Source organism: Dipteris shenzhenensis, chromosome 14 (genome assembly GCF_047967505.1).
Source record: "Dipteris shenzhenensis isolate YYH24624 ecotype China chromosome 14, Dip_SZ_1.0, whole genome shotgun sequence".
Lineage (NCBI taxonomy): Eukaryota > Viridiplantae > Streptophyta > Polypodiopsida > Gleicheniales > Dipteridaceae > Dipteris > Dipteris shenzhenensis.
In genome coordinates, this window is record NC_141609.1 from 42,530,879 (window position 1) to 42,602,967 (window position 72,089).

Genomic DNA, 72,089 nt, shown 5'->3' on the forward strand with positions numbered 1-72,089 from the left:
TAATGAAGTGCTCTGTGGCATCTATGTGCTTTTCTTGGAGTGATATATTGGATTCTTGGCCAATGCTTGAGCTAATTGATTATCACAATATATTGTTGTTGGCTTTGATTCATCAAAGTAACCAATTTTTGCAATAGTCTTCTGAACGATATAGCATCACATGCACCTGTAGTGAGTGCCCTATATTCTGCTTAAGTTGAAGACAAAGAAACAGTTGGTTGTTTGGTTGACAACCATGATATAGCACCTTGACCAAGGAAAAATGCATATCCCTATGTGGATCTCCTGGTCTCATGATCTCTGGCATAGTCATTGCTGTCACAGTATCCATGCAACCTTGGATGACTTCCTCCCCATTCTATTCCAAAGTGTCTTGTACCTGTAGTGTATCTCAAGACTCTTTTGGCTGCATTCCAGTGAGACTATTTTCGATTTTCCATAAATTGTGCTAGTGAACATACTGCATAAACAAATAGCTAGTTGTGTGATAGTCAGATATATAATAGATCCGATGATCTGTCGATAGTACCTATCATTGATGGTAGGATTTTTTGAATCTTTAGTAAGTTTCAAACTCTATTCCATGGGAGTGGCTGCAATCTTTAGTAAGTTTCAAACTCTGTTCCATGGGAGTGGCTGCAATCTTTAGTAGTTTCAAACTTTGTTCCATGGGAGTGGCTGCAATCTTGCAATCTGCCATATTCATACATAAGGGATACTTTAATCATCTCCAAATCTACAGAAGGGGTGTATATAGGTCATAAAAATCCGTAGGTAGGGGGATGTCTTAATACCCTTGATCACACATGCTATATGGGGTTTTTACATTTTGGCTCCCCTGAGCTCTAAGTATGTCTGAAATGATAGTTAGAGCAATTCCATGAATGAATTCTACTCCAAGTTTTCCCACAGATTGGAGATTTGTACCACCTTCTTGAATTTGTGCTATGCACCCTTGAATTTATTACAAATCTTCATCCTGCCTTGATTACCTAGGCAAAGCAACTATAGCTTCTTGCCTCCCTTTAGGGCAATGGATTGGATACAATCCAATGAGATTATTGAGTGAGGCAAATTGCTCAGAATGGCTGGATAGTTAGGATTCATCTTCTATATTATACGTTTCTTTTGGAAGCCTCGCAATGTTGAGGAATCCAGATTCTATAAACTATAGAGGGACTCAACCAATTTTTTTGGATTATGAATGCACCAACTACCACTGTATTGAAATATTTCTTTGTCCAAAGAAAGGCCAAGAAATTGAGGTAAAGTAGGCACTTCAACTCTATGTGATGTCTCATCTTGCAATGGGTCCTTTTATGACTCATTGCAGCTGGAACTCAGTTCTTGAGAATATAAGCATTGGATTCCTGATGCTATGTTAGCCTTAGCTCATTGGTCAGCTAATGAATTGCAGGTTTATGGTGGCTAAGTGGAATTTAGAGGTGGAATTGGTTTGAACAACATCAAGGAGAGAGGGGATGATCAGAATTCCACAAAATGCTCACTCAATAGAATTGAAGTTGAACCCAAAGTTTCCATAAATCTTGGCCTCTTAGAAATCAGTAGTACAACCTCTCTAGGAATGTATGAGGGAGAGAACCTTGATATCCTTGGAAAAAATGTGATGTATGGGTTATAAATCCAATATGGGGGTGCAAAATATTCTTTAAAAAGAGCCTTTTATTGAAATTCACTACTAAGGCCTTTCAATTAATATATGTTGAGGCCTATGGGTAATGCAATGGCATTTTGTGGGATGTCATCCCTGGAACGAAGTGGGGTTTTGAAAGTACATCCATACCTACCTCATCCTTGGCCATCCACTACCTAATAGCTAGACAAGCTTGGCTAGGGTAGGGTTGCCTAACCTGCATTAACTTACCATGGAGATGGTCAACCCCTTCTTCATTACATCCATTTCTGCTTAAAGAACAAAATTTCTTCGAAGGTAGCCCAAATATTATTACAGAACTAAACCAAACATAATATAAGGACATTCTTGAATAAATAGGCTCAAGTTGCCAAGAGCTTTCAACTTTTGAAATCTTTTCACTTGATCATATATTATAGGTACATATTTATTCTGATGGACATGTGGTTTAGAGTGAACGTGGAATACATCATGTATCCTAGAAGTAGGGGTTAGCCCTTATTAATAAGCTATTCCTCTCATTCTACAGATGATATTGTATGGACCATGGTATCTATGATCCATCTTAGTATTTTTTAAGTAAATTAATTAAAATGTCACTTGGTTGTATGGTCCATAGTACCTATGAATCATCTTAGTATTTTTGAATGAAGATTTTTAAAATGTCATCATGTTGTAGTAGGTAAACCAAAGGGTTAGATATAACCTAGATCAGTGTAATTTTTATTTCTAGTTGTGTCGGTGCCCCATTATCTTATCCCAACTCTAGGAACTGATAGGGTAGTTCCATTCCTTGCAACCCTTCCACCCATATGTCTAGGAAGTGCCTTGCCCATCACATTTTCAAATCAAGTCATAACTTTCCACATCCAGGTTGCTCTACATAGGTCTAAAATGATATGTTAAGGGATTCCATGGATGAATTCTACTCCAAGTGTTCCCATAAATTGGAGATTTTGTACCACCCTATTGATTTGTGATGTGCACAGTTGAATTTATTACAAATCTTCATCCCGCCTTGATTACCTAGGCAAAGCAATCATAGCTTCTTGCCTCCATTTAGGGAAATGGGTTGGATATAATCCAACAAGATTATCGAGCAAGGTAGATTTCTCAAAATGGTTAAATACCCAGGCTGCATCTTCTATGTTATACATTTCTTTTGGAAGCCTTGTAGTGTTGGGGAATCCCAGATTCTAGAAATTGTAGGGGGACTCATCCCATTTCTTTGGATGATGAATGCACCAATCTCGTACCAATTGCCATTGTATTGATCAGCTAATGAATTGCAGGTTTATGGTGGCTAAGGGGAATTGAGAGGCAGAAGTGGTTTGAACAACATCAAGGAGAGAGGAAGATGAGCAAACTCCATGGGCCTCTAGCAAAATGCTAATCATAAGGGGAATGAGCAGCTATGTTATAAGATGTGTGGCAAGGTGATGGCCAACAAGTCTCCTGAGATTCAATAAGGGGATCGTAGATTCTACCCCCTATGTTCTATATTACTATGTGACGACTCACAAGTTCATTGTTTAGATACTAAATACTAAATAGTCTTTATTTTGCTAGTTTATGCCTGCCTGTACCCAAAGTTGAGACATCTGAGCACATTTTGATTGCATTGCATGCTGCATGTGGTTTACATCCTTACTTTGCGAGGTTCAGTAGAGGAGTTTCATGAAGCCATTTCAGATTTGGATACCCTCAAGGAAGAAATGTACGAGGACATCATCTAGCAAGTTTCTACATATGCTATGGGAACTATTTTATCAAAGTTGAAATGCATAGACAAGGCTTTGAGTCCAAACACATCACTTGCATCTGTAATGCAAGTGTTGTAGCCCTAAAAGAGGGTGGAGTGATTCATGTTGGCAATAGATGAGAGTCAGGGTTTGAGGTTCACCCTTTGTAAGAAGTTGGGCAACCTTTTGGCCACATGATTCTGCACACAAACACTCTCATGCATGGGTAGCAATCCGTTGAGTAGATTGAAACCCCAACCAAAAAAATGTGATACCAACCTAGCGATGCATGCAGCAAATGACACCACTGTGTGATATTCACTCTTGGCAGCATAAACATGGGGATTAATTGCCAATCTATTTCCATGATCCTCTTCATCAGGGGAGAAAGCTATTGGTCATTTTATAGGCATGTGGGTTCAAATCCATTGACCATGTCCTTAGTCAAATTTTCTCTGACCACATCAATCCACGCTTCTTTTTGTATGGATGGCTACCACCCCATCTAAAACACACACACACACACACACACACACACACATGCTCACAAAAACCAGCGGCTCGTACTATGATGCAAACAGAAAAGATCTGGATCGGTCGAAACCATCATGAACCGGCATGAACTAGATCAAATGCATCCCCCCCCCCACACGCACACACACACGCATTTTAATACCTTTTAAATATTCCTTTTTCAAATGTTTTTTACTTAACTTTTAGTTCTTTATGTAGGCCTGAGAGAGAGAGAGAGAGAGAGAGAGAGAGAGAGAGAGAGAGAGATTTTACATTATACATATGATATTTATTTGTATTTTTACATTTCATGTTAATTTTATACATAGATATATACATACATCACACACACACACACACACAGGGAGCAAGGGAGGGAGGGAGATATATATATATATATATAGAGAGAGAGAGAGAGAGAGAGAGAGAAAGTTGATTTTATTGGCCTACCATGGGTCGACCTTAATGAAGGCTTCCATACGAAGACGTCAAAAAATGTTGATTTATCTTTTGTTTCCAATAATTTGGGGTTGGTCAACGTCAATCTTGTTCACGTGCACTCATGTTCTTCATGTGCACTTGTTGACCTTGTGTGCATGGAGGTCTTTTTTTGGTAAAAAAGAATCATTGCATGTGGATGAAGGCTTTTTTTGTGCCTAGAGAAGCTGGTCGATGGCGGTGTAGGCTTTTGTTGATGTTCTTAGGGCCTGGAGAGAATCGATCCACGTGGTGCAATTAAAGCAGAGGATTCAAACTCTTCTTTATAAGTAGGTGAATGGAGTTCTTTGTGATGTGTTTTTTGGTGTTTTCTTGTTTTCTGCCGTGGCTGAGCATGAGATTGTGGGAGTTGATCATGAGATAGGAGATGCTGGGTGAGAAGGTGCTGCAAAATCTATGGATACAGGAAATATGTTCCAAATGGTTTTTGTTTCTTCCTTGTTCTCAATTCGTTATTCAATTCTTTCATTCACTTTCATCTTTCTAAGAGTTGATTTCAGGTTGTGAGTAATTCACCTTTGTTGGAATTTTGTTTGCACAAAAATGCTAAAACGTGTTAGTGCAAGTGATTTCCTAAATCTGGACAACGACGCTATGTCAATCATCAAAGGTAGATTTCTTGTTGGTATCTACAAATTACCCACGACCATTAGAGAGTATGCTATCTCTAATGTGTGACATCTACAAAGCTTGCAACTTTCTAATCTGCATTGCTACCCACAAAACACATTAATAGTTTTTATCATTGATTCTTCAGAGAACCCACTTTGTGATTGTGCTCTCCTACTGCATGCATGCATTTATTCAAGGGCATAGAAATCTTCAGAGAACCCGATTTTTGATTGTGCTGTCTTTTTGTTACATGCATTTATTCGAAGGCAAAGAAAAAGTCGAATGATAAAGTGTGTGGACTGATTTCACCTAAGTATAAGGTTGTGGGAGAGCACAATTCCGATCATGAAATAGAAGATGGTGCACCAAAATGATTTGGAGAGTCTATGGACATAAGAAATGATACCTTTCTAAAGCGTACTCTCTCTTCCTATTTTCAAGTTCTTCAATTTGTTGCTTGATTGTTCAATTTGTGCTTGTTTCTTCAATTCGGGTGTATTCCTATGTTCATTTTGGCTAGCCTGTGCATCTTCAATTCAGGTGCATCTCACCATAAGTCGAGGCATCTTGAGCACAGTTTCTTCATACGGTGCATAGTTAGAGCAAATTTGAGTGTTTCTTCCATTGAAACTTGCTGTCGACTGTAATAGTTGATCGTTCTTTCTCCTTACTTCTATCTGATCTCATCCCTTTGTTCGTGATGAGAAATCCATTCAATTTCAGCTATGATTGAAATTATGTCAAAAATCTCATCCCTTTGTTCGTGTTGAGAAATCCATTCAATTTTGGCTATGATTGAAATTATGTTGCCACGTGCACTCCTTGACGTTGTGTGCATGGAGTTCTTTTTTGTTATTGATGTCACAAAGTACAAAAACATTCATGTGTTTTTTTTCCCCAATGTCGGATCTGCAGAAATGCTCAAACTTGTTGTTGCAAATGATGATGCCATGTTTGCCATCAAAGGTAAATTCTATTGAAATAATAGACTTGATGTACTGTCTATATCCGGTTTGCTTGCTTAAAGATTGTTTTTTGGTACTCATGCAGGAAAAAAGGCCGACGAGAAACCACACACCTCAATGATAGCTTCTCCTGTTCTTTTTTCACCTGGAAGCCGGCCCCCAAACAATCTGATTTGCTCAAAAACTCTCCGATGAGGAAAGACACTGCAAAGCGTTCTCTTCATAAATCTTTTCAAGCATCGGCTTGCAAGGCATATGGCGAAGGTACTCTCCCTTTTGTTGACATTTCTTTCATCAAAGTTTTCAATTTTGATTTCAAATGGTGGTACACATGCAGGATACTTCTACAGCAACAGTAGGCTTTGTTGCTATTGTTGCACATATAGCATGTGCAAAGAGGCTATGGTTTTACACGATGAATTGCCATGAAAAAATGTGTAGAGAATTATTATGATGTAGTCATTTTTCAAATAGGCCGCGGAGTGTTGCTATGGGCTGGTGGTCCTCAACAGGCACTCGAAATTCAACAATTCCATTTTGCAAGTATTCTTTTCTTGAGAATTGAGATGGTGTGCTACAATGAAATGGAGATGGCGTGGTGCATTGAAATGTAATAGTGTTGCTTTGTTGCACTCAATTTCAACACTGCTCTCTTTTAACCATAAATAACTTTCGTGAAAAAGCTGATCATGTATCCTTAAGTTCCTACTGTGTCCTCAAGAGCAATCTGTTTTTCGATGTCTTTACAAATTCCAAGTAATCGTAACACTAAGGAGAAAAAACCAAGACGACAGCATCGCCATAAGCAAATTAAGCCCCAATCCACAGAGGTGTTAAATAGAAAGCAACAAGACTAATAGCTTCATACGAAAACACATTTTCATGTAAGTAAACACTTAACCTAGTACGTGGTGCATGCATTCTTGCAGTGAACAAGCCATTGTCTTTGGAAAAGTCACCCCACAATGACTTCAAACAACATTTCAATCCGAATGCCCAAGCAAAAGCCACGCGATTGTTGCAAGCCACAAAGCACTAGCGCTTGCACTCGGCAACCCAATTAGCGGTGGGAATAGCTTGCGTGTGATATGTATCAGCCAAAACACATATGTCATCACACACAAGTTCTTCTTTCTATAGAATTGAGGGGGCAGTTCCAAGCAAGAGAGGTCAAGGTGAAGGAGGAAGCTGCTACTACTCGCTCCATGTCAATGCAACAACCCTGATAGTGGAAGGTGAAGAGTTTGAAGGAAATGTCAGCTTCGTATCAAAGACATCGATAGATGACTTTACACCAATGGTTCTGTAATCAGAGCAAACATATTCTGGCACCTGCCTCGTTCTACATTCTTTCTATTTATGCATTCTATAAAAGCGACATCCTCCTAATTGAAAAAAACTTGAGAGCCTTCATATGGTCAAGCATATTCTGGCACCTGCCTCGTTCTACATTCTTTCTATTTGTGCATTCTATAAAAGCCACATCCTCCTAATCAAAAAAAGCTTGAGAGCCTTCATATGGAAGAGAACCAAATGGAAATGGATCTCCTGGTCAATTCTGTGCACGCCAAAAAGATTGGGTGGCTTCGGAGTCCCAGACTTGAAGCGCAGAGGGCAATCTCATTACTGATGAAATTATGGACCCAATTCCTGGACTCCAGGGAACCCTTGACCGTATTTCGTTCGCAATGCTAAGGTGAAACACTTCAATAATCTAGATATGTGGACTAAAGTCTTCTCGGTCATCCCCCTATGTCTGAAAGGGAGTTTCTTCAACAGACTTATGGCAGCCTGGAAGGAAGGATTAGTACTGCTCTCCTGGAGAGGGCACCCTGCAGGGATAGAGCACTTCTCCTTGAAGCTTTCCATTTGGTGGCAAGTGGCTTGGCTGGATGGCAGCAAATTCACATTAGGTAATGAGAGGATGGCAGGATTGATTGGTGCCAAAGGATTACTCACTTGGGAAGACCTCTAGGATGCACAGACATGCAGCTGGCTGTCCCCTTACTAGATTGAAGCAGATTTCTTGATGTCCTAGGAGGAAATGGCTGTTATCAATGGCATATTACTCAGGATTCCCTTCGATTGGCCCACCAACCCCCACCCTTCGATTAACTCTGTCCAAGAGGAGTGGGTGTGGGGTGCTGATATCCCCCTGACTAAGTTGTCACCTAAGGTGTTCAACAATCTCCTCACATACAAGGAGGGTTGGTATCTAAAGCTTACTGACCGATGGCTTAGAGATGATACTGAGGCCATGTGGATTGGTAGATTTGCGAGGCTGTGGAAATCGACGCCCTATAACAAGATTAACTACTTTGTGTGGAGAATATGCGGAGGGCATTTCCCTATGGGCAATCACGTACCGTGGCTCCGCGTGGATGACAGATGCAAGCTTTGCAAATGCGCAGTAGAATCACTTTCCCACCTTTTTTGGGGATGCCCCTAGGTCCGAAATCTGTGGGGAATCTTGCGAGGGCGGTGTGCCAAAACCTTGAGCATGCAGTTCATTTCAAAAGGAGCAGCTATCTTTGGCGTGGACCTTGGTCCAGATAGAGCCACTCTATGGGAGGTGATAAGATACGCCACAATTCACAAAATCTGGTCAGCTCGTTATGAGGCATCCGTTAGCAGTTCAATTATCTTCTCTCTCAATTGTAAACAAGCAGTAGTTGACATAGGGATCCAAGTGAAATGGCTAGTGGCCACTTGGCCCAAGGAGAGCACTAGAGTCCACCTCATGAGTATTTTGAGGGAGATGTCTTTTGTCGGAGCCATGTATGTAAGATACCTCTTTCAATAAAAAATATATAGGTGGGAGAAGATATTTCACCTTAGTCTGGGAGAGCGAAAACTCTTATTCTTAGCTTTCAATTTCTGTTCGTTTCTTGAAGCTCAGCTCCAGCTTTCATGGCGGACACTGCAATACAACAACAACTCCAACAAGATGAGCAGCTAAACCCCTGGGGCTGCGACGATCACCACCATTACCTCCTCCATGGCGTCTCTGGCTCTTCCTCCTCCTTCGTCTCCCCTCGTGGCCTTCGCCTCTTCACCCGCTCCTGGCTCCCCCTCTCCTCTCCTCCCTCCGCTTGCATCTGCATGATCCATGCCTACTCCAACGATATCAGCTGGACCTTCCAAAACACCGCCATCCGATTCGCCTCCATGGGCTTCGCTGCCTTCGCCATGGACATGGAAGGCCACGGCCAGTCGCAGGGCCTCCAGGGCTTCGTCCCTAACCTGGACCTCGTCGCTCAGGATTTCCGAGCTTTCTTTGACTCCAAGAAGCAGGATCCCAGCTTCCGAGAGCTGCCTTTCTTCCTCTTTGGCGAATCGCTGGGTGGGGGCGTCTCCCTACTGATCCATTTCGCTGCCCCTGACGCTTTCGATGGCGCTATCCTTCTCTCCCCCATGTGTAAGGTATCTGACTCCATTAAGCCTCCCTGGCTTGTCGTTCAAATGCTCACTTTCTTCAGTGTGATCGCTCCCACTTGGGCCGTTCTTCCAACCAAAGAATTAATGGACCTTTCCTTCAAAGACCCCGCTAAATTGGCACTGTCCAAGCAGAACCCGCGCAGGTATGCAGGTAAACCCAGGCTCGGTACGGCCCGGGAATTGCTCAGTGTCACCTCTTATTTGGGCGAGCGTCTTCAAGACGTAAGCCTTCCATTCATCGTTATTCATGGTGACCGTGATGTTGTCACTGACCCTTCTATCAGTAAATCCCTTTTCGAGATTGCCAAGAGCACTGACAAGACTCTCAAGCTCTATGAAAACATGTGGCATGCGTTATTAGCAGGTGAATATGATGAAGACGTAGAAGTCATATTCTCCGACATTAAGGCTTGGCTAGACGAAAGAGTCTCACGAAAACTGCCAAACAAAGAAGTAGAAGAGGCTTGATTTCCGTTTCCTTCTATCGAAAGCCAGATTCAAATGCCAAGCATTGAACAGGCTTCAGATATAGTCAGAAATGGAAATCCTTTGGTCAAAATGTTGAGAACTTAAACAGATGAAAGTGCTCACAAAAGATGAAAGGTAATGACTGTGTACAAAAAGTTGAAGTCACCTGCAAAATGGTATTATGAGTTATTCGGCTCCTTTCTTCACTTGAAAGCTCTACAATTGTTAGCAGGGTTCCTAATCAATTGTGCCCAATTGATGGGAAAATCTTTATTATGTTCATGCTTGCGCAATGAGGAACCTAATGTTTGCCTTTTGGCATTTGATCCTAAGGGCTATGGGTTTGACCTAACCAGCATCGCTTGTCTTTGATCGTTAGATGATCATCTCAAAATTTCCTCTCTTGGAGTATATCTAATATTTTGTTAGAATTATGTTAAGACTCGCCACATTTTGTCCAAGGTCATGATGCGAATCTTTTTGAACTAAATCGATTTTCAATGTTCATGATCAAACTTTTGAAGATCAAGTCTTTAGGCCACTCCTACGGGCTGTATGGTAGGCCAATAATAACAAGTAAAACAAGAGTTGAGTTCAGAAGCTAGATTGGGAACGCTATAGATGAATACTGGCTACTGCAGTGCAGGCTCAATACTAGGATTTTGTAATTGGATGTGCAAACATGGGCCTGGACAGATTTGAAGATGTGAGGAGAAGATAGCGTTGAAGAGAAGACAGCATTGAACAGAGGTATAAGGGATAGGGAGGGGAGGGGAGAGCTAGAGGGTGAGGAATACATAGGAAGTAGTGTTCCTAGGCACGGACGAGCGGCGAGTCTGCGGGCAGATGGTGGGTCTTCACTCCATTCCAGCCATGCACAAGAGGGTGTCAAAAGTAGTGTTCCTCAGCCATGCACAAGAGGGTATCAAAAGTGAATGCCTTCACTTGCAATTGTGAAAACAACCTTCCCAATTGGTAGAGGTGGCATTCAAAGCATGCATGTGGTCTGAATGAGCAACAGTAGTTCTGCTGTCTAAGAGTTGATCCACTTAGGAATCAACGCTCTTAGCCTCAATCTGGGAGAGCATGTGTCTGATGGTGCACTTAGGAATCATGGCCCTTACCCTCAGTTTTGGAGAGCATGTGCTTCAGTTCTAGGGGGGTTTAGAAGCCACATCAGAAGTTAGTAAATGGGTAGGGGGTACGCACATGCCCCTCTCTAAGCCATAATAACCCTCAGCAATTTGACCTCCTTTAACTTAGCCAGATATTCCCTCTATTAGAACAATCCCTGCCCAAGACTTTGACCCTCACTAGCTTTTAAACCCTCTATATAGCCATCCTCACCCTCAACATTACATTTAGTGATTGTCCTAAAAGGAAGCCCTCAAGCCATTGTTTAAAAAATAAAATAAAACAGACGGGTTTCATTAAGAGAAACAAAGATACAAAAGGTGTCCATCAATTAAAGGGGCAAAGAGCCCGTGGCCTACACTGCAACAAGCATCATTATCAAAGCACCCAAAAGGGGTTATCCCTTAGACTACCAAGAAGTTGACAACAGATCGCTGAACCAGGGCATCTTGCTTTCATGATCACCCTTCCAGCAACCTATAAACCTGACTGTACATTCCTTAGAAACCAAAGTCTCCCTATATCCCACCGAGATTTCGGTACCATAAGCAACTTGATTCCGAAATGACCAGACAACACCTGTCACAGCATCACGAATGTAGGGCCAACGCACCCCTAATGTTGGCCAACGCACCCCTAATGTTGACGGTAATCCCGCCATGTCCCCAAGTAGGACCAGTTTCTAGTTCGCAGCTAAATAAAACCCATCAATCCCCTTTCTCTAGGAGTTAACGCAAATGGATAGATATCTCCTAGAGTCCCACTCGGACTTGTTCCAAATTTGTGATCAAGTTCGCAAACCTTTCTGGAACAACTTGCGGGCACTCCTCAAATCTAATCGAGCCTTAGGCACTCCCTTTGTAATCATAGCTCTTCCCTACCACATGATTTCAGCTAGTCTAGCATCCCCACGAAGGCTGACCTTCCCCTTCTAGGTCATCTTAAGGCAGCACGCCTTCCAGGCCATAACCAAGCTCGAAAACATATCCAAACCCGAGATCTTCAATGGAAACTTAGAAAATAGTCTATCTTACCAAGACAACCCTGGGCACCTTCCCTCCACAAATTGATAGTTGGTAAAATGATGTTATTTTAAGATCTAATACAATTTGATGAAATGCTTTTAGTGCATTGTCTACTAAAACAACTTTTCTTTTTTATACACTATTGATCAAATTATTGAATTTTAATATATTTTGAAATTAAGATGGGTAGGTATATATGGAGTCCATGACCATAGAAGAGGTTTATTCAAAGCAAGCATGTCTCTAGATGTATATAGAAGCCCAACGACTCAAATGGTTAAATTGTAAACGGTCGTGATTAGTACAATTTATCATTTTCTCTGTTTCGGTCTATTGGTTTGATTGAGAGCTATAGCCTTTGCAAAAACATAGTTTTAAGGTTAAAAAGGCTAGATGTGGAAGCATGAGTATGTTAGCAATGAAAATTTGGATTCTGGAATCCACTATGTTGACAAGTGTGAACATTAAAAAAAAATTGCATGGAAAAAGGAAAAGTTGTCAATAAAACTAAATTTTCATAGAAAAAAAAGATGAATTTTGATTCATGAATGGATAAAATATTAGGCAAAAAACTGTCATGTTAAAATTTCATCGATAAAAATTTTTCACCGGTCGATTTCTTTTCTTGTCAGTGAATATCCTAGAATCCAGCGGGATCCTAGAATCCAGCGAGATTCTGTAACCCCGAATTTCATTGACGAAACGACGAGAAAAAATTTCTTTCATCAACGAAACGACCGATGAAAAAATTTCTTTCGTCATTTCATTTTTTCATCGGTCGTTTCGTCGATGAAAGAAATTTTTTCTCGTCATTTCATTTTTTCATCGGTCGTTTCGTCAATGAAAATTTTTTTCTCGTCGTTTCATTGATGAAAATTCGGGGTTGTAGAATCTCGCTAGATTTTGGAATACCACATTTTATCGACGAGGAAAAAAATTTACCGAAGGAAATTTTTCATCGATGAAAGTTTTATGTGATGAAATTTTTTGCCTTCTAGTGAAATGAAATTTACATTCATTCATGTTCGAAACTTTCCTCTTTTTTTTAAAAGTTTGTTTCATTGACGAAAATTTCTATCCGTTCAACTTTATCCAACAAAGTGGATTCCAGAATCTAGATTTACATCATTTTTAAAAAGGACAATTGTTTTCATCTTCTTGATTCATCTTTAAATCAAACTAAATTAAACCACTAAATTGTACTACTCACAATCGTTTGAAATTTGACCATTTAGATATTTGATTTTCTTTCTACATGTATCGAAATATTTTCTTTCAACAAGCCTCTTCTTTGGCTATGGACGACATATATCTACTTATCTTAACACCAAATATATTCTCTAATTCAATGATTGGGATGAAGTTGTCGTAAAAGAAAAGCACATTTTTGTAATTCTACGTAAATATTGTATTATACTTTACATGAATTAGTAGTAGTTTCAAAGAATATTAGATCGTATCATTGATCTTGTTTTTTTCAATTTATCATTTGACGTGAAAAGTAGAAACTTTTTCATCTTTCAATTAGCAATATGTACATTTTTCAAAAGAAGTTTGAAACCATGCTTATTCTGTAAAAGTTATGAAAATAGTTCTCATTAATGTTTCCAAAAGATTGTAAAGTTGATCAATATTTAAGATTAGTGAAAAATCATAATAGCATGTTGCAAACGACAACTCATAACTCGTTGTCATTTATCATGGCTCGCTATCCCTAGCTTTCACTCTCTCACTCATGCAAGAACCCTGCATTCTGGTGGACAAACACAAGCCTCTTCCTTGCCTTGTAGAAGTGTCCTACATTGTCAACGTGGACAGCATCAAGGTCTCGGTAATGGTCAGCATTTCCTCTTAGGTCTTTGGGTCCACTATACATGTGCACAGTGTACTCTTAAAAAGCGTGTTTCTGTGCTCTCTCAAAGAGTGTTATTTGTATTTCTAAGTTCTCCAAGTATAAAGAAAATTCTCCCTGATTGGTGGAGGGGGCCCTCAGTGGGTACAGGGACCCAATCGGTTGTCAACTCCATTCTCTATCTACCCTTATCTCCTTTCTTTCTCTATGGTGCATGATGCTAATTCCTTGCTAAAGGTTTAGAGAAGGTCTTGCTGTGATTACACAATCATATTACCATTCATGTTACACATCTATTTGCCAATGTTATTATGGTTTTTTCTAAGCTTTACAAGACTAGTGGCCAAACGTTGATGCAAGTGGTCTCTCGACCCTGCGTGGCCTCTAGTTCCATCTACAATTTGCTAAAGATCTTTGCTCTCAGATCCATTTTTGAACCTCTTCCTGACTAGGCTGGGCAGCTAGAAATGCAACATGGATCAAGCGGGGGGAAGCCTTTAGGTATTTGGGTGCCCCTCTGGGTCTTCTAATAACATTGAGGCAACGCTTTCGATTAGTTCAAGGAGAGGGTTAAGGCAAGACTTAGAGGTTGGCATGGGATGCCCTTAGGATGGAATGCATGTGCTTCTGTTATAAAGTACACTTGTATTGGCTTCTACCACATATGTGGCAACTGTGTGGAATTTCAGGCGAAGCCATTGGATGGAAGTCAAATGGGTCTTTTGTGCTTTTCTATGGGGTGATGAAGGTGGTAAAAGACACATGCATTATGTGCCCTAAGAGGCTTTGAAGGTACCCAAACTGAAAGGAGGGATGGGGCTACTAAATATCAAAACAAAAAATTACTTCACTTATTGGGAGATGGCTACCATACTTGTTTGTGGGAGTGGCTCCATGGGTTGAGGTGGTGAAATGGTTTATTGACAGAGGTCTTGGAGTGGGGGTTGGGTCATGGGGGGTGAACCCCCCAAGGCAATCACTCAGATGAGAAGTTTATCATGCTTAATCTAGACCTAGAGAAAGCTTATGATAGGATAAACTGGGATTTTGTTTTGAAAGCAATCCAAAACTTAGATTTGGCAAAGGTTTTTGCATGATAATTTGGATGATGTTTACCAATGCATATGCCAAGATTTCAGTGAAATTTTGGGATTTTCACCTTCAAAGATCAATTCGAGAGGGGTGCCCACTAGCCCCACTACTTTTTGCAATTGCCACAGAACCTCTAGAATCTAGGAATCATTAGAGGATTTTCTCTACCTAATGGTTCTTCATTTTGCTCGCAATTCTTTGCAGATGACAACACGAGCATACTAGCGGGTATAAAGAAAATGTAAGGAAATTCCTTAAAATCTTTGAGGCTTCACTTTAGTCTCTGATTTGGGGATTAACATAGTGAAGATTGCAGTCCTTTGGCTTGGGTGGAATAATGTACCAGAGTGAGCAAGTCAATTTGGTTTTAAGTGTTCCACGTAGGGGAGATAATCAGATATTTGGAATGCTTGATTGGCATTGGCATCTCTCTTAAAGATTGTTTGAAAGGTGTTTTCAAAAGATTAAGGGAAATTTTGATAAATGGCTAGGGAAAAAAGTCTCCTTTGCTAGGAGGATTGTGGTTGCTATGCATATTTCATCCTCGTTTGATGGGTATGTCTTTTCAATTTACCCTTTTTAGGGCAACACTCGGAGATTGATGGATGGCCTTATAAGAGATTTTTTGTGGAGGGATCAATGGAAAGCATTTTCTTGGAATTTGATCAATACATCTAAAAAGAAAAGTGGTCTTGGTTTGGATGGCATGAAAGCCAAATGCGACTACTTACAGAAAAAATGGTTGCCGAAGCTTGGGAGTAATAATCACCCGTTAGCAAACATTTGCCGTGCATGGATATGTAGGAATGGGCCACAAGGTGTCAATGAACCATGGCACGATTTGTTGCTAACTGATAATGCTCTTAAAATACCTTAGTCCAATTTTTTTTCAAGGCTTATGAAGGTGTTGAAAAGCAAAGTTCGGGGATGTCATCGGTTGGGCGTGAGATTTCTCTATGGAGATGGATCTTTGAATAGATCTTTGTGGCTTTCTAATTGGGGTCCTCCTCTCATTCAAACACACCCCAAGCTAGTTAAAAGGTTGTTCAAGAAAGTTCTTCAAGTATATAGGGAAATCTGCAACCTCGGCAATGATAACTTACTCTCAATTAATGTAATCTTTGCTCATTTTTCACTCTCAAATAGCGAAAGAAGAGTTATGTTACTGTTGTTGGATAAAACAGGAGAAGACTGGCCTACAAACAAAGTATTGAGGGCTATTGAAGATTACAGAGGGTTTGCAGATGATTCTAGTAAACTTCTACATAAGTTCTCACTGAGAGATTTTAAGCCGATGGAATCTCAATGGATTGCTACAATGGGACATAAATATTGGTTGTGTCAAGCCCCTATGGATAGCACTGCAATTTGGAATTTGAGATTGTAAAGAGTATCAAAAGTGACCTCGTCTTTCAAATTTAACCTTCTGCTTTGGAGGGTTTTTATATGCAAAGTGCCTGTTAGAGAGAGACTATCCAAGTGGAATCCAAAAATTTCCCCCTTTTACACTTTGTGTAAGAATAGAAAAGAGATGCATTTGCCTATCTTTTGGGAATGTCTTTCTATTCATGGCTTGAAAATTTCTTGATTTTTATTCATCCTACTTGGAAAAACGCTATCCTCGGTGACAGAAATGATGCACTCTATGCAATTTGGTAGATGACAAGGGCGGTTGTGACCTCTGCCACTTGGAAGCATAAACATAATTATTTTCTGATAAATGAGTGACCATACAAACAAATTTTGGATGATTTGACTACGGTGGTCCCGTTCTTTGGAAGAAGATACCAGGCCTTTTGCTACTTGTATGAGCATTCTTGAGTTAGGAGGCTGAATCTCTCTCTTTTTTTGTACTTACAATTTTGTTTAATAGAAATTTGTTATTCCTGCAAAAAAAGAAAGAAAAAGAAGACAATGAAGACCTGGCCTGCAAACCGGTTTCTAGTTTAAGCTTACTAAATCACCACTTGGAATCAAACATTTACTATGTGGTCGTTCATATCATAATCAAAATCGACCTGCATGCAGCTCTAACTACATGAGGGCCAACTAAAGAATAGATACAACAAAGAAGTGTTCTGAATCACCGGTCGATGAAACAACTTGCATGTAGATCCAATCACATGAGGCCCAACCAAAGGAGTGAATTGACCAAAAAAATGGTGAGAGGAGCTTCTCTAAAACTGTAGAATAGGCACTACAGAAGAGAGAAACTCTAGAGCTGGAAAACAAGAGAGAGCGCAAGAAGACAGGCACGAAGAAAAGCACTACCATGAAGCAAGTGAAACAAAGCAATAGGATTCACCAAAGGAAAATGAAGGTGAGAGTGAAGATGCATGCAAGCAAGCCGATACAAGAATAAATACTATGAAAAAAGAGCTAATTTGATATTGATGGCTTAAGGTTAGGTTAAAGCTTAATAAACACTATTCTAAAATTAGTAAAAACATCGATATCAAACTAGTAAAAAACATATGCACCTTTCCATAGACCCTTAGCAGAGCCAAATTTAACCACCCACACAACCAAGGAAAGTTGGAAAGACACCTTTCACCGAGAGAAAATAACAAGTGACAGATGCCGCAATCCATTTTACATGTGGTGAAAGGTCGACAAGAACAACTTTTGACCATTAAATGCTCAGAGAGGCTTAGATTACAAGGAGGTAATGGTTGGATGGCCCTGAAATTATGATTATGAAACATGCTAATTGTTTTCCAGTGCCCCGGACTTTGACTCCATGAGACATTGCTCTTCATCTCCAACTTTCATGGCAGACATTGGAATGGCACTACAACAATAACGAATTTTTAACCACGAGCCTTTTATAAGCATTGAGGTCTCGCAGGAGGTGTCAATTGGGTGTCATCATTTCTAATCTTCACCTGTAACATTTTAGCTTCTTCCTGAGAGTATAGTGATGGTAGTTGCAGGTTTATGGATGGCATCTTCTGCAAAAGAAGATATGGGTATCTAACAGCTTGGCGATGACGGTGACACAATGGTGACAGCTGGCCCGGTGCTGACATCGACCACATTGCAGATTCGGTTGGTTTAGTCGGCCTTGAGGCCATGGGCAGCACCAAAAACACATTTCTTCTCCAAGAAGAAATTCCAATTGACAGCCGAGCAAGGTTTTAGTTGGCTGGGTTCACACTACGCGACGACCATCCTCCAAAACATGGTGTGATCTTGTTGGCCCAATAGGAGGGACGGGCCGAGAGAGTGACACAAAAGATTTGTGTTTGGCCACCCAATTCATGGCCAACTCCTCGAACCGCCACATGGTTGGTCCATTCCAGCTACTACACCAATCACATGCCGGTGACATAAATTAGGAGCTTGATGATGATAGGGTGGTGTGAACCGTAGGGTGGTGTAAACCGCCACAAGCCACCCATCCTTAGTTTCTTTTTGGTGCCTTGCTAGAAGCTACCCATCCTTAGTTTCTTTTTCAAAGGCACCAAAAATCCATTCTTGAATTTCTCCATGGCACCAAAAAATGCTTTCTTTCAATTTCTCATAGTCTCTTGAAGCTCTTTTTCTTCAATTTCTTCTTCTCCTCCTCTTTCTTTTTCTGAGTCTCTTTTAATTTCTGTTCGTCTCTTGAAGGTCAGCTCAAGCTTTCATGGCGGACACTGCAACACAACAACAACAACAACTTCAACAAGATGAGCAGCTCAATCCCTGGGGCTGCGACGAGCACCACCATTACCTCCTCCATGGCGTTTCTGGCTCTTCCTCCTTCTTCGTCTCCCCTCGTGGCCTCCGCCTCTTCACCCGCTCCTGGCTCCCCCTCTCCTCCCCCCCCTCCGCTTGCATCTGCATGATCCATGGCTACTCCAACGACTCCTCCTGGACCTTCCAAAATACCGCCATCCGATTCGCCTCCTGTGGCTTCGCAGCCTTCGCCATGGACATCGAAGGCCACGGCCAGTCCCAGGGCCTCAAGGGCTTCCTCCCTAACCTCGACCTCGTTGCTCAGGACTTCCGAGCTTTCTTTGACTCCAAAAAGCAGGATCCCAGCTTCCGAGAGCTGCCTTTCTTCCTCTTTGGCGAATCGCTGGGCGGGGGCATCTGCCTTCTCATCCATCTCGCCGCCCCTGACGCTTTCGATGGCGCTATCCTCCTCTCCCCGATGTGTAAGATATCTGACTCGATTAAGCCGCCCTGGCCTCTCCCTCAAATGCTTACTTTCTTCAGTATGATCGCTCCCACTTGGGGCGTTGTTCCAACCAAAGAATTAAGGGACCTTTCCTTCAAAGACCCCGCTAAAATGGCACTGTCCAAGCAGAACCCGCGCAGGTATGCAGGTAAACCCAGGCTCGGTACGGCCCGGGAATTGCTCAGGGTCACTTCGTATTTGGGCGAGCGTCTTCAAGACGTAAGCCTTCCATTCATCGTTATGCATGGTGGCCGTGATGTTGTCACTGACCCTACTGTCAGTAAATCCCTTTTCGAGATTGCCAAGAGCACTGACAAGACTCTCAAGCTCTATGAAAATATGTGGCATGCGTTATTAGCAGGGGAATATGATGAGGACGTGGAAGTCATTTTCTCCGACATCAAGGCTTGGCTAGACGAAAGAGTCTCACGAAAACTGCCAAGGAAAGAAGTAGAAGAGGGTTGATTTCCATTTCCTTCTATGGAAAGCCAGATTCAAATGCCAAGCATTGAACACATTTGAGTATAGGCTTCAGATATAGTCAGAGATGGCAATCCTTTGGTCCAAATGTTGAGAATGTACACACATCAAGTGGTCACAAAAGATGATAGGTAATGATTGTTTACAAGATCGCAAAAGATTCAATATTCGCTGTCACCTGCAAAATGGTATTATGTGTCATTCGGCTCTTTTCTGTAATATGGATTCACTTGCCTCTCAGAAAGCGATTGTTGGCAGGGTTGCTGCCAGCTATGTCTACTGTTCTGCGTTCCCTTGGTGCCTAATCAAGTATGCCCCATTGGAAAATCTTTCTTAGGTTCATACTTGTGCAATGAGGAACGTAATGTTTGCCTTTGGCATTTTATCTTAAGCCCCCGGGGCCTTATTCCCACTGGGTTTCACCTAACCAGTATCCGTTTGTCTTTGATCATTAGATGATCTTAAACGTTGCTCTCTTGAGGTATATCTAATATGTTCCTAGTATAACGTTAAGACCGGCCACATTTTGTCCTACGTCATAATGCGAACCTTTTATAGGTGAAGTGATTTTCAACCCTCATGATCAAACTTTTGAAGACAGTCTCCTACGCACTGTGCGACCTTTCTTCATGTATGTTGGGCCATTAATAGCTAAGTTCAGCACCTGGATCCGGAACGCTATAGATGAATTTCAATTTTCACTGGCTGAGAAAGGATATTACATTGCAGGTTCAATGCTGGCTGGTATCCATGAGGATTTAGGATTTTGTAAGTGGATGAGCCAACATGGACCTGTGTTGTGGTGGAGGGGGGACAGATTTGACGATGTGAGAGAAGATAGCATTAAAGAGAGATAAAGGGGAGACAGGGAGGGGAGGAGATAGCTAGAGGGGGGAGAGTACACGGTTGGAGGAGGAAGTAGAGGAGCTGGCTACTTGTACTATCCCAAAGGCTTACGCTGGATTTAGAGTCACTATCACCTACCTGTCTACTGCCTCTTTTGCTTCACATACCCATCTCTTCTACTCGTCTCTCCAAATGCCTTGAAAATATATGCTTCACATGTGAGGGATGCACACACGAGTATCTAGGATCCAAATCGATTTTTCAGAACGATCCTAGGTTCTTCAAAAAGTAACCAAGGTGGTAGTTGTGGCAACCAGGGCTCCAAAAAGATGAACAATGTCGTGGTTTCAACAATAGCAGGGAGAAGTCCTAATAAGCAGAGTATGATTTCCTGGTTTGGTGGCTAGCTGGATTAAGATTACACTGTATTTTTTCCATCGTCATGTAGCAGGCCATACAAGGCCATCATCTTCCTCAGTAAAGTGTCTAATTTGGCAAAATTGATGGACGAAGAGCAAGAAAAAACTAACAAACATAATGCCCAATATCAAAATTTCCATGATACAGTGTTTTAATCTCAATTAGGTGCTCGACATGTCTTCTTCTTATATAATATATGACTCATGGATAATGAAATGACAGCGTGCATTGCATGTCTTCTTATTTGTCTCCTTTGTTGCTCCTTTACTCTTCAACCTCGCCTCAAGCTTCCAAGCTTGACCATCCATGGAAGAAGGTCCTCTTTGGAGCCTAATTTTGAAGAACTTTCTTTTGAGTGGGTACCTTCTTTCTTTGTACCTCCTCACTTCAGTTTTGCTTTTTCATCGGAATCTCACCATTCTTCATCTTTGCTGTGATTTCCCTCGCTCTCCATCTTATTCTTTCGAGAACTTTGAAATTAAGCGAGATGTTGTGTTACGTCAATCATAATTGCGTAAATCTAAGGCGGGAGAACAAGAGTGCAATGGTGGACACGCAAATTAATGCCTAGGCAAAATAGATCTAGTGTTCAGAGGTATGCCAAGACACAATTTTTCTCATCAATGTGTAGAGAAGCTTATGAATTGGAGTTGGCAAGCTGGTTTCCTATGGCTGTGGTGCGAACTTCCTAAAGAAGGGAAGGCAGCTAGCGGAGAGAGGGGGTTGAAGCGCCATAGCCACAGAGATTCGTGTACATGTAGAGAGCATGCTGTATTCTGCCATAGCCACAATCCACAATTACCCACAGAGTTGTGTCCCCTCTGTGTCCTAGGTAATCCCACAATAAAATCCATGGAGATGCTTTTCCATTTGCCAAATGGAATCTCCAATGGGTGTAGGAGATCTCCTACCTTAAGGTATTCAGCCTTATTGACCTGGCATTTTTGGCACTTTAATACATAATCTTGGATGTCCTTACCTATTCCAGGCCAAAAGAATTGTCTTTTCAAAAGCACATTCTGAATTCTCGGGTGTCCAGCACTTAGACTATCATGACATTCAAAAATAATTTGGTGCCTAATGTCATTATTATCCAGGACACACACTCTACCCTTGTAGAGCAGGTAGCCATCTTCAATAGTATATTTTTTCCACTTGAGTCCTTTATTACCAACTTGTGGTGTGTCGCCATTTCCATGCGACTCCTCAGTGAAAGCCCCTCAATTAGTTGGATCCCTATTTCTAATTGCTTTTCATATTTTAGAGAAGTGAAGATCAAACTCACATTTCCTCTTTAAGGACTCTAGGAAATTCTGCAAACATATGGAACTTAATGTATGTACAAATCTTCATGACTATCAAACACATACACCTATGGTATGAGCATACTGATGCATAATTTTTTAGCACATGCACCATGCATGATAAAAAATATGAAAATATGCATGTCCTATTACATAGATGATGTCTCATCCCTATGAAACTTTGTGATTATGAGATGATTATATGGTATTTTGTTATTTATATGTCCATGAAAATTTTTATGATCATAAAATACGTATATGTATCCTGAAATTGAGTAACACTCAATTCATTAACAATTGGCATTCGGCTAAGAGAGTATGCTACCACATTGAGCTTTCCGTTCCGACATGTCAATTGTATATCAAACTCTTGCATTAATTCAGCCCATCTAGCTTTTATGCCTTTAAGCTCTGGCTGATTACAAATTCACTTAATGCTCTCCTGATCAAAGATGATCTCAAATTTTGCACCATATAAATAGTGCCTCCACTTCTATAAAGCATGGACTATAGCCTATAGTTCCTTCTCATATGCTGAGTAATTCCATTGGGCATGATCTAACTTTTTGCTTTCAAAAGCCATTGGTCAATCTTTTTGTAAAAGTACTGCCCCAACAGCAAAATCACTGGCATCTGTCTCAACCATGAATGGTTCATTGGGATCCACTACTTTTAAGACAGAAATTGCTGCTATAGCTACTTTTAATTTTTCAAAACTTTTCTTTTGAGGTTCATCCCATATGAAGGTGCTTCCCTTCCCCTTAAGCTGGTCCGTCATCAAAACAGCAATCTTAGCATAATCCTGGATGAATCTCCTATAGAATCCGGACAAACCTAAGAATATATGTAATTCTTCTAAATTTGTAGGATGTGGCCATTCCAATATGGCCCTTATTTTGTCAGGGTCCATATGAACCCCTTCTTGGGATATTATATGTCCAAAGTATTTTTAAAGAATTCACATTTGGATTCTTTAGCAAAGAGTGAATTATCTCTAAGCAGCTGGAACACTTTTCGCAAATGTTTCCAATGCTTTACTATAAATAAGGATATCATCTAAAAATACTACAACAAATTTTCCTAAATATGGCTTTAAGACACTATTCATAAGTGAACACCATATGGGGAATTCCCAATAGTTTGGGACTTTTCTTTTCAATTTAAATTTTGTTGCATCTTGAGTAAATTGGGCACAGTTTGTGTCTTTAGAATCTATTCTTTAAGATCTTTCCAATGATATCACATGGGGGGTGTTTGACAAAAGCTTGAGAGGGTTCACCGTGGCCCCATTTTAAGGTCTTACAAAATGAGACTTGGGATATTCCCAAATTCCCTAATATGTTGTCAGTGTCATGAAAGTTGTTGGAGCATTTGTTAATCCAAATGGCATTACTTTAAATTGACAATGCTCATACCTAGTATGAAATGATGTCTTAGGGACATCCTCTTCCCTAATTCGTACTTGGTGATATCCTGACCTTAAATCAATTTTAGTAAAATATTTTGCCCCTTGCAATTGATCAAAGAGCTCATCAATGCGAGGCATAGGATACTTATTTTTTATGGTGATTTTATTTAGTTCTCGATAATCTATGCATAAATGCATAGTACCATCCTTTTTCTTTACCAGTAAAACCAGTGCTGACCAAGGTGAGCTACTTGGTTGAATTTGGCCCTTCCTAAGGTATTCCATTAATTGTCTTTCAACCTCACGTTCCTTCGTTTGACTAAGCCTATATGGGGGTTTACAAACAAGGGTAGATCCACGAATTAAATCTATTTTATGATCTACTTCTCTCTCAAGGGGTAAATCATCAGGAAAATCAGACGGAAAGACATCTTTAAATTCAAACATTAAATCATTGAAAGAAAATTTATACTTTTTAACATCATCAAAAACAATATTACTTCTTTCCGATGCAGAAGACATAAAATCACCAATAAAAGTAAGTTCACAGAGATATACCTCGCATTCTTCTTGGTGTAGTAGTTGTTCCAATTCCATTGAACAAATAAGAGGAGAGTTGGGTACATCATGTTCTCCTTGAATCTTGAAGACTCTACCCTCTTTTTCAAACATAATGGAGTTATTAAGATAACTCCTTGTAAGCTATGCCCAAGACTAGATAGCCATTCTCAGCCAAGCACTATATCTATTCAGTCAAGATGCATGATTTGGAAATTCAAGGCATCCTGATAACCTTGAATATCCACCTCTACACCATGTATCATGGTGTCTCAAACTTTTTTATCACTGCCCTTTCCCAAAGAGACCACATATTTATGGGCACTTGGACTCTCAGGCAATTTTAATTTCTTAACTAATGAGTAGTTCAAGAAATTATGTGTTGCACTATCATGGACCATCACTCTTACTCTTTGCCCCTTAATCTTTCCATGCATCCTTATTAAATCATAAGGACCAAAGATGGGCTGCCACATTGCCGATGATAGACAACACATATGGGTGCTACCTCATGATAGACCTCTACCTCAATGTACTTTTCAGTACCTTTAAGCAGCAACACTTGCACCACATGTACTTGTTTTTGTGGAGGTCTATTTGGGGCTTTAGCTTCTGCTTGTTTATTTTTAGGGCAGTTCCAAGCAGTATGGTCTTTGCCCAAACATTTGAAGCAAAGATTTTCTTGCTTGGCCCTTTCATAATCCTCTTTCTTAAAGAGAGGATAATTTTGTGTTTGAGGTTTCTTAGGTGGTTCTTGAGGAATCTCCTTCTTAAAGTACCCCTTCCTTTTCAAATTGGGAAATTTGTTTAGCCTAAGAACAAAACTTTTTTGCTCTGAAGTTCCAACTTTGAATTTCCCCGTCGTATCATCATATATTTAGGCATGCTTAATGACTTCCTCAAAGGTTTTAGGAGAATTTCTTTTCACTTCAACCTTATAAGTGTCTTTGAGGCCTCTCACGAAACCCTTTATCTTTTGGAATTCATCAATTCCCTTGAGCTTAAGGACTGCTTCCCAATAGTTCGCTATGTACTAGACTAGAGTGTTTTTACCCATAGTGCTATTGTCCCAAGTCTCCCACGCTCTTTCTTATTCATTTTTCGATAAAAACTATTTTAGGAAGGCTTGTTCAAACTCAGTCCAATACCTAGGAATTCTATCATTTTCCCTAAGGCTCATCCACCATTTATAGGCTTTATTTCCAAGAGAAAGACTTGCTTCCACGACTTGATTTTAAGGAGGAGTATTCTTGAGTCGATGGAAGTCTTGCCACTTTTGCAAGAATGTATTAATCGCATCTTTATTGTGCTCCTTTTCTTCCCCATTGAAATTTGGTGGTTTCAAGTCCTTAAGGATGTTAGAGGTTTCTCTAAGTCGAGAGGTGGACCTCTCAACTTGATGATGAGCAATCGGTGATTTTTATGTAGTAGTTACCAATCAAGAATCTGCTAACTTAGTTATGGCTTCAGCTAGGGTTTTCAATGTATCACTAATAGCTCCTAGATGTGTTTCTATCTTTTGCATTCGAGTTTCAAGTTTAGTGACCTCCATATATGGAATTCCATAATCACCGTAATCTATATCCTCCATTTCCACATTATCCTCTTGAGGTTCATTTTGTACCTCCTCATGTATTTCCTCTCCTGCTACAGCTTTTCCTTTCCTAGCCCTTTCCTTAGCCTCTCTAACCATATCGTCCCTTTCCAGAGTTGTCATTTTAAAGATGCGTATTTTCCAAAAATTATAAAGAAAAGCGCTTTATGTTAGAGAGAAAAATGCGATACCCACTTCCCTGGTATTTGTTCGATGGTCTTGAATTTGTCTTTGAGGTTGGCGCACTTTCTTTGTTTCATGAACTGCTCTTTTGATCTTGCTCTCCATTATACTTTATGCTTCGAACTCCTTGACACATTGTTTGATCTTCTTCTTTAAATTTGGCAAGGCTAAGAATATTAGGACACCTTGGGATTGAAGGGCCTTAGAAAAGAAAGGGGTAAAGAGGATATAGAGAGAGGGGTAAAAAAGAAGGAATGATGTGGCTTTTTTTTTTCTTTTCAAAGGTTTATCAATGATATAATAAAGCTTTGTAACTTTCTTCTATTCTCTTGTAGTTTTATAAACGGCGAATCGACAAATTGGCAAAACAACGAATCGGTTCTTGCACCTTCTGAGACTGGGTTTCCTCCATCTAGCAAATGGAAAAGCATCTCCATGGATTTTATTGTGGGATTACCTAGGACATAGAGGGGGCACAACTCTGTGTGGGTAATTGTGGATCGATTGACCAAGATGGCTCATTTTATTCCTGTCAATGAAGATATTAAACTCCAGAATTAGCTAGGCTATTTGTGGAGCATGCTATAGACTGTATGGGCTACCAACTAGTATTTCTAGTGACTGGGATAGCAAATTTAACAGTCATTTTTGGAGGGCTGTGTTTAAGAGGTTAGAAACTTCATTGAATATGAGCACCGTGCTTCGAGCATATGCAAGTAAATGGTAAACTAATTGGGAGCAATATTTGCCTATATTAGAATTTGCATATAACAGTGCCAAACATTCAGCTACAGGTTTTAGTCCATTCATGATGATGTATGGATTTCAACCAAGAGCCCCAATGATAGTGGAACTCAAAAAAGAGAAGGTTCAAGCGGCCAAAGATTGTCTTGAAGATATGAATCAAACACTTAAGTTAGCTAAAGATAGCATAAGAAGAGCTTAGGATAGAGCACAAAGTTATGTAAACCCCCACCATAGAAGGTTGGAGTTTGAAGTAACTGAGAAAGTCTACCTCAAGGTACCTGAATCTTCAGAATCTCTAAAGATAGGTAAATGTCCAAAGTTGTCTCCTAGGTATTGTGGACCATTCACAATACTTAAGAGGATTGGAGAACTCGCTTACAAATTAGCCTTACCTGAGGGATGTAGAGTACATCTAGTTTTTCATGTTAGTAGGATAAAGAGAAAATTAGAAGATAATGATAATCTCATTCGAAATGAAGTCCTAGTTGAACATTAGGGGAGAATTGGGGTCTCCAAAGGGCCCCCAATTAGTGTTTCCTAATTTCAAGGGATTAGTGAGGTATTTGAGGTGTACCAATGGGAGTGCTCCTTTTTGTGGGGCAATGCCATGTTGAGGTGGAGGGTGGGCAAACCTACAAACAGCCCCTATTGGCTACTCCTCTTGCACCGGGGACCACTCAAACCATCCCCCCCCCTCAACCCATGCTTGACCCTTCTCCCATATGCACCTCCCCCAAACAAACCTACAAGTCATTCAAGAGGTGGTGGGTCCCCTTTTGGACAAAATTTTCCCCCCTCTCAGCTTGTTACAGGCCTGCCCCCTTCTCTTCTCTGGTCCAGCTCCATTCTCCCTCCATTTTTCAAATGTGGGAATTCATTTGGCATCTTCTCTGCCCCCTCCTGCTCTGGTCCACTGTGTTTCTCCCTCTCTAGCATCTCCTATAGCAACTGCTCATTCTCTCTCCATTCCTAGCTATAGCACCTCCTACAACAGCAGCTGCTCATCCCCCTCTACTCTTTCTTCCTCCATTCCTAGCTACAGTACCTCCTATAGTGGCTGCTCATCCCCCTCTGATCTTTCTCCCTCCATTCCTAGCTACAACACCTCCTGGAGTAGCTGCTCATCCCCCTCTACTCTTTCTCCCTCTATTCCTAGCTACAGCACCTCTTGGAGCTTCTCTCAACCTTCAACTGCACCCTCTATACCTTCTCCCTCTCTCTCCCTCTATCGGAGCTGCTCTCTCCCTCCAAGCTACACTTTCTAGTCCACTATTGCTGTTGTGACCTCTGTACAAGCATGGTGAGGAGACCATACATGTACTCTGTGTCCCACAACATCAAAAATGCACTGGGTGAATGGGTGCCTTGCACCTACAGCTTGAATGATTGGATAGTCATGAGAGGATCTGCCAAGGGTCCACATAAGCTTCCCAAGAGCAAAAGAGGTGATCTTTTGCATGAATGGAAGGGCCGCATCATGAAGTTTCAAGCTTGGGAAGAAAGGATTGCTTGCAAAGGTGCAACACATCGACATGAAGAAGGACATGCACCTTCCTCCGTCAAGCAATCAATCAACAATACCATCGCATTGTAAGTCTGCATTTTGTGTAAGATTTTGAAGTGTAATGAGTCAGCTTGAAATTGTATTTTGAAATAGAACCAGTGTAATGAGTCGGTTTGAAATTGTATTTTGAAATAGCACTTGTGCATAGCAGATGTATTTCCTTCAGAATTTGAGGAGTGGGAACCAGTCGAGTGCTTCTTAGGTAAGTTTACTGCCATTCATGAGGATTTAGGTAGGCAAATGCATGCTGGAGAGAAGTCCTCTGCTTTGAAAGAGAGAAATATCTATTGGTATAATGCCAAGTACATTACTCCAAGGATGCCATCAAGCTATGTCCATCTTCAATGCATTGCAACACCACAACTTGAAGACATGGATTGCAGCATGGTGGACACAAGAACAATGCAATCATACAAGGAAAATATTGCAAAGGATGTGGGCATAGCCATGAAGTTTACATTTGGCTCTAAATCGGTAAGGTTGTCTTGGTTTATGCCTCTGTACATTTTTGCTTCTTGTTTCTAGAATATCCAGATGCACAGAACAAAAACCATGTGGTCATGCAAGTGCCTACATGAGAATGCCCTTGAGGAATTGCTTGGGGTGAATTGGGGAAGCAAGTCAGGTGAACAAAAGGGTGATCTGTTTCAACACCATGTATGTAAGGACAATGTGGTTGTCAACAAGTACCACATCTCCCGCCAAATGTTATATTTTGCTTTCCAATATAGGCGCTGGAAGAAAACAAGTGGCAATTGGCTCCCCCTTGACTCTAACGATGATGATAATACAGGGGTAAGTTTATGTATTGGTTCTCATTTAGGAGATGTCAAGAATGTGACTGTCACGTCACAGTGGACTCTCAGGGACGTGCGGGAACACCTATTGGTCATGGAGGATGGCATGTCTGAGTCCTTTCACTTTACCTTAAATGGTGAAAAGGCAAGAAAGCATGCAGAGAAGCTCGTGCATAGTGCCACTTTTATCCCTCTTGCAATGTTGAAGATTGTAAACAATGTGGGGTGGAACAATTGTGGATTTTGACATTTTCCAATTAATAGTGGTGCAATTAATTTTGATGTTTTGAATGGTTTTGTTTCATGTCAATGTCAAGTTTTTCCCAAAAATTTTATAACTCTTTTTATTTTTTATATTTAGAACATTTGGGTATATATAGGTTATAAAGTTACTTTAGCTTCAAAGTTTCACTATCATAGCCATAGTTCTCCCAGCTACCAAACTACCATGGATTCTGCTAGGTCTTCCTTCCACGATTTCATCTCCCGTACTCCATTAATTGATAGAGAGAAGGAGTTATTTCCAGTCTTTGATAAGAGCATAGATGTCCTGGGCACCTACTTGGAAGCCCAAGACGATTTTGAAGATCTCATCAAGTACATGCAAGACTACATCGCGAGTTTTGCATATCAACTTGATGAGTCTACAAAAAGATGGGTCCTAATTGATTATTTGAAGTACTTGTTCAATCGAGAACCCAGGTTCGTGAAGCGTTTAGATCGCTTTCGAGCCCAGCTCACACCCCTAGGGTTTAGGGAGGTGGACACTGATGACCTCCTAGCATGTGGAGTCATCAGAAACATAGGAAATAGGTTCCAATCCTGGGAAATGACCTTTATTTTCCTTCTCCAGGAGAGACAAATGGAAGAGGAGGCCTTGAACTCAAGCCCTGACCCTGCCCCTACCCTTTTCGATCCTCTTATTTCTGTAGATGAGCCCAACATCTACGATGAAGAGCCCATAGATGAAGAAGCTAAGGAGCGGGAAGCTGCATTGGCCCTGGAAGTGCTCTAGCGACCTCGTGAACCCCATTCTACTTCTCAAATTCCATCCACCTCGAGCAGCACCTTTGTTGACCCCACAACAATGATATGGTTTCTTGCTCCCCTTCTTGTCGATGGAGAACAATACCTCTTTCTCCATGACACAAAGGTTATGTTTGGTCTCCGAGAGGATGAAGCTCTTGGTGTCCTGTGTCGATACGAGGTGGACATGACTATGCAAGAACCTGGGCTTTTGGGAGCAGATGATTCTATAAAAGAGGTTCTTGCTTTAACACTGGCCCAAATCAAAGATGCAAAGACATGAATCTACTCCGACCTACCTAATGTTCCAGAAGAAGCCTCCACATCTCACTCCAGACACAGCAGGAGGCCTCTAGATCCATCCTCATTGACAAAGAGGAAGGGATTGAGAATGATGACTCCATAGTGGTAAGAAACTATGAGCTTTGAATTTTTTCTCTCTTGGTATACTTTTGTTATAATGGAATTCTAATGTAATGTTGGACTGTTGCAGGAGGTATTTGAGGTCGACCTAGGCAACGCCTTGTTCGCAGTAGCTTTGGTCGAGATTACTCACTAGCACATTACCTTCGCCAAGCAAAAGGGCGCTTTGTGGTTATCCACAAAAAGTTTTCTCCACATGGCACTGATGACCTCCTGAAGTGCAAGGCCTTGTCAAGAGTGATTGGTCATGCTGACATCAATCGCAATGCTGACAAGGTCATTTTGGTGAACCGCATGGCTACCCTCAATGCCTTTGGAACCAATTTTCAAGGTATGGCATTGACGGCAGCAGCCATGTCCCTAGCCAGCAATGACAATAGCGTTGACTCTCCATCGACTAGGTTTAGAGCTAGGAGTGTATTTGGGAATTCAAAGCCCGATGTTCTCAGTGTTTTAGAGAAGAGAGAAAGGCTCTAAAGCCTTATTGTATAGAAATTTTATTTTATATGAATACAGATGTACTTTTTATACAGTGCCCCATTTTGTGTTCTTTTACAAAATTTATTTTATACTGTCATTGTATTTTGTAACTTTAATTGTTGTTGGCATTAACATTTTCATTCACTATTTTGTTCAAAAGCATGCGATCAGATAAATATTTGCACTATAATGGTCATTTTTTAGCAATCCAGTAAGAATCTCACTGCACGGCAGAAGGCAAATGTGTTCGGCATCGCACGGGGAGCCCAAAAATGCTAAAACCTGCTATGGCGCATATGGGGCCTATTTGACTTGGGCAGGTTTGGCACGTATGGGGCAAATAGGCCCCATACGCGCCATAGCAGGTTTTAGCATTTTTGGTCTCCCCGCGCGATGCCAAACACATTTGCCTTTTGCACCACGATGAAAAAACATCATTTGACCACTCAAATTCACACTAAACTTGCATAAACTAATGGAAAGCATCACGTAACATGTATAATAACATGGGAACAGTAATAGAACATAAAAATATCTTTTATTCATTGGCCTCAAAGGGCAGAGATTTACAAAATGATTCAAGTTACACCAAATGAACCTAAACAACATCTAAGGCCTAAGGGAGGGATCGGAGCGAGCGGATGCGCTTGGCGAGTGCAAGGTCCTTGTCCATCACTGTTACTCTTTTGGCATGGATAGCACATAAGTTCGCGTCTTCAAAAAGACCTACTGTCATCTGCTCCGTTGCCTCCTAAATTGCTCCCATAATGCCTGAAGTGAAATGCACATCACTCTTGTAATGCTGTGCTATTTCACGTATAACATGCTGGAAGGGTGCACGGGGAATGAGATAGTCCACAGTGGTTTGGAACTTGCGGATCTCCTGAAAAGCCTTCACGCCTGATTTTTTGCACCTCTTAATCTTTGGGGACCCTGCATTGGCCTTTGGACATGGCTCCATGGCTGCTTGTCCGCTTTGAACTTCTTTCGCCTCTCCTCCCTTGCAACCACCTCTTCAGACTCCTCTTCTTGTGTCTGGTGGGTCCTTCGAGGTGGCTTATCATGCCTAGGGGTCTGGTTTGTGTCCTTGGTCGCTTTTCCTTTTCACGAGCTTGTGAGACAATAGGTTGATGCTCTTGCTCAGCTCATACTAGAGGCTCCTCATATCTGATAATATCGAGGCACAGAGGGTTGATGGTGCTCTTCCATGCGGTCTACTTGGTTGGAGGATTGGGACCAAGGTTTATTATATCTATGAGCCCACCATGACAAAATATGAAGAGGGGAGAGGAGAAGAGTGGAGATGAGGAGAGAGGGCACAGCTAGAGAGCACACCACAAATGACTAACTATACACTAGAATTAGTTGAAAAAATAGAATATATACAAACCCTTTTAGGGTTAGGGTTAGGGGATCTAACCCTTTCCTTTATAGCACTCTATAAGGTTAGTGCTATGCACATATGATCACATGATGGTGCTATGCACACATGATCACATGATGTTGAGCATGAACTCTCAACACCTTCCCTCAAGATCAACATCATGAAGTAGGCCTTCCCTCAAGATGATGATTCTGGGGAATCGAAGAAGGACTGAGCATTACATTCCATCACACCCCTTTAATGGGAATGTCCTTCCTCTGCATCAAACCAAGAGCTAGTCGGTGTTTCTCGAATAGCTCTTTACCGAGTGGTTTGGTAAAGATGTCAGCAACATTTTCTTTGCTATCACAATGCTACAGTGTGATGTCACCAAGTAACACTCTTTCTCTGATGAAGTGCTCTCTGACATCAATGTGCTTTGTCCTGGAGTGATATATTGGATTTTTTGCCAATGCTTGAGCCGATTGATTATCACAGTATATTGTTGTTGGCTTTGACTCATCAAAGTAATCTGTTTCTGACAATAGTCTTCTGAGCCATATAGCCTCACATGCACCTGTAGTGAGTGCTCTATATTCTGCTTCAGTCGAAGACAAAGAAACAGTTGGCTGTTTGTTTGACAACCATGATATAGCACCTTGACCAAGGAAAAATGCATATCCCTGTCGATCTCCTGGTCTCATGATCTCCAGCATAGTCACTGTCACAGTATCCATGCAACCGTGGATGACTTCCTCTGTATTCTATCCCAAATTGTCTTGTACCTCTGATGTATCTCAAGACTCTTTTGGCTGCATTCCAGTGAGACTGTTTTGGATTTGCCATAAACTGTGCTAGTGAGCTTACTGCATAACAAATATCTGGCCGTGTGATTGTCAGATATATAAGAGATCCAATGAGTTGCCTGTAGTATCTGTCATTGACTGTAGGCTTTTCTGAATCTTTAGTAAGTTTCAAACTCTGTTCCATGGGAGTGGCTGCAATCTTGCAATCTGCCATATGAAACTTCTTCAGGAGACTGTCAACATACTTGAGCTGACTCATGAATGTGCTATCTGAATCTCTCCAGAACTCAATTCCAAGACAATAGTGCATAAGTCCAAGATCTTTCATGTCGAACTCTGCAGATAAGTCTTGTTTTAGTTTTTTGATGAAGCAATCCTTGCTTCCTGTCACAATCAGATCATCTACGTACAAAAGTGCAATAGTAATATCTTCCCCTTGAACTTTGTAGTAGAGAGTATGATCTGCATTGGACTTCATGTATCCCAAATCAGCAAAATACTTATCAATTCTGCTGTACCAACTTCTGGGTGCTTGCTTTAAGCCATAGAGACTTTTCTTGAGATGGCAAACCTTGTTCTCCTTTCCTGGTTCAACATAACCGGCTGGTTGTTGCATGTAGACTTCCTCGTCTAAATAACCATTGAGAAATGCATTCTTGACATCGAGCTGATACACATTCCATGTACTGAGTGTCGCTAGTGATATCAAGAACCGTATGGAATCCATCTTTGCTACTGGAGCATAAGTCTCATCATAATCTTGGCCATATTGTTGTGCAAATCCTTTTGCAACTAATCTGGCTTTGTATCTCTGAATACTGCCATCTGGATTGTACTTCACTTTGTATACCCATTTGTTGGCTATGGCCTTCTTTCCTGGTGGAAGGTCGCATAATTCCCAAGTGTTATTTTTATACAAAGCATCCATTTCTTCATTCATTGCAGTTTGCCATTCTGGCTTATCTACTGCGTCTTTGAAGTACACTGGCTCTTCTGTAGCCATGATGGTAGTCATAAGAGCATAGTTGGTGGTTTCCACCTGAATTGCTTTGCCTTTCTGAGCATATGTCAATCTGGCTGGTGGTCTACTTTCCCTAGTAGACCGTCTGAGCTGCTGTGGCGCTGCTTGGGGTGTTGCTGGCAATTCTTGCTCTTCTTCATCAACCTGTTCTGTAGATGACTATGAAGTCGATGCTTCAATCTCCTGTGTAGGTGAGGTTTTCCATTCTGATTCCTCATCGAAGATTACATCTCTGGAGATAATGACTTTGCGGTTGATGGGATCATACAATTTGTATGCTTTGCTTTCTTCACTGTAGCCAACCATGATGCATTTGCGTGACTTTGCATCCAATTTCCTACGATGATCATCATGTATGTGGGCATATGCTATGCAACCAAATATGCGGAGATGCCCAATGCGTGGCTTGTGTCCAGTGAATGCTTCATAAGGAGTCATTCCTTGTATCGGTTCGGTAGGAAGCCGATTAAGCAAATAGTTAGATGTAGCTATTGCTTCTGCCCAATACTGGTTCGGAAGATGCTTTTCACTAAGCATTGCTCTAGCACTGTCTGCTAAAGTCCCATTCTTCCTTTCAGCTCTTGCATTTTGCTGAGGAGTATCTGCACATGTGAATTGTCTTCGAATGCCGTGATTTTTGCAAAAGTTCATGAATGTTGAAGACATGTATTCACCTCCTCTGTCTGATCTCATGACCTTGATCTTTCTGCCTGTTTGGTTTTCGACCATGGCTTTGAATTCTTGAAATCTGGCAAACACTTCAGATTTCTCTTTCAGAAAGTAGACCCAACAATATCTGCTGTAGTCGTCGATGAAGGTCAAGTAAAAAGTGCTGGGTCAGATGCGTGGATGTAGAGGCAAATGTGCGTGAAGGAAGTGGTTTTGTCGGTGAGGCTCAAATGTGAGTGTAACTTGCGCCGAAATGTGTGCATGATGTAACGAGCGCGTAGAGTACAAAAAATCGAGCGACTTTCCTTTTTGGAGCACCCTCAAATTCTTCCTAGATCAAGAGATATAACTTGATCTAGGTGGAGGGGCAAAAGGAGTGCAAATGGTGCTCAATGATGATGTGTCACTGTGAGTCACATGCAGTGATGATGTGGCACTGTGCTTAGCAAGAGGTGTGCCAGTGAAGCTCTGTGCTAAGGTGGCAGGAGTGTGCACATGCAGTGTGTGCACAGTGTGCCTGGCAAGGGACTGTGCCTGCAGAGGGTTAGTGCTGACTGGACTGCTGAGGTGGCACAGATGATGTCAGCAGGGTGACGTGGCTATGCTGACGTGGCATAAGTGATGTGGCACTGATGATGTGGCACTAATGATGTGGCCTGATGATGTGGCTTGGTGACATGGCACTGATTACGTGTCAGATGATGTGGCAGGATGATGTGGCCTGATGACATGGCCTGGTGACGTGGCCTAGTGACGTGGCCTGGTGACGTGGCTTGGTGATGTGGCACTGATGACGTGGCCTGGTGACGTGGCACTGATGACGTGTCAGATGATGTGGCAGGATGATGTGGCAGAAATGATGTGGACTGCTAACGTGGCAGTCGACTGCCACGTGTCAGTTGGATGACGTGGCAGACAGGATAAGATGATGACGTGTCAGATGGGCGATGACGTGGCAAGCTGAGCGAGATGGTGACGTGGTAGATAAGCAGACGTGGCAGATTGATGACATGGCAGTTGTGGCTAAGGCTATCTGCCACGTGTCGCCATGTCACTTCACAGAATCTTTTAAAGATTCTGACAGAATCTAGGAAGATTTCATCCGCCTGCGGATTTCCGTCGATGACGAGAGAGGTCGCCTGGGTGCGTAGGAGCTTGTTGCAGCTGTTCGTTTGCTGAGCAATCATTTGGCGCTATGAAGGATGCCGTTGGTTGGTGTAGGCTGTGCCTTGGACGCGCCATTGCAGCTCCAAGACCATGCGAGGGTCCAGCTCGACGGCAATCACCTTCTTAGCCACCTCCAAAAGCTTCATCGTAAGGTTACCGGTACCAGGACACTTATATCTTCGGCATCTACTCCGGCTCCATCAAACAAGCTCTCCTCTACGATCAGCACACCCTCGACACTCTCAGCTTCTTCAAGGACCTCGGCACCAACGTCGGTATCGTCTCCGGCTTGCTCAACGAAATCACCCCATCTTGGGCCGTGCTCGCTGTTGGAGTCGGCATGAATCTGTTTGGCTACCTCATGATCTGACTCTCTGTAACCGGCAAAATCGCTCGGCCTCGCTTCAAAAGACGGCTTGCTCTTCGTCTTCACCGTCTTACGGCTTGCTCTTCGTCTTCACCGTCTTTGCATTCGTTGTTACCAACAAGACGGCTGGTGGTCGCCGTGAAGAACTTCCCTCAGAGTCGAGGTGCTGTTATCGGGCTGCTCAAGGGATCTATAGCCGTCGGAGATGCAAGGTAGTCGCTGGCTAGGAGCTCACGGGAGGTTGCATGGGCTGGAGCTCGTTGGAGTCGGCTCGTAGGAGGCTTGGAGCTATTCGCTGAACCCGCTTGCTGCACCTGGAGCCTCGTGAGCTCATCATGCTTTCGCACGGCTGTGCCTTGCGGAGTTGAGGAGCTCCACTGAATGGAGCTACTATAGCAGGAGATCCTCTATGGCTGGTCGTTATGCAGCACTCGGAGGAGCCCGTTAGAGCTTCGAAAGCTTGTATGCATTGGAGAGGAAGTTGCAGTCGTTTGCTGCTGTCTCTCCTAGAAGTCTAGGCTCTCAATGAACGGAAGTCTCTCTCTCTCTCAACTCAAGCAACACCAAATAAACTCTCTCAAATGACGGAAATCTCTCAAGAACAAATGACGGAAATCTCCTTTCGATGGACGGAATTTTCTCTCAACGGAAGAGAATGGAACACTCAATCTCTCTCGATCTCTCAATCTCTCAATCACTCTCACAAGAAGGATGGTGCCTCAACGGAAGGCCGAACCAAAACCACGCTCTGATACCATGACAAAATATGAAGAGGGGAGAGGAGAAGAGTGGAGATGAGGAGAGAGGGCACAGCTAGAGAGCACACCACAAATGACTAACTGTACACTAGAATTAGTTGAAAAAATAGAATATATACAAACCCTTTTAGGGTTAGGGTTAGGGGATCTAACCCTTTCCTTTATAGCACTCTATAAGGTTAGTGCTATGCACATATGATCACATGATGGTGCTATGCACACATGATCACATGATGTTGAGCGTGAACTCTCAACACACCAAATGCTTCCTCTTGTTGTGGCCCCTGTAATCTCTCCATCTCCTCTCTTTGCCTTTGTTGCTCCCCTTGTTGGTCTAGATGCTCCATGTTAAGACCCCATAGAGGAGGGAGGGGTAGTTGATCAGGATTGACTGGACTATTTTCCCCCTTTTGGGAGACCCCTCTACCTCCACGCTTAGTTGTGTGGAAGGATTGAGAGGAGGGGGATCATGCTTGGATCCTTCATCGTGCTGGGATTCCTCATGGTGCTGAGATCCCTAGGATCCCCCATGAGAGTCGGATGGTGGGGACTTGCGTTGCTTGGACTCTTGATGATGAGAACCGCCTTCAGATTCCTAGTGATCATTGCCCTCTTGGCCACTAGGGCTTGCAGTGTGTTCGGAGGCCATGGCATTGTGAGGAGGACAATGGGTAGCGTCTAAATGGTGTCCAGTGGGTCTAGCAGTTTGTTTACCTCGTGCCATAGAAATGAGGGATTTTAGGGCTTTAAAGTGCTTTATATAGTCTTTTTTAAAGCACTTTAGGGTTTTTCTTTTAAATTAGGGTTTTTCTAGTGCACCTCCTCCCCCCCAGTCTTTTGTCACCAGTTCGGTAATACTTAATCTTCACCACCCTCCCTTCCAACCCACTCACCCCTCTGCCCTGCCATGTCGCACATGCAATTCTGCAATTTCCAAACAAATTTGTGAATTTTGGAATCTATAATTGACTCAAAATAGTGTTAACTTTATTCATCAAACATTTTACATTTGGGGCTCTCTTAGGACCCAATGCCTCCCCTGTTTGACTCTACGTTGCAACCAAAGCGCAACCCCTTGGCTCCCTATTGAGGACTTCCAAGCAGCACATCTCCTTGTCTTCTTGACATGTTGAACCGCTTTTGCAAGACTTGAGAGCTCTACCTTATCGTGCTTGAGAGTCCTGGCCTTTAGACATCTATAAAACCAATCGAACATTTTGTGTAGTGCATTGCTTCGTGTGATACCACCCCCATGCCTTGTATTTTTGAAGTATGCTGCCTTTGCTCTGTAGTGTGATTTCTCCATTCCTTGAGTATTCCAAATGGATAGAGGGCCCCATTGCTCCACAAACCATGGTGCATGTGCGTAAAGAATATGATGTAAAGAAAAACATTGTATTAGAAACATAAACTGACTCAAGTTTAAAGCACAAAATTTCAACCTAGCAGGATTACCATGTAATGTGTAATATGTGACTCCCCCCATGCTTCTGCTATCAATGATATGAATTCTCCCAATGCTATCCTGATAAAGCTCATATGTTTGACCTTGTCTAAGCAACTTTATAAACGCATCAAGCTTTGTCCATAGTTTTGCTCTCAAAGTAGCAATTCACGAATGTGAAGCTTGATTTGTGGTGCACTCACACAAATCTTTCCAGTACTCCCAACCTAGGGTGCTTTGAGCCAATGCATGTTTTTCTTTATCAGCATTGTGGTTGGACAAGAACCTCCTTGCCTTTCCTCCACCCATGGATACTTTAGTAGGAAGATTTTGTGTCTTTCCTGATTGTTTCTTGTCCTGCTTAAGCTTCACATTGCCTGCGTGAAGTCCCATTAGTGAGAGTAGTTCTTTAGCTTTTGCAATGCATTGTGCAGATACTTGCTGTGGCCTCGAATTCCAAGCATAAACTCGATGGAGATAGAGTAACTTATCAAGTATACGCAGTTCAGCAAGCAAAGTACACACGTGTACCCACTCCAATGGAATTGGTAGAATGGGGTCCCACTTAGGATCCTTTTTGTGACGATTAGGGGCTGCACTTGGTTGCAAGAAAGGATGCCATTTTCCCACTATAGGCTTCCCTTTTGCATCTTCTGAGAGTGGGCGCAATACAAGCATGTCCATTTTGCATTTGCACCTGTATCACAACCATACAAGCACTTGAGGGTCTTCAAATCACCAGCTAAATGCCATTCAACTTGAAACATTCCATGCCCATCTAGAATTAATGTTTGCCCTGCCTCTTGTCTTTAAATAATCGACGGGATGCCGGTTCTCTCCAAAACCCACTTCAATGTCTCGTGGCACTCCTTTGGGGTCTCAAAGGCTACAAGCCACCATATGTCCTTCTCAAATTGGACTGAGAAGCCCTGCTCAACTTCCTCATCCCCTCCATTTTTATAACAAATACTAGCTTGCCATCTGTACAATGAAAGAGAAATGCAGTAAGGATAGAAATCAGAAGAAATAAAGTTGAATGTGAAGAGGGAATTTCTCTTACCTTCTTCTCTCATCCCATAGAATTTGACCATGGCTCTCTGCAAATTCTCTTCACCCACATAAACATTATTGAAAGCATTCATTTCAAATGTTTGGATGCCAGATTTCTTTTTACTCTTCCAAGTCATTGTGCCACTTACACAATGGTATCCTCCAAGCTTTTCTCTAGCACATTGGTTTGTTTATTGACATGCAAGCCCTACAGACCATGGTGTTGGCAATGGCATTGTAGATATCTTATACTTTTCCTCCATAGCAGACTTGAAAATTTCAAAAACAGAGTTGTAAGCTTCACGACTTACACCAACAGCATCACAAGCTCCAAGCACCTCCTTTGCTTGGATGAGGCCCTTGAAATCCTTCATTACCTCTCTAGCAACTTGTTTACGTAGCCCTTTTTGTCTAGGGTCCTTCAACACTTCCATGACATCACTTGGCTATATTAAACTTCTTAGGACATATGAAGGATCACTATCATCCATTTCCATTGTTCCCATCACATCCTCCATGAAATTCCTAAAGTAGAGTACAAATGAGTCTTAGTGGAAAGAATGCAATACCACAAATATTTTGGAGTAAGAAATTTCATTGAAAATTTGGGGAACCAACCTTGCAGCCCGTATTCTCCTCTTTCGGGCACCACTATTGGTTGACAATGCATCCATAGATTGCAATTGTCTTTTCCTCTCCGTTAGTCCCAAAGGTGTTCCCTTCAACTTTTGTACTCATTCTATCGACTTCTCTCATTCCTTCTCCATAGCACGTTGAACTTGGCCATAGATAGACCTTTCCAAATCTTGTTTGATTTCAGCAAGCTTCTGGATTGATTCTTCCAATTCATGTCCTCCAAGTCCAGTGCATGTGCTTTGTCACTGAGTTCTTTGTTTTGCAATTGGAGATTCTGCATACTATTATGCATTGCCACAATAGTAATATTTCCCAAATGTGCAAGTTCTTCTGCTTGGGCTCTCTACACCTCGCTTGCTGGCATAGCCAATCTCTGAGATCCAACATGTCCCTTGCCAAAAAACCGAACAACATCATGCACTATATGAAAAGGAGGACTCTTTTGGATTCACGGTCTAAAGGATACAAGTTTCCATCCACCCAAAGGTCAAGATGCTTCTTCCCTTGCAATCGAAGACTGTGGAGCACACTTTGAGGAGTTCCACTATATCCCAAAGAGCGTGTGCTTACATATCCTGCCTCCAGTTGTAGGTTCACATGGTACTTGTTGGATATGTCCTCGAATGGTGCCATGAGTACTCAAAGAGAGGTATCAGTGATGCAGGCTAAAATGTAGGGGAGAGCTGGCAAAGATGGAGCAATGAGAGGGAGAGAGTAGCAAGAAAGAGGGAGGAGGAGAAGCAGATGAGGGCAAGAGGAAGAGGAGGAGAAGAGTAGGGCGACAGGTGTAGAAGGGAGGGAAGGAGCTGCTGTAGAAGGGAGGAGGAGGGGAGAGATGCTACAGGAGGGAGGAGGAGGGGAGAGATTCTGCAGGAGGGAGGAGCAGAGGAGAGGGATCTTGGGTGGCTAGAGAAGGAGGGGAGAGGAAGGAGGGAGGAGGAGCCAGAAGGAGGAGGAGGAGGAGGAGGGGAGAGGGAGGAGGAGGAGCAAGACGGAGGAGGGGAGAGGAGGAGGGAGGGGGAGGGAGGGAGAGGGAGAGGGAGGAGGAGGAGGGAGGGAGGGAGGGAGGGAGGGAGGGAGACAGAGGGACGGACGGAGAGAGAGAGAGGGAGGGAGGGAGGGAGGGAGATTCGAAATTTGAAAATCAAATTTCAAAAAGTGGCCCCCTTCCCTCATTGATGGGGGGAGAGGTGGGCTCAAATGTGGGCTTAACCCACCTAGGTTGGGCTGGTTAGGCCTCTTTGGGACCCTCCAAGCCCCTTGCATTAGCCCACTAAGCATTCCCTAATCCATTCCTTATGAGGCCCTTTTGAGACCCCAATTCTCCCCTAATGCTCATTGAACCTGCATCTTTACCACACGAACCAGAAAGAATTCTAGATAGACAAGAAAAAAGAACACGACATACAATATGGCAAGAATGTCTGGTTAAGTGGAAAGATAGACCTAAAGAGAGTTCAACATGGGAAAGGGTAAGCAATCTCCATAGGACGTAAACCATTCTTAAGGGGAAGGGAATGTTACGTCAACCATAATTGCATAAATTTGAGGTGGGAGACCAAGAGGGCTTGACAAGGCAATGATGGACACACAAATTAATGCCTAAAAAAATAGATGTAGCATTCAGAAGGATCCCAAGAGAGGTTTTAAGGGTAACGGGCTTGGAAATGACACTTGGCATCATAAGGAGTCCACATGGCGGGGCATGGGTGAGACTTCTAGAGAGAGGCTCCACAAAGGAAAGAGAGGGAACTCAAGGGAGCACTCTAGTATGTCGTGGTCAGGTGGAATTGCATATTGAAAAAGCCCTTTGAGAGGAATCAATGTGACCTACTTTTTTAGTGTATTTCCTTCACAATCATGCCATTTCTTCCCTCATCTATGTTTCCCTCGGTGTTTTGAGTCAGATCTTTGAGGGTTTTTCTTTGATTTTGTTGCACAATCAATGTGACTATAGGGAATAATGATTGAGCATGCCTCTAGCTTCCTTGGAATGATTGAGCATGCCTCTGGCTTAGAGAAACTTGAACGAGATTCACTAAAAGAAGATAGTATGAGGATTGATATTCAAGCATTGGACTTACTGGAGCATGAAAATCCGTCTTGACCTTTTGTGGCTAAATAATAAAGATCATGACATCGATTCTAAAAAGAAAAGATACACAAAGCTAGTAAGTGTTGAAGATGTTTGCTCTTGGATAGATTTTCTTTTAGATAATCTTTACATCACAATAGGTGATTCTTTGTTTCTTCAAATTATAGGAATCTCCATGGGCACTAATTGTGCTGTCTTTTTAGCAAACTTTTATCTTTTCACTTATGAATTTGAGTTTATGCAACATCTTGTTTCTATCAACACCTACCCTATCATTTTACATAAGCTTAGCCTAGTTAGGCATTTTATAGATGATTTATTTGTACCAGATGTTTTTTACTTTCATGACTTTATGTACAAAGGCGCTTGTGCTTTTGGAGAAAGAATCTATCGCCGTGGCTCTTGTGAACTGAACTACAATTCAAGAGGGGATTCTTGTACTTTCTTAAATCTTAGGCTTTCTCAATCTTCAGTAGGATTAGAGGTTGATATATATGATAAATGTAAACAACCTGAATAGTGATTTACAGATTATAAAAATGCCTCATATTGACTCAAACAATTTTGATTTGGCAAAATATGGAGTCATTTCTTCCCAATTACATAAATTTTCCGGCCTTTATACAACTAAGGAGCCCTTCATTTACTCAATGTAGTAATTTGATCACTTTACTAATACACAAGAGGTATAATCCAAGAAAAATAATGAAAATACTATGCACAATCTTAGATATGAAGTCTTTTATCTATGGTGTATCATCCTTAGGCATGTTTAGAATGATTGAACATAAGCTGAAAACAAAAAACAGGGAGCTGAATAGCCCATTTTTCTTTTAGTTTCAAAAGAGAGTTTAATTGAGTATGCATGTGCTTTCTAAGTTAGGATTTTAGTTTTGCACCTTTGTAGGAAGTGGTACATAAGTGTAAGGGGTCCAATTAGCTTTTTATGTTTTAAATAAGAGATAGAGAGAGAGTTTTTATTCCGTTTTTTTGGAAGATTTTGTTTCTTGGTTTTCTTGTTTATTTTTGCTTGGTCACCTTCTTCAAAGACCATATAATTTCTATAGATTGAAGGCATGAAGGAGGGACATATAGTGGTATTGTCACTGCTTAAAGCATGTGAAAGTCTTGTAGAGTGTCATGGAAGGTGCAATGAACTATTTTAGGTTGACCTCTTTCTTTTGGCCTAGTGACTAGTAACTCGAGATAGTGAGGAGATGCGACTTGGGCTCTAGCGTTTGGTAGGTAGCTCTAGTTGTAAAATCGTGTGAGAGCTCAAGTCAAGTTAATGGAATACTTTGAATTTGCAATGCCACTTGTTCAAGACAAGTTGCAAAAATAACGAACCTATGATGTTGTAGTCAAGGTAATCTGCATAGGCTTGTGCAGGATGAGATAGCTCACTATGAAAACATTAACACGTCCTTGCAAGTTGTAAAAGCTTGGTATAGATGCTGCTATCTCACTAGAAATGAAATTAGAGTGGCTTCTCATGATCCATATTTAATTAGAGAAGGTTGCACTGCATTTGACATCAAGCTGAGCACTAAAGACAAGGTTACTGTGTCGTTGGTAGAGAAGAATTGTGCACGATAGCTTCTCATCTCTAAAGATTCTTTGGGAGGAAGAAGGGCCATGTGGAAGCCTCAGCTCCATTTATATCTTACCTCAGAAACACACAACGTTGTGGTAGAATGGATAAGAGAAGGGGCCACCTATGGGGTGACAGGTGGGAGTCAGGTGCAATGCCATATCATCATTGCCATGTACGTATTTCTCCTCAACAACCACCTCCCTTAGCAAACACATGACACACAATGCTACCTCATCCTTATGCCAACTAGGCATAGTGTGCTACATTATGCCAACTAAGCATAGTGTGATACACAAGCAAACTTGTATTGCAACGTATGCACCTATCTGCTTTATCATCATTTTGAGCACTTTCTTTTGATCAAAGTTTGGTAGACCTTCCAATTACAAATAACTTTTGATATAAAAACAATCTTTGCATGCTATCAAAAGGAAAAGTGAATAGCATCTCATGCTTTATACACGTATCACATCAAATGCACGTTTGGACCCTAAATTTTCTATTTTATCAGCTTCATTTATTAGAACCACCTCTTGGTTGATTGAAGCCTCTTCACCAACCACAATTCAGCATAGATGACCATGTCATCATGCATTCAAACAACACCTAAAAGAACAACAAAAGAAAAAATTTTATTGCTATTTCTTGCCATAACATGTAGTTTAGCTTTTACAAGTAGCACATCTTTAGAGAAGTTGAACTCCACCAAGCCAAGTAATCCCTTACCCAAAATTTACATTGGTTTGACACTTCAGTACTTTCAGTAGTGGATGGTATAATATTAAGTGACTCACTCAATGTAGTGCTCCTTGGGACAGGTTAGTTGTAGTTTTTGCACCTTAATGACATCTTTGTTTTTTTTGCTATTTTTGGCATACTTTCACATATCCACCATGTAAAGCCTCTTTTGGTATTTCTAGAATATTTTTGCCATAATATTTTTTGATAGTTTGGTGTTTTACATTAGGTTCTTCCATCATGGCATGGTCACATGTTGATATCAACTCCTTGGATCAAAATAGGAAATTGGATGGCAATAATTATGAAAATTGGAAGTTCTAGATTTTGAAAATTGCCCAATTCAAAGAAAATACCCAAACCCATGCAACAAGCTCTACAACACCCTTGCAGCACACGAGGCCAAAGAGCTCAATGATCAACAAGCACACTAGGATAAGCCATCTTAATCGGCACTCAACCTCGCAAAGATTACATCTCTACTAACAAAAATCTTCCCAGTATTTTGTTGGTATTGTAAGAAAATAATACGTCTATGCTCAACAGATAACAGGAACTCGTACACAAGAGAGAAAACAAGATAGTATGGAGAATCAAAATTTTGATTACTGTAGAACTGATACAATAGATGGCGTTGCCTCCCAACCGTGTGCTCCTATGAAAGAAGCTTCGATGGCGTGCTGGAAACAGTAGAAGACGGAGGCTGGATGCTAAGTAATCAGGGTTGCTATAGCCAATGATGAAATGGGCTTCACAGGCTTGCTCTTATATAGCCTCCAGTCGTAGTTGATTAGGCTCAATTGGGTGACCGACCCAGTCCACCCAAAACGGTCGACTGGGGGTCGGTCCCGAAATAGGCCACCGACCATACGATAGAACCGGTGTGCAAAACAGAGCAACTAACCTATGGTTGCCGTTCGGCCCAGAGCCATCCGAGATCATCTGAGGCTCCAAACGGGCCCCGCAACCTGAGAGTGGGCTGCCCCAGGAAATGCTCCATCTACCCTCAGTGTGGTCAGTCAAGGGATGCCTTCCTCCACTTGCATGTAGCCTAGTTGGCAGTGTGCCAACTCTATCTGAAGCCGTCCAACCATCAGGCCACACATGGCCCCCATTTGGTGTCCAAACCAGGACCTATCGGATAACCGAGCTACTCAAATGCCTTCTCCTCATATGGGGGGCTTACAAGTAGAGTTAGCTGGTTCCCGCATAGTTATACGAGAGTGGAGCATTGATATCTAACACCCCCCTCAATGTCCACCCGCAAGTGAACTTACTTTTTCGGCCCAATGCCAAGTCGATGAAGATGCCTCTCCAGCAAGTCTCTTCCAAGAGCCTTCGTGAAGATGTCCGCAGCATTCTCTGTAGTCAGACAGTACACCAAGTTGACCTCTCCATCCATGATGAGCTCGCGTACAAAGTGATATTGAATCTCAATGTGTTTTGTGTGAGCGTGGAACACCGGGTTCTTTGCAATCGCCATGCAACTCTGATTGTCACATGATAACTGCGTAGGCTTGTTCTACACTACACCCATGTCCTCCAAAATCCTTCTCAACCACACTGCCTCGCAAGAACCAAAGCATGCAGATTTGTACTCAGCCTCGGTAGAAGAAAGAGCAACTGTGGGTTGCTTCTTGCTAACCCATGACACAACTCCAGATCCAAGTGAGAAACAGTACCATGTCACTAATCTCCTGCTGTCCACATCTCCTGCCCAATTCGAGTCACAGAATCCGGTCAAGATGTTGCCCTTGGTATAGGTGATGCCATAATCAAGTGTGCCTTTGATGTATTTTAGCACCCGCATCCCTGCCCTCCAATGGTTCTCCCGAGGCTTATTGGAAAACCTGCTTAGTACACCAGTCACAAAACTGATGTCGCAGCTGTGTGTTGCACAGGTAAATCAAGCTGCCCACAAGTCTTATGTACTTCGCTTCGTCCACCAATGGTGATGAATCCTCATTTGAGAGCCTCGCATCAACCTCCATAGGGGTACCAACTGTCTTGCACTCAGCCATGCCAAATGCCTTCAGTATCTCTCCAACATACTTCAGCTGTGAAATGAAGATCTGTTTCGGCTCCTGCCAAACTTCAATCCCCAAATAGAAATGCATCAGTCCGAGGTCTATCATTTCAAACTCTCTTCCTAGCAAATGCTTCGTCTGCGAGATCTTCTCTTCATGGTTCCCTGTTATGACAAGGTCGTCCACATAAAGGACCACGATCATACACCTGCCTCCTTCTCTGAAGATATACAAATTTGCATCAGATGGTCTCCTCTTGAACCCGTTTTGTAGAAAGTAGGCATCAATTCACTGGTACCACGCTCGTGGGGCCTGTTTCATCCCGTAAAGTGCCTTCTTCAATTTGCATACTTTACCTTCTAAACCGGGGATCTCAAAACTTGGTGGTTGTTCCACGTATACCTCCTCCTTGAGATCTCCATTTAGAAAGGCAGATTTCACATCCATCTGAAACATGAGCCAACTTCCCTGGGCAGCTAAAGCCAAAACACTGCGAATTATGGTTAGTCGAGCTGTGGGAGCAAAAGTATCTTGATAATCAAAACCACGTACCTGTGCAAATCCTTTTTCCATGAGCCGAGCCTTGTACTTATCCAACGTGCCGTCGGATTTGTACTTGGTCTTGTACACCCACTTGGTTCCGATTACCTTGCGTTTTGGTGGTCGATTTACAAGGTCGCAAGTGTTGTTTTTCATTATGGAGCCATACTCTGACTACATAGCCTTCATCCACCTATCATCGCCCTGTGCCTCTTCAAGACACTTGGGTTCGTCAACACGGATCACTTCTATCATCAAAGCATAGTTGACCAAGTGTTCCTGTGCCCTTCTTTGCTCTAATCTCTTGGACCGACGGTGTTTGGATGGTTCCTCCTCAATGGTTGGAGGTTCTCTGCCATCCAAAAGTTGCTTTACCCACTTCGAGAATGGCCGTTGCCGTTGTGGTTCTGTAGCTCTTCTTCATCTTCTTTGTCTTGAATCCTCCCAAGCACCGTTGGGAGAGTTCGGTCTACTATTGGTGGCGGTATTGGATGGATATCCTAATCCTGGTTGTCTGGGAAGGAAGCATCCTCCTCCAATTGATGCGGCTGTTCTGAGAAGACCACATCACGACTTACAATTACCTTCTTGGTAACAGGGTTATAGAGACGGTAACCCTTCGCCTCTTCACTGTAGCCCAAGAAAATACACTTCCAGCTCTTCGGTTCCCATTTGGTCCTGGTAGCATCAGGGACATGCACAAAACACTCACATCCAAAAACTCTAAAATGTGCAGCTGAAGGTTTCTTACAAGAAAAGGCTTGTAGTGGAGTCATCCCATTCATAGCCTTCATGTAGCTACGATTCAGGATGTAAACTGCAGTGTTACATGCTTCAGCCCAGAAAGTCTTTGGCAAATCTTTCCCTTTTATCATACTCCGGCTCATTTCACAGATGACGCGCATCTTGTATTCTGCTACTCCATTTTGTTGTGATGTATGTGGCGGGGGTTTTTGCCTCTTAATTCCGTGACTTTAGCAATAAATTTCAAATGCAATTGATGTGAACTCTCCATCTCTGTCTGATCTCAACTTCTTCACCTTCCTCCCCGTTTCTTTCTCGACCATTACATGCCATTCCTTGAACCTACTAAAAGCCTCGTCTTTAGTCTTCAGGAAGTATATCCATATCCTTCTACTGTATTCGTCGATCAGCGTCATGAAGTAGTAGGAACCACCCAAAGCTTCCGTCTCCATCTTTTCGCAGAGGTCCGTGTGTACGAGCTCTAGAGGAGCCTTTGCCCTACTGGCCTCTTTAGGAAAGGGATGTCGATGCTACTTGCCCATCATGCAAGCTTCACATACATCGGGCAGATCTGAAATTTTTGGTGGGTCTGCAATCAATCCACTTTTATGCATCTCCTTCAAAGAACTAAGGTTTAGATGACCAAACCTCTCATGCCACAGACTAGTTCTTCACATCCGCTCGAGCACTGAAAGCTGAGAGTTCGTAAATGTTGTTGCGCTGTGTACCTTTACCAACGACCTTCCCTTGAAGATCTAGAATCTGTGCACCATTCTTATCGAATTGAACTTTGAGGTCCTGATCCATGATCGCGGAAACGGACACAAGTTCCTCTTGATATCTAGCACATAAAGAACATCGGACAACTATTTTACAACTCATCTGACTTGAGAGCAATCGTACCTTTTCCTTTTGCTAGACATTTTGCATCATTGCCGACTACTACCAGGATGTCATTCCCTACTGGCTGTAGAGAGGTATACCAATCCTTCCGACTGGTCATGTGGCACGATGCACCACTGTCAATGATCCAAGGTTCATCCACAGGTACATGAACTGCTGCCTCCGTGCAAATCTCCTCAATTACTACAAACAACTCTATTGGTGCTGCCTGCGTGTTGTTGTTGGACTCTTTCTTTACTCTGTTCTTCTCATCTGCAATCTTCTTCGGCACTCATTCTGCTTGTGCCCTGCCTTGTTGCAATAGAAGCACTTGATCTTCTTCTTTCTCTTTTTATCATCAAAAGATGATGGGTTACCAGAGTCCTTACCCTTACCTTTCTTTGATCTGGTCCAAAAAGCCGAATCTTCTCCAGTCCTCGTCTTTTGACGCATCTCCTCCGCCAGAAGCATCACGCTGAAATCCTCAAAGTTGAGGGGCGGATTTTTGTTCTACGTATTCAGCGCCATAACAAGACCGTCGTACTTTGGTGGGAGAATCCGTATGCACCTTCGTGCTAGATTCTCGCTGGTGATGGTGATGCCAATCGTAGTCATCTGATCGCGCAGATTCTTCACCCTGGTGATGAGCTTCTCTGGCGCTTTAGACTCAGATAACTTCTCGTTCGTGAGTTGAGTCTCTAGATTCTGAATCCGCGTCTGATTCATGGTCTCGTATTGATTTTTCAAGATTGTCCATGCGTCCTCCGCTGTGGTGACATGTTGAATTAACGCCATGACGGAATCACTAACACTGCACACAATAGAACACAGCGCATCTGCATTTCTTCTTGTCCACGTGAGAATCTCATCCGCAGTTGGTACTATCTGTTGTCTTGCATTGGCTGGATCCGGTCTTGCAACCGGCCTCACGTCCACCCCAGTAGCAGTGTCCCAAAGCTCGTATGCGCTTAGGATGGTCTTCATCTTGAACTTCTAGAGTGGATAGTTAGAGCCGTCCAACTTTCCGCTTTCGCCAAACGATGGGATTCGTAGTCTTGCGGGCTGGGCCATCTCTCACAATCTGCTCGCAAACAGAAACACGCTACCAAATCTTCTTGCTAAAGTCCAGGCTCTGATACCATGTAAGAAAATAATATGTCTATGCTCAACAGATAATAGGATCTCGTACGCAAGAGAGAAAACAAGATAGTATGGAGAATAAAAAATTTGATTACTGTAGAACTGATACAATAGATGGCACTACCTCCCAACCATGCGCTCCTGTGAAAGAAGCTTCGATGGCGTGCTGTAAATAGTAGAAGACGGAGGCTGGATGCTAAGGAATCAGGGTTGCTATAGCTAGTGATGAAATGGGCTTCACGAGCTTGCTCTTACATAGCTACCAGTCGTAGTCGGCTAGGCTCAATTGGGTGACCGACCCAGTCTACCCAAAACGGTCGACGGTCCCGAAATAGGCCACTGACCATACGATAGAACCGGTGCACAAAACAGAGCAACTAACCTACGGTTTCCGTTTGGCCTAGAGCCATCCAAGATCATCTGAGGCTCCAAACGGGCCCCGCAACCCAAGAGTGGGCTGCCCTAAGAAATGCTCTGTCTACCCTCAGTGCGGTTAGTCAAGGGATGCCTTCCTGCACTTGCATGTAGCCTAGTTGGCAGTGTGCCAACTCTATCTGAAGCCGTCCAGCCATCAGGCCACACATGGCCCCCATCTGGTGTCCAAACCAGGACCTATCAAATAACCGAGCTACTCAAATGCCTTCTCCTCATATGGGGGGCTTACAAGTAGAGTTAGCTGGTTCCTTCGTAGTTACACGAGAGTGGAGCATTGATATCTAACAGGTATAACCGATACCCTCTGCTCTCCTAGCTGTAACCAATAAATATGCATTTGATTGCCTTGTCATCAAGCTTATGTCTCAGCTAAGATGGTACATGAACACATGCAAGAGACCCAAAAACTCTCATGTGTGAAAGTGAAGGCTGCCTGCCTTTCCATGCTTCATAAGGTGTAACATTCTGCAATGCCCATGTAGGTGAATCTATTCAGTACATAGTTGGCACACAGTAGTGCATCAAGCCAAAATTTATTGGGCAAAGACTTGGCCTTAAGCATGCATCTAGCCATCTCCATTGTGGACCTGTTTTTCTTTCAAAAACAGGATTCTGCTGAGGAGTGTAAGGAGTAGTGTATGAGTGAATAATGCCCCATGAAGACAGAAATGCATCAAACTCCTTAGACATATACTCTCCCCCCCTATCTATGTTGAGCGTGACAAGCTTGCATCTTGATTCATTCTCAACTATATTCAGCCACCTTTGAAAGCATAAGAAAACTTCAGATTTGGCTTTTAAAGGATATACCCAGCAATATCTTGTGAAATCATCAATGAGAGTCATGAAATATTTGTACCCTCCAATGGCATTTGTCCTCATTGGGTCACAGACATCACTGTGTACTAGCTACAATTTCCTTTGTGAGAGTTTTGGACAATTCTTTTGAAAAGGAAACCAATGCATCTTACCCAAAAGACAACCCTCACACACATGTTTGGAAGCTGTGTGAGTTTGAGGTACATCATTTGCCATCTGCTATGAATGTAGCTTTGCAAGAGCTCTATAATTGAGATGACCCATTCTCTCATGCCAAAGATGAGTTTCAGCAAGCTGTGAATCTGAAATAGCCTATGCTTCAATAGAAAGTGCAGCTGAGTGATGATCAAGGTGATAAATCCCCTTTTGCATAGTGCCAATGAGAACTATGGCATTGTCATCACGAAGATCATAAACTAGGCATCTGTAGCCATCAAAAATAACTCTAAAACCTGAAGTGGCAATTGCTGAAATTGAAATCAAGTTGACTTCAATTCCAGACACAAAAAGAACATTTGTCAGAGTGACAGGATGGCTTGAAATGGATGTGAGCTGCACATCTCCAATTCCTTTTACAGCATATGAAGCATTATTAGCACATGTGACAGTCCCCCCTTGAGGTGCATCAGCTAAAGAATGAAACAACTGTTTGCAAGATGTGACATGCTTGGAAGCACCACTATCAAAGTACCAGGACTAAGCATCATTAGCAGTAAAGAATGCATTAGCTTTGGAGGGATCAAATGAGCAATGGACAGCCCATGCCCAATCAACCTGAAGAGCATGTGCATGTGAAACATCTTCTGGCTCATGGGATTCAATAGCATGAGAGGCATTAACTATCAATCCTGTTTTCTTTTTCTCTGAAGCAATACGCTTCGTGCATTCTGAAATGTCATGTCCATGCTTGCGACAATAGTTGCATCTTTTCTTCTTTGACTTATCTCCTATATTTTTAGATGCATGGGAGGAATTGCAGCTGCTATGCACAGATTCTGGCTTGGCCATAGGCTTGGAAGCCTTGCCTCTTCCTACCTGCTGTGAAGCAAATGCATTATCAGGAATGATGGCTTGTCTATTAGCTCTACTTTGCTCTTCCTACAAAAGCAAAGTAACTAGCTGATCAAAAGAATAGTGGTCTGGATTACCCATGGCCACTAATCGAAGGGTTGTAGCAAACCCTTTATATGTATCTGGCAGTCCATTCAATGTGGTACTGACAAGTTGTGAATTTGGCACCACCTCATCAATGTTGGCAAGTTGTTCCATGAGGTCCTTGACCTTTGTCAGGTATGCATCCATAGAGTCTCCTTCATTCATGCTAACTTCCTGTAATTGCCTTCTCAAATATGCAACACATGCCTCATTGCGAATCTGATAGAGAGAAGCCAATTTATCCCGAGCATCCTTTGCTGTCCTGCAAGACTGGATGTGTGGAATAATGATTCTCTTGCATGATAAAGCAATACATGAATGTGCATTTGCATCTTTTGCATCCCATCTTGATTGTTCTTGAGTTGGAAGAGTAGCAGCAGGAGTGCTAAAGCAAGAGGCATCAGGAGGAGTACCCCCTACAGAGGGACCGCAGCAGAGGCAACCACTGTAGCATTGGCTGGCCTCAGATCAACCCCAAAAACAATATTCCACAAATGCTTTGCAACAAGAATATGTTTCATGAGATAAGACCACATCAGATAGTTGGTACCATCCAACTTATCATCTTCACGAAGAACACCAAATAGATCTTGATTATTCCAAGCCATAGCAAATGTGATACCCTGAAAGAGACCTGAAAACCCAAAAGCCTCAAGGCTATCACTGCAAAAAGCTGGCTGTCCAAAAATGACAGCAAATATCTACAAATTTCTGACCCAAATCAAAGGGCAAATGCATATCTGACCCAAATGTGACTGTGGCAGCCAATGTTCACTGCAAAAATAGCAAATCTGACAAAAGCCCCAAATTTATTGAGGGCAAATAGGCCAAAAAGAGGGCAAATGCAGAAAAGCCCCAAATTTTGCTGTAATTTTTGCAAATGTGACCCAATGTATGCAAATCTGACTCAAAGTCTTCCAGAAAAGAATCAATGTCTAAAAATCTGACTCAATGTCCTGCAAATGTGACTTAATGTTCTCCAATCTATCCCAATGTATTGCAAACAACAAGAGATTGTAGACCAAATCCCAAAGCCCCAATGTTCTTGCAAGAAATTGCAACCAAAGAAGGTGAAATGAACTAAAAGCCCCAAAAAATACCAATGTCCTGAATGTGACCTTGTACTTGCAACACCTGTATGGAGATCTCGAAAGAAGCACTAGTTGTACGGACAGATCAAGTACAATGTACAACGATTGTACGGATCAAGTACACCGTATGATGTACGGTGTATGGCTATACGTCCGTGCGTTGTATGGAGATCTGAAGTACTGTAGTTGTACGGAGGCTCCCATGTGCAGGTACGGAAGATGTACGTAGTGTAGTACGGTGATGCATGTACTAATCTGTACGGCAACGCAGGTACGGTAGCTCTAGTATGGAATAGACAAGTTCGGCGTAGGTACATAATAAGTACTATGTACGGATCGGGTATGACGTATAGCACAAGTGCAGCATACGGAATGCAGGTACGGATCTGTGCGGCAATGCAGGTACAGAGTTGTATGGCTAAGTAAGTACGAAGCAGGCTGTAGGTATATGTTAGGGGCAAAAGCAGCAACAGTAAAGAGGAGCTAGGGGGGGAGTCCTTAGATCATTAGTCCTTAGATTATTATTAATACGTTGTATCTAGTTTATTAATGAGATATGAAAAGACGGAAGTTCTAGGGGCAGGCGGAGAACTGAATAGGCACGGCAACCGTGAAGGAGTTATGTGTGCCGGTTAGATAAGAGAGAAGAGAGCGATCATTCAGAGAGATCAATTGAGGCTCATTGATGAGGATCGGAGCAAGGATCAGTGCTATGTATCAGAGAGTACGGTGTTGTACTGCTCGGAGAAATGTTATACAGAGATTCTATTGCATCTGCCTTATTGTTTTATCATGAATGATTCTGTCGATCACTGTTCTACTCTATGAATTTCATACGCAGTTCTGAAGTACGATTACGCATGTAAATCTGTCGCAGTAGTGCGTTTCGAGTTAGTCTTCAGAGTAGAGAGGGCTAACACTTTGGCGACCACGGAGGGGATCGAACCCTCGACCGTTACGGGGGAATACGGCTCCACCAGTGCAGGCGACAGATCTTATGAAGATGGCGACTTTCATCCCGACACTGCAGAAGCAGGCGGCAGTATGGATCGCGCAATATGGAGCTACCCATTTTGCCACGTTTGATCTACTGCGGGATGCCTTTTTGCTCCGGTTTCGGGAGGACAAGACCCGTGTTCATGTCCTGGCCAAACTGGGGAAACTGGAACAGAAGAACCAAGAAGTGGAGGCGTATGCGGCCAGGTTTCGGTCGTTGATCCGCCGCCTCGATGCAGCAACTACTCCAGCAGTCCCCATCCAAAATGCTTACTTCATGGAGGGGCTGAATAAAGGATTGAAAAGGTCCCTGGCATCGTTGGATCTGGAAGCTCTTTCATTGGAAGAAGTTGTCCAAGCAGCGGTGAGGGCGGAACAAGTCCTGTTTACTTCCAAGGGAAGGAAAGGAAAAGTGAAGTATGAGGAGGCTGAGGGAGACTCCGATACTGATACTGAGGAGGAGTCGGATCAGTCGGATGAGGAGGAGGACAAACGTTCCATGAGGCGGAAGGCTGGAAAAGCGGCAGGGAAGTTATTTCCGGAAGGATCTGCTGCCGGAGCCAAAAGCCGGGATAGTGGAATAGGGTCCTCTTCAAAAGTTCGCAAGGATACTTGGTGTAATCGGTGCCGGAATGCAGGACACTTAGCAGAGGAATGCGGTTTGAATGAGCGGTGGTGTGCGATTTGCCAAACAGCGACGCATACCACGGAGATCTGCCGCTATAATGCACGAATAGCCCCGACACCAGCGGTGGCGGCGGTAGTTGCGGCACCAGCCGCAGCACCAGCCGCGGTACCAGCCGCACCGGCGAAAAGACCTTGGCGGCCGAGAACGGCTGGAACAGGTGCAGATGAACCAGCAGGGGAACGGACGTTCCTATGTTTTTATTGCAATCAACCCGGACATCGAAAGGTAGATTGCGAATTATTCAAGCGCCACAAGGCGGAAAGGGAAGCAACCCGGGGATCCGGAGAAGGCAAGTCCGCACCAGCAGTGAACGCGGTTCTGATTATCGAATGCGATGATGACAGTCCGCAACAGGATAGCAAGGAGCCTAGTCCGCAGTCCGAAGAAGTACCGGAAGTACCGGCGGGTGTCTCTGTTGAAGGCAAAGTGGGAGGAAGTGCGAGCGGAGATGTGCTCGTGGTAACACGATCCCAGGAAAAGGTGCGGGACTACAAGGCCCCGCAAGAGAAGGGGCGACCCCCGGCGTTGGATTGGCAGGCACAACAACAGGTGCGGTCGACGGTCGGTGAATGGGTCCAGAAAACCCCAACGGTGTTACCTAGGCCTAGCGCGGAAAAGGCAGTCTCGGTGACGGAGAATGGTGCGACGGTGGCAAGGCGCCTGCAAGGAGACCAGCCAGAAGCGACTTGTCTACCTACCAGTCAGAAGGACAGCCTGATGACCGGCAAGGAGGGTGTTGAACCATATGATTTATGGCAAGATTTGCGGAAACAGCAAATACACATGACAATGGAGCAATTGTTAGCATTGGTACCCAACTTCCGGAATTCTCTCATCAAACAATTGACGGAACCAGTCAGGGCGATGGAGTCGGAGATGGAAGCGGTAACAATGGAAGTGTCGCCTGACGGATCTGTAAAGCCTGAAGTGGAAGAACAGCCTCCTGTTTTTGATGAAGCGGTCCCGGTAATTTCCGTAACGCTGGAGAACAGCCGTGTGGGAGGGGTGTTGCTGGACGAAGGGTCTGGGGTCAACATCCTGTCCGAACAAATGCTGGTGCCGTTGGGTATCACAAAATGGGAATCCGCACCCTTCGCCGTTCGGATGGCGGACCAACGGAGAGTGCAGCCGTTAGGATTGCTCCGTGGATTGAAAATGGAGGTTTGCGGCGTAAAGTTCGAAATCGCTGCGGTGATTCTCCGGATGGAGGATATTAGCGGGTCATACCCGTTATTGCTCGGAAGACCGTGGTTGCGGCAGGCCCGTGTGAAACAAGACTGGCAATCTGACCGCATCACCATTCGGAAAGGAAAAAAGAAGCTGAAGCTCTCGGTACATACCAAACAAGGGCTGAGGACGCCATTCCGACCGACGATGGCGGAAGGTATCCATATGATGGACGGAATGGGGGTCGAAGAGGAGGATGACTACTTCAGTAGGAATACGGAGCTGGTAAGCTTGTTCGAGGTAGATGTGGTTGCCGTTTTAAAGCAATATCAGCATCAGCTTCCCTCGGCTACGCAGGAGTCATCCAGTTCCACGGAAGAACCAGTCGAAGGGAGTCTACCGGAAGGCACAGGAGACATGCCGGACGAAGCGGGAGTGGCGGAGGCGGAAAGAGTTTTCGAGCAGGAACTCCGTCGCTCGCGGAGGGTCAAAGAAGACGAGCTGCTGGATCTTAACCTCGGAACGGAGGGGGAGCCAAAGAACGTCCGTGTCAGTGCAAAGCTCGATAAAGGGTTTCGGGGAAAATTGGAGACATTGCTGAAATCCTTCAAAGACGTGTTCGCCTGGGACTACACAGATTTGCTCGGCATCGATCCCAAATTCTATCAACACAGGATCAATCTGCAGAAGGATGCGATACCGGTTCGGCAACAACGGTATAGAATGAATCCGCACTATGCCCAGAGGGTGAAGGAGGAGCTGGACAGGTTGCTAAAGGTCGGGTTTATCTGTCCGGTTGACCGTGCAACGTGGCTTTCGCCAATCGTGATTGTTCCGAAAAAGAATTTGAAGTTGCGGGTCTGTGTTGACTACAGAAAGCTTAACGCGGCGACAATCACGGATCCGTTTCCATTGCCGTTTAATGATACTATGCTGGATACAGTGGCAGGTCACGAGATGTATTCTTTTCTGGATGGCTTCAGTGGGTATAACCAGGTGCAGATGGCACCAGAAGATCGAGAGAAAACAGCCTTCATCACGGAGTGGGGAGCATTTGTTTTCCTGGTGATGGCATTTGGGCTAAAGAATGCTCCGGCAACATTTCAACGCATGGTCCAAGAGATATTTCATGATTATTTACTAATCTTTATGCAGGTATTTCTGGACGATTTCAGTGTTTTTGGGAGTCGCGAGCAGCACCTTGAGCATCTGAAGAAATGCTTAACCCGGTGTAGGGAGGCACGGTTGTGTCTGAACCCTATGAAATGTGCATTCGCCGTGGGCAGCGGTATGCTGCTAGGTTGCATTGTCTCGGCGGAAGGCATTGCGGTGGATCCGGCGAAGGTCGAAGCGATTCGGCAGGCAAAGGTTCTTGGCAACGGTAAGCAGCTCGGGAGATTCCTAGGGCAGGTTAAATGGCACAGCCGAATGCTGCGGTATCTGGCGGATGTGGCGACACCACTGTATGACCAACTCAACAAAGTACCGTTAGTCTGGTCTTCTGCTTGTGACTTAGCTTTTCGACGGCTCAAACTGATGTTGGCGACAGCACCGGTGGTTCAGCCGCCAGATTGGGCGAAGATGTTTCATGTCTTCGTGGATGCCTCGGACGTGGCTATTGGTAGTGTCCTCATGCAGGAAGCGACAAGTAAGTGGTTCCGACCGGTGTATTATGCAAGTCGCAGGTTGTCAAAAGCCGAACGGAATTACTCTACTACGGAGCGGGAAGCATTGGGGATGATTTATTCCGTAACCAAGTTTCGTCACTACCTGTTGGGGAATCGGTTCACGTTTCATGTGGATCATTCCGCCTTGTTGTATTTGGTACACAAGCCCGAGCTCACTGGAAAGTTGGCCCGGTGGATGCTGCTTTTACAGGAGTTCGACTTCACGGTGGTCCATCGACCAGGCAGTACACATGCCGTAGCGGATTACCTTTCGCGGTTGGAATCTGGCGAAGACCCGATGGGTGTGGAAGACGATTTTCCGGATGCCCAGCTGTTCGAACTGGAGGCGGTGGTACCGGTAGCTCCAAAGACGTGGTACGACGACATGTTTCACTTTGTCGACACGGGCCAGATGCGCGACGGAATGTCGCGAGACCAGCGGAAACGGCTCGCGCTCAAGAGCAGAGACTTCCGGATCATTGCTGACCAATTGTATAAAAAGGGGCTGGATGGTGTGTTGCGACGGTGTGTGTACCCACATGAGCAGGAGGTCATCCTGGAAGAGGCTCACCAAGGAATCAGCGGTGGACACTTCGCAGGAGAAGTCACCGGACGAAAGGTACTCCAAGGAGGTCTGTGGTGGCCAACATTAATGGGGGATGCGCATAGGTTCGTCAAAAGATGCGATGTGTGCCAGAGGTTGGGCCAGCCATCAGGTCGGGACCGGATGCCGCACAATCCCATACTGGCCCTCGAACCGTTCATGAAGTGGGGGCTGGACTTTGTAGGTCCGTTTTCGCCGCCGGCGCGGAGGACAGGTAACCGGTATATCCTGGTGGCGACGGATTACTGTACCAAATGGGTGGAGGCCAGAGCACTGAAGGATAATTCGGCAAAGGCTGTGGCCAGATTCCTTTATGAAGCCATTATGACACGGTACGGATGTCCGGTTGAGCTCGTCACGGATCAAGGTGGGCATTTTCTTAATGCGGTGTTACGGGAACTGGTTACCCGGCACCTAATCATTCATAAGAAGTCCACAGTGTATTACCCTCAGGCAAACGGACAGGCGGAGTCCTCGAATAAGGTGTTGCTAGTCATTCTGAAAAAGCTGGTCAATGAAAATCGGACAGATTGGGATGAAAAACTTTACTTCGCATTATGGGCGTTCCGGACTTCCTATAAGGTTGCGACGGGGTTCACGCCATTCAAGTTGGTTTACGGAGTTGAAGCAGTGGTCCCCATGGAATTCCTAGTACCGAGTCTGCGGATTGCAGCGGCAGAGAAATTGGGCTGGGACGAGTCCGTAGACCGGAGGATTGAACAGCTGGATCGGCTGGGTGAGGAGCGGTTCTACAGTGCGTATCTTGCACAGGTAGTCCAGGACAGACGGAAGGTCTGGGTGGACCGTCATTCAAAGAAGAAGACCTTCAAACGGAGAGATGCCGTGATATTGTTTAATACTCGGATGGGTCCGCATCCGGGTAAGCTGAAGTTACGGTGGGGAGGTCCGTATTGGGTGGTGGAGCGTTATGGTGACGGCACGTTCCGATTAGGAACACTACAGGGGGAGCTGTTGCAGAAGCCGGTAAATGGATTTCGTCTCCGACCATATACAGGGCCCATGCCACCTTACCCATTTCCGGAGAAACCACCTGTGAAGATTATTTCAAATGCATTTGTAGCCATTTCGGTGGAGAAACCGATGATGGGGGCTATTAATACGCACGTGTGGTCTCACTCACTTTATTCCGAGAAACGGTGGGAGCAAAGCTTCGTGTTGCGGGGCGCGGACGCCGCCATGCAATCTACTGAATCTTCGAAGTGGGGCTTTTATCAGAATGATGGGACACTTGATCGTTGCATGCAAACAAGGAGTTCACCAGGGCATCCAAAAGGCACTTTGGAAGCAAAAGGGGGCTTATTTCCAACTCTTTGTTTTCCAGAACTCTTCTCCCTCGCATCCCAGCTTTTCGCCGCTATGGTGGTCTTCCATCTGATCAATCCGTTACCTGTTGGGGATGAGGCTGTGCAGTCTTGGCTGACACGAGCTCGTCTGGTGGAGTTCGCGGGTTTGCCATGGGCTACGACACCAGTTCATCCATTGGCGCAAGATATCTTGGCGCAGCTTGCACGCGGGCGCAAGGTCGTGGTGTATGGCAAAACTTTCACCTTATGCAAGGAGCTGGTAGCGGCCCGTTTGCACTTGCCGGTGGATGGCCCCTGCAAAGTCACGAAGCTTACCAGCAGTGCCATGGAGGCAGCTCTCGGCGCAGGTTGCAAGGGGGAGTATAATATGAAGAAGCTGGATGCTTCGACGAAGATATGCTACAAGTTTATTGCAGAGGCACTCTGGCAGAAGGTGAAAGCAGAGTTACTGGGACAGACCCAGTTTACCTATTTCCAGAGGGCGGAGCAAGGGAAACCGGTTCCCTGGGCGAAGCTGCTGGCGGACAGAATTTTGGAGGTGGCCAAGAAGCTCTTGAAGCCCACGGCAACATCCCGGATGGGGCAGGTCTTATTCTTTTTGTTCGGACCAGATGCGGAACCGGTCATCCCAGGATCGTATGTGGAGGTGGAGGAGTCCACAGACGAGGGTTCGGACAAGGAGTCCAAGGAGGTGGAACCAGCGCGATCAACAACGGAGGGAGTTCTGACGCTGATGCCAAGGAACCAGGTGACTCCGGTAGTACCTGCGGTGGAGGTTCCGGCGGTAGTACCTGCGGTGGTGGTTCCGGCAGAAGTTCCACAGGGTAGCCAGAGGAGTAGGCCAGCGGTCTCAGCAACATCGAGCCGCATGGCCAGTTTATTGAAACGAAAGTTGGCTCTCGCGCCAGAAGGAGGCATGTTGAAGAAAACCCGCCCGGAAGCGGAGGCCTTGCAAGGGGAAAGCTCAGTCCACACTCGGGAGGACAGTTCGGGGAGACAGGCAGGTCAGGAGGAAGCCCGTGTAGTCCCAAGGGGGAGTGGTGAGCTGCAGCTATCTCCGCCGGTGGAGACCTATGATCTGGTCACGGCACGACGGTTGGCGGAGCGCTTGCTCCAATGTTTTCAGAAGGGGCAGCTGGAGGAGAATGAGGCGAGGTTGCGCCAGGAAAATGCCAGGCTGCTCGAACGCAATCAACAGCTGCAGGAGCAGTTGGTACGACTCCAATAGGTGGATGCACGGCGACAGCAGGATATGGAGGAAGCAAGGACGGCGATTGTCGCCCAAACTCAAGAACACCTGCGGCTGACGGAACAATTGACGGAGAAGGCTACAGCTGCGACCGCCAGGGTGCAGTTGTTGGAAGCAGAAGTGATGGCGTACCGGCAACCCTCTAGCTCTACACGCATGCTGGACGAGGCCCTTTTGTTGGATTTATCGGAAGCCTTCGTCGCAGAGATGCAGGGTATTTTTCTTGATCATCAACATCAATTGCGAGTAGAGCTGGAGCGGGCTTGCAGGCCTCTCGACCGACGGTTGGCCCGGAGGGATGAGGATGATCCGGCGGGAGGGGGCGCAGGAACAGCCTTTTTACCACCAGTACCGGTGACGGCAACTGCGGCACAACCGGAGGGTGGAAGTTCTACATCGGCCAATAATCTCGGGAAGCAGACAGCGGCGGGACCGGTGGATTCTGCCGAAGGCTATGTCAAACGGATCGCCGAGCTGGAAGAAGCCCTCCGAAGAGCGAAGGCCAGAGGAAAAAGACCCGAGACCGCGATGATGCCACGACCCCGAGCAGACGCAGCAGCCGCTTTTGTGGCAGCTTTTCCGGAGCCAGCGGACGGGGAATCCTTGGACGCCAGGCACTTTTTGCAGCTGAAAGAACACGTCGCGGTGGTGCAACAGCAGTGTGACGATGCAAGATCTCAGCTGTTGGCACTCAAGCTCGCCCGGAAAGAAGAGCACCAGCAACATGAAGTTGAGGTGAAGAGCCTCATGGCCGATTTGCTGCAGCTCCGAGCTACTACGCCAGACCCCTCAACAGGTGCCCAAACCAAGGAATTGGGGCGGGTAATGAAACGACTGGATAGTGTGGCGAAGAAAGCAGATCGCACTATGCGGGTAACCGATCTCGAACTCGCTTTATCTGAAAAGACCCGACTGCATGCAGAGGAGCTACAACAGCTGCGGAGAACGAGTCATGTTGAGAGAGCAGCTATGTTGGTTGACCTGCGGACGGCATGCCGCTATATTCATCGGATGGCGGCAGTAGCTCAGCAGGCGGGGGCGGCGGCACCACCTTTCTATGGACAGCTCCAAATTTTTGTGGATGCCCATGCTCTCAACCCGCAGCAGCTACCTTTACTTCGACCGGCGCAAGCGGCTCCGGCAGTACCAGTACCGGCGCCGGCGGCTCCAGCAGTTCCAGCAGTTCCGGTGGCAGCGGCAGCAGCGGCGACGGCGGACGATGACGGTGGCGACGTCGAGGATGAACCGTAGCGGAGAACCGGTGGGTTCGGATGCGGATCCAGAATCCGATTCCCCGGGAGTGCCAAGTGTTAGGGGCAAAAGCAGCAACAGTAAAGAGGAGCTAGGGGGGGAGTCCTTAGATCATTAGTCCTTAGATTATTATTAATACGTTGTATCTAGTTTATTAATGAGATATGAAAAGACGGAAGTTCTAGGGGCAGGCGGAGAACTGAATAGGCACGGCAACCGTGAAGGAGTTATGTGTGCCGGTTAGATAAGAGAGAAGAGAGCGATCATTCAGAGAGATCAATTGAGGCTCATTGATGAGGATCGGAGCAAGGATCAGTGCTATGTATCAGAGAGTACGGTGTTGTACTGCTCGGAGAAATGTTATACAGAGATTCTATTGCATCTGCCTTATTGTTTTATCATGAATGATTCTGTCGATCACTGTTCTACTCTATGAATTTTCATACGCAGTTCTGAAGTACGATTACGCATGTAAATCTGTCGCAGTAGTGCGTTTCGAGTTAGTCTTCAGAGTAGAGAGGGCTAACAGTATAATCGTCGTACTGTATGACTGTACAAATGAAGGGAAGTGAAGCTGAAGAGAGCTGATGTGAGTCCAGGTGCAGGAGAAGACGAGTCAAGCTCTGATACCACTGTAGGATCGCTTGAGAGAGAGAATGCAGGTTGCAAAAGAGTCGATAGATAAGCCATCATGTCAAAACTAGGATAATAGAAAAAAGAGAAGTACAAGGTACAAGTACCTGGACCTAGGACTAAGTGTCCTAGGTGTCACATAGGACTGTGTCCTATGTGTCCTTAAAGGCACTAACACTACAAGTGCCTTTATTTATGCCTACAAGGCACATACCATGGCCTATAGGGCATCACTAGAACCACCAGGAGATGGCCTACACGATTGAGATTGAGATATTAGAGGTAGGGCACGTGAGTGGTGGGATGGCACATCCTTCTTCATGCGGGAAGATTTTCCTTGTAAAGGATTTCTCTTGAATAAAGATATTCTTCTTGTCTAATTTTTAATTACTATTTTATATGGAATCTAGACTTCTGTAACTTGGCGCCTCATAATAGGCTAATTGAGTTGATGAAGATCAATGAATTGTGGCTAAGGATAGTATTGGTTTTATTCAAAGGAGGATGAAGGCATGGCACAACAAACATATTTTAAAGAGGAAATTTGTAGGAGGCATGTTTGTTTTTCTTTTACAAGGCCAAGTTAGGGGCAAAGAAACAAAATCTCCGTTCATTATGGATCAAACCATAATAATCAAACATTGTCATGTTAATGGGAGGGTCATTCTTCAAGACTTATTTAGGAACAAATTGCTAAAACCAATGAATATCATCAAGATCAAGAGTACTGGTCTAAACAAATTGCTAAAGCCAATGAATGGTATCAAGATCAAGAGTACTGGTCCAAACAATTTGCTAAAACCAACAAATGAGATCAAGAGTATTGGGACGAAGCACAATTTGTTGTGGTGAAGGAGGGGCTTACAGTAACTAATTGAATGGGCATAGCTAGTGAGTCATCATTGCATGTCAAATCATGACTAAGAACATGAAGGAAGGTGATCATGAAGGGGGAAGGCACACAATCTAGCCAAATTTCCTTAAAATCTAAATTCTTTAAATAGCCTCGATTCCATGAAAAGAAGGGATTCCATGATGAAGACGACACCACAAGTTTAATTGGCAATATGCTACTTCTAGTTATTGTCCAGTCGTTTGCGTGGAGATAACCTACACCTACCACTATTAAAGCTTACTACGATTGAGTCCTCCTCTTTCACATTCCCTTTGTAAAAAGTATTCAACATCCCATTTCCATAGCTCAGTAAGCTTTACCTTTTGACTTTGAGTTGCAATCTGCTCAAGAAGCTCTCTAGCATTGCAAGCACTAACCTTGTAGAAACCACAAACAGTAGTCCCAAAGACCATGGCAAACATCCCATCCATGAGGAAGATGCCAACCAAGGAGATGGAGACATTAGTGAAGGTGGTAGAGAAGCTTGACATATAGCCCCCTCCAAAATAGATCTAGCCACTAATAGCCATCACATGGTTGGAATGCATGTGAATAAAAGTAGTAAAGGAATGTTGTAGAAGCAAATACTCGATCACACCATTGCAAGGAAGTGATTGACACATACGAGGCAAGTACAAAATCATTTAGGGTGGTTGAAATATGAATTTTGGTAAATGAAGCCATATTCAACCTCCCAAACAAAGACGACCATCAAGTGCCAAGTGCACCAATTGTTCCTTGATGGAGTTAAGCTACAACACTAAGGCTATGTCACAAGTAAGGCAATTAAGATGGATGCCAATATGTTTTTCAGATTCCTATCTAGACAAATCCAATTGAAGATGCTAAATTCTTATGTTACAAGGCAATCCATCCAAAAATAAATCAAGGCCCTCATGGAAGCAGAGGTGAATCAAGTCAAGCTCCTCACAATGGTCGTTAACGACCAAGTCAAGAAGCTATAGGGTATCAAGCAAATGGCACACATTTTCATGTTCATAACAGGTGACAAAGGAACCGAACCACTTCATATACTGGTGGTGTGGCCAGTGAACCTCTTGGATGAGTTGCTTGCTCTTCCTTAGCCAGAACCCATCCAGGAAGTGACAATCCAAACATCACCTAAACAAGAAGCAGCTGAAGAAACAAAGGAAGGAAAGGTGAGAGAGCAACAACAAGAAATGAATGCTAAGGGGGAGAAACAATCTAGGAAGTTGAACAAAAAGAGCTAAGTGAAAGCTCACATGATAGTTACCTATAACCAAACATGTGGATCCCCTACAACAGGTATGGGGTGCTAACAATTCCATGAATCAATATTAGGAAGGCCACGAGAGCTCAAGAAATACAATTATGCATAGCACCAAATGCCCCATCGAGAAGTCGATGTCTTGAGCCATGTGGTAGGGGACTTCATGCCCTTGGGCTCATGGAGCTCAATCTAGAGGCTACAAGGGCTGACATATTGAGGTTGGAGGTCGAATGTACAGCATGAGAGATAGGGAATGAACAATGAGAAAAAACTAGGAACAAGGGAATGAAGCCGTCTCTAAGGCACAACGAGGCAAAATAGAAGCAAATTAAGAAATTGATTTGCCTAAAGGAAAAATCCAAAGAGATTAGTAGGTTAAAAAAACACTACATGGAAGGAGGTTTACTTTATAGCGAGTTTTTTTGTGAGGAGTTCATGAGTTTTTCTAGAGTATCATAAAAAACATGTCATGCCATAGCAGGACAAGGCATTGAATAACTTGATTCCAGATTTCTCATCTCACTTCTATAACAATGCCTTTAGTTCTCTACTTGAAGATTTTCACAACCTCGAAGGAGATTTTGTGTTTTTCTTCTTCATCAAAATCATGTACTCCATCATCACCCTTCATATGTTTCTTCTCCCCATGGAGAATGGGGAATGGACAAGGGTAATGGGCATAGCGTGCTCTTATCTTAGAAGTCTAAATGATTGGATTTCTATTTTAATTTTTGGGGCACCATGCTCTCGAAGTAATTGACTAATTACAAAGGAAATAATCTCCAAGAATTTATTGTTTGATTTAAAGGTTGAATCCCATCAAAACATCAAATAATGTTAAAACTTATGTTTGGATTGTGTGATCCTAAATGTGATGTTAATGCCTTTCGTAATGGAAAATATGCATTGACTAGCCAAGACAATATTGTCAACTCTAGGTCTTGGATTTGTGATGACGAAACTAGATTCAGTGCTTCTAAGGAGGAAATCATTGAATGCAAGTTATTTACTTGAAAGAACAAATTTTGTAGTATCATTTCTTCCAAGGACGTAGCCTTCAATGACTCTCAACCATGTTATGCAATAAAAATGTCAACCAAAGGTAGAGGATGGGGACTTGATCTTGTGAATAGAATGCATCAAGAAAATGTGAGAAAAAGTCATACATACACTTTGACCATGTTCAAAGGGTGCATGGATGGATTACAACATGTTTATAACCCACGATATGAGAAGACTATTAAAGAGTATTATTGCCTTGATAGTGCATTGCAAGTCTGTTTGATAGTGGAGTTTCTGTTTGCAACGTGAGGGAGTTACTAAAAATTTCCACATCTGATTCTAAGAAAGATGACATAGAGGCGCTAGTGTTTTTACCACCAATGAAATTGTACAAGAACTTGCATTCAAACCATCACAATTTCATGGGTTTAAGGTAGATGAAGCTGTAGCAACAAATTGCCAAGCTGTGAGGACTATATATAATGGAGGGCCAAACAATGTCATTAAAGGAGAAGAGCGAGCATGTGTTTTTTCATGGGAAGAAAGGATTGCAAAGAGTCACATACAAATACATACAGCAAAGATATTGACAAAACACTTAGAACATCGTAGTGCCTAGAGAAATGAAAAAACAAGGGAGGAGGCAATCTAGAACAATCACGTATCTTGAGAGCATGGTGGAGAAACAAGGAAGTGACATCCCATTCTTAGATGAGTGGATGTATGTGGACGAGAGGATAGCTCATTGGGCTAATTTCATGGTTCAAGCAAGCAACATGTATGTGGGTGTGAGTTTTGTTTTCTTTTGGATTGCAATGCAATTTGTGTTGGCTTATTGGATTCATAAGGACTTATCAACACTCTAAAGACAAACTTATCAAAGTCTACATGAAAGTTGGCTAGCATTGGGACCGTTATATAAGGCAAATATCATTATATGATGCTTTTGTGTTGGGGACCTGACTACTGCATCGTTGCAAATTGCACAATCTGAGCAACAATGTGAAATATGATTGCATATTGAAATAGGTCCCTCTTTGGAAATTATTTTCCATCAAGGATTGGTCAAACTAGATCAAGTTATGATTGGCCCATATCAAGCAATCAAATTTGCAAATTCTCTAACTAGTGTTGCAATTGTTGGCAATAACCCTACATTTCTCCCTAGTGACCTTGAAAGTGTAAAAGTGAAGTAAGGAGTAGGTGAAGGATTGAGGATTCATGGCAGTCACACCAACAATAGCTATGCATATGCAATGCATCCGATAAGAGGACCTACAACATCTACTGCCAAAGTAGAATTCTCTAACAATTGAGAGAAGCCTCCAACTTCTTCCACCAGGTGTGTAGAACGCAACTAATTTTGACAATATAGTACATGACCAAGGTATAGGTGATGTCTTTTGGTCCATACATAGGGTTGATTAAGGAAGCAAGGTGGGTTGTCAAGCATGTCAAGGTGGGTTGTCAAGCATGTCTCTTACATATTGGTCGCAAGTTTGTAAAACTAATTAATGAGAATAAAATGGGAAAAATCTGTAACATTCTTTAAAGGAAGAATGGAGCACAATTAGGGCCAAAAGGTGCAATTCTTCTAGTTTTGTGGAGATGATGTATCCTATGCATGGTCACCAAACAATGTAATCATTATTACACCACCTGCACCCTTGATAGGGCTATTACAAAAGGGAGTAAATTTGCCATCTCTTGAAGCAACAAAATCTTTTCAAGTAACAAAAGTGTAGCCTCATATCGATAGACGTCTTCCAGTTATTGACCTTTCAAGGGCATATATGACAACTAGACAACTAGCTTGATATCATAGAGCTTTTTTGGTTATGCTAACTATGCCTTTAAAGCGCTTTGCATGATTTTGGGATGTTTTAAACCTTTGATAGGAAATACTATGTGGCTATAGCTTTTGGATTGTATCTATCAAAACCTTCTACTCGTCAAAATTATTTTTCTTGTGTATCAAAGAAATGGGTGGTTGGGTATGAAAGAGCATGGACGGGGGGCTTTGTAACTTTGTTTCAACATTTTATTACAATGAGATTGCAATAAACCATATGGACTGTAATTTTGATGGTTGCAATTGATGTTAACTATGATATATGACTCTAAAAAAGGCAAAGAAACTCTCAAACTCACTGCAAAAAAGCTCGTCAAAAAAATACCCCCACACGGAAGCAACAACAAGGAAGATGGATAGAATTAGCAAAAGGGACATTGAGTTGAAGGCATCAGTGGAGCCATTAGAGGAAAAAGTAAATCCAACATCCCACAAAGTGTCTATTTGTCAAATTCAACTCAAGGAGATTCAATTAAAAATCATGAACATGACCTTGAAGATTTTGATAACATTTGACAATAAAGGAACGAATTGCAAAATGAGGTGGAAGTGTTATTGCAACTCTTAATGGAGCCATCCAAGCCCTATATCTTCAATGTCATAAGAAGCAAGAGGCACAGCCTGCCCTCTAGCAAAATTAGAAAAAATATGTTGCTTGCATCTCTCAAAAGAGGGAGATGGTGCGAGAAGGGAGAGGAAAGGGAGACAAGGGGCGAGGAGGGACTCAATGGAGGCACAGAGGGTGGGACACAGTGGCGAAAAGTCTACTTTTATAACATTAAAATCACTTTAGGAAGTCCACTTCATATGGATACCTAAAATGGCAAGTTTTTGGTTGCTATAGCCTGCCCCTAGCGAGGCAGTGCTAAAAAGATGGTCAAGGTTCGGCAAGGCTGGGACAAGCAAAGCCAAGGCACACCCCCTAAACCAAGATCCAATTTGGCATAGTAGTCCCCTAGTAGCACACAGAAAACGCAAGGAGTAGGGAACCATATTCTTTTCGATCTAAGAGGATCCTCGAAACCAAGATCCGGCACATTAGTCCGGCACCACTCAGAAAATGCAAGGAGTAGGGGCCCAAATTCTTTCTTGCTAGATGACATAGTCCGAATGAAGCAAAGACAAATGGTAGAGCAAAGAGCACAAGAGGAATCTGTGTCATTAACCTCACAAAATATGAGCAAAAAGAAAAGGCCAAGCATGTGTTCCAACATATCATGTCTCACACAAGACAATATACTCACTGCACATCAATTGGGACAAAAGAAGATGCAACAAAGGGATTGAAGGTTCCAATTAATTGAATGCAATCATGGCACAGAGCCATAAAGCTTCGAATCATGAAGGTAAAAAATCCAAGCTATGGCAGCGTAGCATTGAACAATGCTCCTAGATACCATTGCAGACATGGCAACACCAGAGACCAAGCGAGGATGGACCACCTACTCTGAGATGACGAAAGACCACTATCATTAGTTATATTGGGTTACGGTGGTAGAAGCCATGCAAATCATGAACCTACAACACAAGTGTGAGAACCTGCCAATCCCATGGTGGAATGAAAATACGAAACAATAGACCATGACCTAATAAACTAAGATATGAGCCATGAGGATGCGGCTTCAACAACCACTAGGGGCAATGTTGAACCCCCAAAACAAAGGTGTCAAATAATGAAGCAAGAAGTGAAGCGAAGGCCACAGCAGAGCAAAGGAAAATTTGAGCTATAGCCTGAATCCAAATCGTATAAACCTAATTGGATCATGGCCAAGGAGAGTCTTCATCCTTCTCCACATCTTTGTACTTCTTACAAAGGCTAAGTGGTGTTCACCATAGTTGTTGTTCCATTATGGACAATTGCCTATGGTATAGGTTGTTGACACACCTCATCGTGGATATAAGTCGTGATGCATACACACCTAGAAGCCAACTTGCCAACTTTACAAAATTTATGTCGGGGCACTTAACATCCATGGATGGCAGGATCAAAGGGAGTCGTGGAGTCAATGGACAAATTTGTTGATAAATTCAATTTCCACTTCATTTTCATGTTTTGTATTCCGCATTTAAGTGCAAAAGCTTTTGGCTTGCATCAAGGAGGGACCTGTGAAAGGCCTCTGTCAATGAACGTCACCAAACGGTTTGACATTTTCTGTTTTGCATCTATCTGGGTCTTTGACACCCGCTGGAAACTAGGATAGAGAACTCGCACCATGTCCAATATGCACACATTAGCGATACGAAGTTGCATTATCGGACGACTCAACTATCCGACACTCTACTTCCTTGTGGAAGGCACGCTTCGCTAGGTAAAAGGTGCATTAAGATCTCTTCATTATGCACGTTGTCTATGTACCCAAAAAGAACGCTTACTGCTCTTACGATACATTTGTTGAAGTTCAGTACGACTGTCTTCATCGTTGGCAACGTTATATGCCTTTCTATCTCCTAGTTTTTCCCGAATTGTATGTTATGTGTTGATCTGTGTCAGCTCTCTGGTCAGACATATATCTCCTAGTTTTTCCCGAATTGTATGCTGCGTGTTGATCTGTGTCGCTTCTCTTTAGTCTCTAAGACTTCCAGATGTTGAATGGGACAACTGTGCTAATTTGATCAGTGGTAGGCCTCCATGAGCCTATAGATAAAGAAGACACCGCAGTTTTGTGTGAGATGCTCTATAGTTACACACAAAAAACAACACTCACACACCCAAAAAACAACACACAACGCATGCATAATTCGTGTTATTTCAGAGTTAGGAAGTGCTTATCCCGAGCACTAATCCATACTTCAACAATATATAGTTGAGGGGTTTCTATCGACACAAAAACAAAGTGTTCAAGTTGAGAAATCTCAATACCTAGATTACGGTTTGTGCTAACCTCATAGACGAAGCTGGCCTTTAAAGAAAAAAACATTAAAGGGATAACAGACTCACCTATTCATTTCATAATTCATCTCAATGATCATGTACGTGTTGATAGACACTGCTACTCCAAATATTCACGTGTTTAACTTGGAAGCTCCTTTTTTAGTAGATAATCATGTATTCATGTTGAATGAGGGCCATTGAATGAAATCCTGCCTTTAAAAGAGGGGCTCTCTTTTGGCAAAACTAGAAAAGTTTGGCAATAAGGGAGGATTGCCTTGTACTGATGACGCCAAACGTGTGTTTACAAGGTTTTTTGTCATAAAGCTAACTCGCCATGCTACAATTTGGAACTTCCTGGCAGATGGGGTTTGAGGTGTTCAATTAATATCTACGTTCGGTGAGTAAAGGGAGCCTCTGCCTGGGAGGTGCCAATAGTAACAACAGGACCGAGACCCTAGCACCATCCATCCATTCTGCTAATATTTATAGCTTCCATGGCTCGTTAAATTCAGCCTTTCATCGGATCATCTCACTACGGCCAACGCTAGTTGCCTCATTCCTTCCTTACTTTTCTATGTTCATGTCTCTTTATGCACAATTCAAGTATATGTGAGGTCGTTCTAGGGACTGTTTGTTGTGATGCCTACGTTCTTCCGATGCATGTACTTGAATTAAACGATGTATTGCCCCCCTATATCACAAGTCGATCACTAATTTGCTTGTCCAATAAATGCTACTTATTGTAACTCCAAGCGACCATTTTAATTTGCTCATAATGAAACCAGAATGAATTTCATGCCTCTGGAGTAAAAGTTAAGGTCATAATGTACTGAAAGCAAGTTAATTTGCATGAATGCATCCTCTACGCACTGGTTACCCATTTCCTACTTTCGTTTTACTCGATTGCAAGATACTAGAACAGCTCCAAACCACGGACTAGAACCTAAGACTTTTTCACTCCAAATGATAATTGAAAAAAACAAGATCAATGATACGATCTAATATTCTTTGAGACTACTTATAAATCATGTATGTCTAAGTAAAGTATAATACATTATTTACTTAGAATTACCAAAACGTGCTTTTTCTCTTATGAAAACTTTATCC

At 43.2% G+C, this 72,089-nt stretch overlaps 2 pseudogenes; both read left to right on the top strand.

The window, feature by feature from the left end:
• The first annotated feature begins 8,826 nt into the window (after positions 1-8,826).
• Positions 8,827-10,242, top strand: LOC147894656 (caffeoylshikimate esterase pseudogene; annotated as a pseudogene).
• An 8,285-nt stretch (positions 10,243-18,527) lies between these two features.
• Positions 18,528-20,030, top strand: LOC147894657 (caffeoylshikimate esterase pseudogene; annotated as a pseudogene).
• Positions 20,031-72,089: the final 52,059 nt, after the last annotated feature.